Genomic DNA, 72,089 nt, shown 5'->3' with positions numbered 1-72,089 from the left:
CATAGTAATTAACCTAATTAACATTTTAAAATGACACGTCATAATAAGAGAATTCCACCATTTTCAGCACAAAAGAGAGCACATGCTCAATCACTTTGTTTCTGGAACAAGGATCCATAATTCATTAAGAAAATAAAAGGAGAAACAAAACACAGCCAACCATTGACTACAGAGTGTAGACCATGAAAAGAAAATAAAAGCAGGAAAAGAGAGAGACTGAAAATCACATAAACAAAACATAGCTAACAACGAAAGCTTCAAAACACGTTGAAATATTAGGAAGAAGGTGGTTCCATAAGAACACCACCACTTGGACTCACCGCAGAGCTATTGAAGTGTTAGGTACTACTTATTGAAGGTTTCTTTCTTCAAACATCACAAGAAGCAGTTAAGTTCTTAACACTTCCACAAAAATTTTCAAGGTATACTAAATAAGTTAACACACTAAACAGCATGACATAAAAATCTGCACATGAATAACTAACCAGGAGAAAACAAGTGATGAAAAAGAGTTACCTGCTCAAGCCCAAAAACCAGATTTGCCCACTCTATATCCCTGGTAATGAGCAAATTAGATCTAGCAAGAAGAGGTGCAACTCGAACCTAAAGTATAAAGAGATGAAGGAAACACTCGTGTTAGTGTAATTCAGTTCGAATATGGCAGAAGAAGCAAGCATTTTACCATAAAATTCACACGAAGATAAGAACAGATTTCCAAATAACAAGTTATAAAATCATAATGTTGAAACTCCTTACCTCCATTAGCGCCACCATAAGATAGTGAATGGCTGAAATATCAACAGCCTTACCATGTAAAAACATCAGACATTAATTTCCATCTTAAAAAGGCCAAGAGATTCCTTAACATTTGTTGTTCCATCCCAATGAACTTGATTTTGGAAATCTCAAGTAGAAGGACAAGAGTTCATTTTAGTAAGAATCTGATGGTACCCTAATGTAATCTGAGGTATTTTTTTATTCCAGGAATTAAATCAAATAGGAATTTCAAAGTAAAATTGCCTCCACACCCCAAATCCCCCAATGTTAATATAACATATTCCGATTAACCATACGAAGCGATGTGGTAGTTACCATCAAAGCCGGAAAAGCAAATTAAAGGTACCGTTTAAGACCTACAACCCATCAAAATACAATAATTACTACATATGTATGCGTCGGAACCGTGGGCGGAAGTCGAATCAGAGCGAAAGTCGTACCTGGGCGAAAGTCGAACGTGCGCCGAACTCGAACCTGGGCAGAAGTCGAACAGTGGCTGGACGTCGAAGTCTCACCTGATGTCGAATACTCGCCGGATGAAGAAGAAGACGGAGGGGGTTACGAATCATAGTGGGTTGCTGATTGTCAGAAGAGGGACGAGATGGTTGTCTCCGATGAGTCTGGTCGCCAGGTGATGGCGTCGGCTGGAGGAGATAGGGAGACGGTGAGCGCGAGGGATAACCGGTGGGTTGCTGATCGTCAGAAGAGGGAGACGGTGAGCGGAGGAGAGCGATGGAGAGGTAAGGAAAGACGACGACGAGAGGAGTCGACGGAAGAAATTATCAAAGAGAGGGGGGTGTGTCGTTCTCCAGAAGAAATGAAGAAGAAGAAGAAGAAAGGAAAAAAAAATATTATTCTCCATCCTTTTCTTTTTTTTTTAAACTTAATAATAATTATTATAAAATGACTAAAATGCCCTTCAATTCCCGTTGAATTCACTTTTCACCCTTCTTTCTTCTTTTCAACACTCAAAGTAAACAAGATAAGAAAATATATAATTAAAAAATTATTTTATTATTTATATTCAATGACAGTTAAAATTTGTCATAGATTTATGACAGTTAAAAACTGTCATAAATTCTTCAAATCCGAAAAATTCTGCCTTTTCCCGCCAAAAAAGCGCATTTTGACCTTTTATGACAGTTTTTTCTAATTTCCTTTTAATTTTGGATGGTATGAACTGTCATAGTAGACCCAATTTCTTGTAGTGTTCCATTATTAGTTTAACAGAGTAGTATCATAAATGTTACTAAAGACTAAAAAATATCCTTAAAATTTCAAAACTGGTTCAAAAGTACTTTTATACTTATTTTGGAAGAAACTAAGTTTTGTTTTAAAAATATTTGAACTTTCGAAAGTTTAAAAAATATTCTTAATAAAAAATTAAAAATATCTCCCCATTCAAATTTGAACCGAAACTGTTAATTCCTTGTGATAATTTTAAAAAAAAATTAAAATCTTTAAAGAAATATTAAAAAATGCTAATTATTTTTGTGATGAATTTGTTTGAAGTTTACCATTTTGAGAAGAACAAACTTTAAAACAAATTATATAGACATTCTTTTTCTTTTTTTTTTTTTCCATATAGACATACTTTCCTATTTCTCTTAATTTTTCAATACTAAGTAACACCAATTTTATCAACAACAAAAATAAAAACTAAAGTTAAAACATAAACTCCCACAAAATTTTCCAAAACTCCAAAATTAAAATCTCTAAATACTAGAAGGATAAATAGTCAAATAAAAGATTATTTGACTATTAGCAAACACCAATTAATAATGTATGGTTTTAATAAAATATTTATGTCTTAAAATCCTTTTTATGCTTTATTTATTATCTTTCTTCTTATTATAATTCATATATTTGATTAAAATATGTAATTTTATTTAGGAGTTTCTTTAGAAATATAAAAAACCGACAAAATATTTATACTATACAGAACACTTTCGAAAATGAAGGCCTACAATGGGATCGTGCATCATGAACTACACGATCGTGTAGTTCATGATAAACGATGGTTTTGAATGGCTCTATAGTAAACAATCACGTAGTTCATCTTTCTCCACGACACATTGAAAAAAATAATACAATATTGATGAATGATTGAAAACAAAGATAATAGTAGTAGAAGTATAATGGAAAAGAATAATAATAATTGTAGAACAATTATCATGATTTTAAAAGAAAAAATTGCAGAAGAAAAAGAGAAGGAGAATATTGTCAGTGACCGTCGTTGTGAAGAAGATGGAAAGGAAGAAATCAGAGTTGAGCAAAATTCAAAAGCGGAAGGGCAAACTTGCAATATTTACAAAAATGGTCAGTTTCATGCGCTTTTTATTTTGTTATATGAACCGTAAATATTTTGAGATTTTGTTACATTTATATAAATTATCCTTTTATTTATTTATTTTAATTAAAAAATGGGTCCAATGGTTAACAAAAAGGTAGCAAAAGAGTATTGAAGAAGGGAGGAGAGAAAAAAAGATAAAAAAAAAAATAGAGAGGTAAGACGTTATGACAGTTCATGTTCATTTGACAGTAGTGTTATTTTTAATTTTTAAGAATATTTTTTAAACTTTTAAAATTCCATAACTATTTTTCAAACAAAATTTTAACTGTTTTAATAAAAAAAAATGACAATTGTATTTTTATTAACTCATTGTGAAATTTTAAGAGTGTTTTTGAAACTTTAGAAGTATTTTTTACACACATTATAAAGTTCAATAGCAATTTTTATAATTTAGCCTTAGTATTTTGGAGTAATTTTTTTATTGTGAACTATGGAATTGTAATAACTGCTATGAGAATTACAAGATATACAGGAGAGTAAAAGGTAAAGATAAGTAATTCCAATTAGTTAAATAAATCAATTGTCACTGATATATCTTTTATCATTGATATACTTCGATCGCGTCGATATCTTTTAATGGATAACATCATAAGCGTCAAAATGTGTACCTTTTTCTGATATATCTTGTGTTAAATTTTTATATTTTTGCATTTTAGTTTGGTTATTTTTGCCTTATTTTGACATATATGCAACGATCATCAATTTATGGAAATCTCTTTTTATTTTTTCTTTTCTTTCTCCATCTATCTTTTTTATTCATACGTTCAACAACATTTCTAGAGATATTTAATTGTTTGAATTTCAACTTTTTCATTGTATTAATTCAATGTTATAATTACAATCTCTAAAATTTGATCCTTTAATTCTTTCTTTGAAAAAAAGTAAATTTTAATACTTAAGCTTTATAAACTTTAATCCTTGAGCTTGATGATTTTCTTGGGTGATTGATCTTTGGGCTTAGTGATCTTCCTGGATGATAGGAACATGGATTGGCCAGAAGATTTGGATTGACTTCTGGCTTGCTGATCAACATGAATCATTTCCTAGCTTGTTGATTAGCTTGGATCATCTTTGTTGAATCAACTTAGATCGACCTTTGGCTTATTATATTGATCTACTTGGATCACCCTCTAGATTGTTGATCAGTTATGATAAACTTGGATCGACCTTTGGTTTGTTGATCGACTTGGATTGATTTGTGGCTTGCGTTTATCAGCTTGGGTTGGCCTCTAGTTTGTTGATCTACTTAGATCAGCCTTTAGTGTTTTGATCAATTAGGATCGACCATTGGCATGTTCATTAACTTAGATCGGCCTTTGGCTTGTTGATTTGCTGACTCTCTGTGTTTGATGTGTACTCTTGAGTTGAAAAAGTAGAATGCGAGGATCCTCTTAAAGTTGGAGTCTTAGAAGAATGTTTGTACCTCTAAAGAACTTAAATCTTCAAGTGTGGTCAGTTTCCGGAGTTAAGAAATTAGTCTCCTGTTTGTTGAGATAATTATAATAGGCTCTTTGGTGTTTAAAATTTCCAATTCCTTTAAATGATCTTCTATTTATAGAGTTCTCTAGTAGAACCATATAAAACTGACTGATTGATTATATTATGACCTTAAGTAACTTAATTTTAATCCTGAGCTAACTATGAACTTTTGTTCACACGAAATTATTCTTAGATCTATATAGGTGAGCTCAGCTCAGCAGCGCTGATCCAATAAGCCTTCCATTTCAGGGGTAAAATAGGGTAGATGGCTAGGGACATAAGGTGCAAGATGAAATTCACTCCTATTGCCGCTTTAAGGTTAGTAAATAGGTTGTTCCCTAAAGTCTTGAATCTAAGTCTTGAACAAGGGGACTTCACCCTCTCATTGGCATGAGAGAGGTTTGATTTATAGGTCGGACTTTAAACAAATTGTTTAATAGTGGATCAGTGGGACTTAAAGAACAACATGTAGTCTTAGGGATAAAACGGTATTTTGATCCAATCGAGGTTATGAACAACTTATGAATGATTAATTTACTGATCATGGTTATATCAGATGTATAGAAATATATCTATAATGAGGGGAATGCAACTACTGCACTTTAGTGGAATGACACGTTGGATAACGAATATTGATTAGCTCGGTCTAAAAGGGTTTAACCAGTTTATTTCGGATCGTTGAAGCCAATGATCTATAGGTCCATTTAGGTTTCCCTGCTACCTCATATGAAATTAACTTAGAACAATATGATGGAATAATTCGAATTGTTTGAATTAGATAAAAAGAGAGAAACCGACGAATATATGTGATATAGACGTCGATTATCAGTTGAGCTAGAGATTTATGTTTTCATACGGTTTAAATATTAAAAATATGAATATGGATTCATATTCGAAAGCTTGGAATTGATGGAAATGGTTAAAGTTGTCAAAAGTAAAAAAGTTGACTTTTGATTTTGAAAAGTCAAACTTTGCTAACTTTATATTCAAATGTAATTTGAATTTTGAAAAAATGAATGAGGATTCATGCTTCAGAGGTCGAAACAGTCAAGATGGACAAAATGATAAAAAGTCAAATGTTGACTTTTAACTTTGATTTAAATTGTCAAATGACCATATTGCCCTTAGACTAAATTAGTTGGAAAATCCAACATTTTGTTGGATAATCCCACTAATACTTAGTGGATTAAGTGGCTACATGAGATGTAGACACCTAGCCCACCAAGTTCCACTAATTGTTAGTGGAATATTAGGTGTTGTGATTTTATGTACAAATTACATGCATTTCATGTAGTTTGCTTATAAATAAGTTCTTTTTTCAAATTGTGGAAAACTTTTGCTATTTTTATAATTTAGAATTAGAAATTTATCTCCCTAATCTTAATCCTAAATCTCCACCTCTAAATTCTATATCTCTCTCTCTCTCTCAATTTTCTCCACCTTACGGGTCCCACAACCTGGTTCTAAGTCTGTAGAATAGTATGTCAACACTAGTGGTGGTCCCGATTTCAAATTCGTAACAAGATTGCAAGGATAAGGAATCTTCAAAGGTGAGTTTTTATTTTAACCATAATTTCTTTTAATTAGTGTAATTATGCATGTTATTTAAATTGTTTAGTTGCAATTAGAGTAGAATTTGATCCATTTTTTCGCTGTGATTATTATGCTTTCCTTCAATATAGACAAAAAAACACCGAAAATCTTCTAATTTTGATATCGAATGTATAATACCTAACACAATAGACAAGTGAAAATTATGTGTAGTGACTTGAAAGGAAACCCAAATAAACATTTGAAAACTTTAAAGGAACTGATCCATGAGGCATAATTGAAAGAGTGAGGCACCAACATCATAAATGCACCAATAGCTTGAGTCACCAACAACATGAAGGGAACCCTAACCATTGGAGGTTTACGACCGCTTAAAGGAGAACACAAAGAGATTGGGATTGAAAAATGAAAATTGAAAAAAGTTTCATACAAGTAGTAGTGGACGAATTAACGATGAGATGGAGAAGAAAGGCTTCCATGGTGGTCAAGGCATTGAGGAGGAAGACATTGACGTTGGAGTGGTGGCTTGTTGCAGTTGTGCGTCGAAGCGGCTAGGAGACGGTAGTGCTAAGTTCAATTGTTTGGAGACGGTACTATTTGCTGCTAACGTTGGATGGACCGCAGGCGTTGGAGTGGCTGGGAGACGCAACGACGATGAAGAGAAGCAACACAAAACTTTCAACACGAACAAAGGGTGAGGATATGCACGAACAAAGGTAAAGTGTTGAGGGTTTTCACGGAAGATCAATTTTTTTTTTTTAAGTTTCCTTTTGTGCTTAAAAATAAAAATATATACTTTAGTTTTCTTGATGCGAAAAACTCGTCAAGTGTATATTAAATATACTTGACAGGAAAAAAAAGTCAAGTAATAACTAACGTACAATAGTTTAAAAAATTCCATGAATACTCTGCTTTTTTAACATGTTACTTGATGTTTTTTTCTTTAAAATGGTCAATATTTGATATTTTTTAAACAAAAATGTCAAGTATGTAAAATTTGCACGTGTCAATTAAAGCAGATTTTGTAGTAGTGCTCAAAATAGTTTCTGAGATTAAAAGTTTTCTTTGCTTGGTGGATTAATATTGGTGTTTCGTAGAAGGATTTTCCAAACTAGCCCTTCCTTTGACAGCACATACAAAGAAATCGATGAGGTATGAATGGTCACATGATTGTGAAATGAGCGTCCAAGAGTTAAAATACAGACTTACTACTGCACCCATCCTTACCTTACCTAGTACCGAAAAGCACTAGCAAGTGTTTTATGACGCGTCTCACCAAGGCATAAAATGTTTTATTATGCAAGAAAGGAAGGTAATAGCCTATGCATCCAGACAACTTAAATTACATGAGTGCAATTACCTAACACTTGACTTAGAATTGGCAGCCATTGTCCATGCGTTGAAGATTTGGCGACACTGCCTAATTGGAGAAAAATGTAGCATCTTCATTGACCAAAGAGCCTGAAATATATATTTGACCAAAAGGAACTAAACTTAAGATAAAGGCTTTGGATGGAACTTATTAAAGATTATGACTACACCATCGCATACCATCTTAGAAAGGTTAATGTTGTAGCTGATGCATTGAGTAGAAAGAACCCTAGCCAAGAGAGTGGAGGAAGAATAGCCTTACTGAGAGAATTGAGAGGCTTAAGCCAATTCTAAATGCAAGGTCAAGTTGGGAACTTCATGGCATGCTTTCAGGTTAAACCCATGCTTGAGGCAGATATTATTAAATTGCAACCTAAAGATCCTATATTGAGAAAGTTAGCGAAGGAAGTGAGATGCGGGAGACAGTCAGACTATGCGAATTGACAGCGTGTTGTTACAAGGTATGAGACTATGCATCCCACAAAATAAGGTGTTGAAAGATAGTATCATAGAAGAAGCTCATAGTTCGGCTTACTCGATACATCCTAGAAGTATTAAGATGTACAGAACCTTGAAAGCCTACTTACTATTGTGGCTAAGTATGTTCGGAGAAGTAGTTGAGTTTGTGGCCAAGTGTCTGAATTGCCAACAAGTCAAACCTCAACGTCAAAATACTGGCAGGTTGTTGAGTCCTTTGCCAATTCTTGAATAGAAATGGGAACACATAAGTATGGGCTTCTTGCTTGAGTTGCCCAAAATGTCGAGTGGTTGCAATGGAATCTGGGTAATCGTGGACAAACTCCTTAAGACTCCATGTTTCATCTCTATCAAGCAAACTTTCACTTTGGACAAATTGACGAAGTATATGTTGAAAGAATTATAAGTTAATTTGGAACCTTTGTGTCAACAGTTTCAGGTCGAGATTCGCATTTTACTTCCAAATTTTGGCCAAAGTGCAAGACGTGTTAGGAACTAAGTTGCACTTTAGCACAACACCCTTAGACGGATGGTCAATCTGAAAGAAAAATTCAAACATTGGAAGACATGTTGAGAACTTGCACTCTGCAATTTAAAGGTAATTGAGATGAACATTTATCCTTGATAGAATTTGCTTACAACAACAGTTACCATTCCAATATCGTTGCAGAACATCAGTTTAAGATTATAAAATTTGTTAAATGAATTTCTAATAGAAAACGCCTGATTAGTCATTCAATGCAATTCTTCCCTAGGTACATTAATCAATGCTCCTAGATTTCAATTCACAACTTACAAGCTAATATAACCTATTGCTACTTAAGAGTTAAACCTTAGCTATGACCATACATCCTCAAGCAGAGATAAAATTGTAAATGTTCATTATCAGAGAAAGAATCGAAAGATAATACAAGAAACTCTTATTAAAATGGCAGACAGATTCCATCACCTAAATCTGTGCCAAATAAATTATTGAATCACATACCAAGCACTAGTCTTATTGGTAAGTCTAGGTCAAACTCAATGAGCACACTGGTTCCTCAAAAATGTAATTACTAACCACAGTAATTGAGGGGGGGTTTGAAGTTGATTTCGATTGCACGAAAGTAAATTGCAAAGGAAGAGTAAATTAAAGAAATTCTCTGTCAAAAGGATCTATCTTGGGTTATATCGATATCTCTCTATCCAAATAATTTGTTTATCACGCTATGATCACGTATCTATATCCTTCACTTAACCAATTCAATTACACTAAATTGTCTCAAGGGTCTAATTGTTCTAATTCAATAAGATTAAGCATGTATAATTTAATTTTTCAATAACATTAAGTTCAAGAGATCCTTACGTGAAATGCCTAATTTTCATGCATCTAATTGACATTCATTAGGTTCAATTCTAAGTTAGTTGGAACAATGTTCATCAATATAGAATAATAAACCAATCTAACCTATTGCTTCTGACTAAATCTTATCCAAATTGGCACATTTAATTGAAAGATCAAGTTATACATTTCTCATGCGTCCCAATATATAACAAATAATCATTCAAATACAAAATTGAAACCAAAAGTTACATTAAACAAGTTCAAGCTCTCAAATATTTAAAGGAACAAAGGGAGATTTCTAAAAACCCAAGCTAAAACAAGTACCTTAGCCTCTCATCCACATGTCAGATGATGAAGAGATGTTTGAGAACCAAAAAAACTGAAAGAATTTGGAAAATTGGGAGAAAACAGGTGCAAGTTGACTAGAATTCCTAATAATTTAAACCTAGCGATGGGTACGCTTTTTATAAAATTATCGAGGTGTCGCGATGCTAATGGGTCTTCAAGCGCGTCTAGACATCATAGCATCAGAGCACTCTAGGGTGGCATCATGGTGTTGTGTGCCAAATTTCGATAGTGAGGCTACTGCCTTATAGCGTTACGCGCGACATTATAAGGTAGATACCAATTTTGGCATTTTCTTTGCTCCTTGCCCCTATATGATGCCTTATGACAACACATTTCCTCGAATTAGCTCCAAAACGATATTAACATCTCATTCTACCTTCAAATTGCTCAAAATTAGCCAATCAAGAACATAAAATCACAAGGAGCCCAAGTTAAGTAGAATAAGATAGTGTATCTCAAAACGCTATCATAAGACTATATATATAACGACCCAACTTTTACTAAGTTGAGGCCATAACCAAAAAGATAAACAACAATTTTGACACTTTCTTATAAAAGGGAAGACTAAATCTTTATTAAAATAATTTTCAAACAACTGTTCTTAAAACAAAATTTAGGGATATTCTTGAAAACCATGAAAACATGTTGCAGCTGTTTTACAAATTTTAAAGAAAAATAATAAATAAATAAATAGTTTAAATAAAATGTTTAAAATAAAAATACTGAAAAATTAGATAGATGATGAAAAGCGGGTGCAAAACTGAGTCCCAATATGGCATATCATGAGCCCTTTCTTCTGTCACCACCAACTTTCTATTCCCTTTACATTTGCTTGAAATATTAAATCTATAAAAAATGTAAGTATAAAAATATAACTAGTAAGGGACCCACCCAACTAGGTGATTGTTAACTTTCTGAAAGGAGGTACCATAAAATAATAATATCGTGTGTCAATCCCCACCTTGCACACCTCCCAAATCGTGCAATGCGGTACACGATGTGACTTAGAGCAATCCTGGCGACTCTAAAGTAAAACGCCAAAACGCTCGCTTAGGTCCTTATTCGAATTCTCACTATCGGCGATATAATGCAAGTTAACACAATAGAAGAAAACAAATATTTCTTTTATTAACTTTAACCATGCAGTCTACAACATAATTTATATTCATCGCCTTGCTAAAAAATTATAACAACTTAAACTAAGCGCCTTGAAAGCTTCCTCGCCTAACTAACCATATCGTCCCTTCTTATATGGTCTTATCGCCTTATCACCTAGGGAGCAAAAATTTAAAACATAAGTTAACGACTTAGTGAGTGAAGTTTAAGAAAACCCTTTAGAAAATACATTTTGTAACATAATAATTTAATCGAACAAGCTCATCGCATCATTTCACAAACACATCTAATCGCATAAATACTCATTAGTTTTGCATGTCCCTTTTGCCGAGAACATGAACCATTCTCCATGCCAAGACTCAACATCTTGAGTTTAGACTACTGTGATGTCATTTTCATCAACAACATCCTGGAGTTTCCTGATTCATTTCTCGTTGCTCAGGCTACCAAACGCAATACACTCTATTTAGGCATTGGTCAGCTTCATTCCACCATGCAGTCCTTTTCTACATGACTGCCTTTACCCCTTATGTGCACATAACAGTTAGCTCAATGATAGGGTTACGACTAATGGTTTGAACACAATTTCACATTCATGTGGAACACATAAAACTTACTCTAAATATAATACAAGCTTTTATTCGAAAACGCTTCATAAACATTATTACAAATCAGCAAGAAACATAGAAGAAAGCTTTAAATTATACACACGCTTTAGAAAGTCACTCACTACCTAAAATCTTTCTTTAAAATGCCTTGTAATGAACACTTCTCTTTTTCTCACCTAACAATAGCTTAGCACTTAACTTTTCTTTACAAATTCACAAAGTAACACTTCTTAACATTCTGTCCTCTTGCTCTATTTATATTAATCTTAAGTTGGATTAGTCATCGTTAAGCTCATAAATGATTGTCAGCTTCTGTTTGAGGAGTTACACGTATAAGCTTAATCTTTCACTTGATCATGCTTAGCTCTTAACCTTACACGTAACCCTTTTCTAATCAAGATTAAACATTTTTTTGGTCTGACTCCATTTCACGATAAACTCTAACGCCTAATAATTCTTTAAAATCCTAACATATCCTCACGTCACCTCGCTCTATTGCAAACTTCAAAATGCAAGCATCTTCTCAAAACACCTATTCAACACTTAGTAAAAAATTTAACCCTTCTATTATAGACATGGGTCTCACATCGTGTGTTCGATGGAGCACATCTGAACTAGTGATCCCGTAGGAACACTCATAATCTTATGATTCTGAAGAAACATGCAATAAATTGACTGTGAGTAATCCCATCGAACCACCTAGAGACTAACAGACTAGTGGTTTCGTCGAACGAACACAGTCATAATGTATATCGTGGTGATCCCGAGTGACACTGTATATCTGGGTGCACAGCCTAATAGCCAAAATTAATAGATACATAGTCCAAAACATGTAACAATCATCATAAAAGTCCAAAATCATGTAATCCATAAAACATGGATAATCGTTACATAACATTAGCTAACAACCACAACAACTCATTCTGCACTTTACCCACCAACAATGCATAATCTATAAATACATACAGACTCTTAAATTGAATTAGGTTCGAAGGTCCAATAGGTAGAATCTTTTACCTGAGAGATTAGCTAAAAATTATTCCCTAGGTGACATTCAACATTTCCCAATTAAAGAGTTCCTAAATAGTAGGAAAAGTTCAATAACTTTATTTAATAAAATTACAAATGGCTATCATCAAAAAATTCTTCAAAATAACTCACTAAGAAGTGAGGTTGAAACCAATTCAACATTAATGAAAAAATTCTACAAACTAAATCCTCCAAGATTAGTTAATCGAACATTCAAGAAAAAAAATTCCAATTAGAACCAAATTTAAAAAATTTTTCGAGCCCAAAAATTATATATATATAAAAAGGAATAACAAGGTATATAACAAGGTTTTTAGGGGTCATTTTTAAAAATGGAAAAATCGTTTTTTCTTTTGATTTTTAACAAATGGCAGTTATGGCACGTTCATGGTAATTTATAAAATACCAAAATATCCACATTCTCCAACTGTAATTATTTCGTCTATCCAGTATAATTAATCAGTGTTATGCATTTATAAGTCTTAATTATTTTCGACGTGTTAGAGATATAGCAACCTCTATTATAACCTCTTCATTTTCTAATATCTCAGAACTCAACCAATTGGTTGAAGATTTTAACAACTTTATTGTAACGTCCTAAATTAAGATAATTTAATTAATGCCCCAAATTAAGGTAATTTATTTTTAATTATCTTAAGTTTAATTTTGAAAATTTTGGGTGCAATTTTCTTTCAATTGTTGAAATATTTGATTTGTGGAGATTGGAATTTATTAGATATTTTGAAAAATATCTAATTGTTTAAAGTTTGATTTTGATTAAAGTTGTTTGTTTTAAGAGAATTATATTTGGGGGAATTTGATTAATTATATATGATTATGTAATTAATTAAATTTGAAGTTGAAATAATTATATTATGTAGATAATATAATTATGTAAGGATATATATTTTGGGAAAGATAAAAGTGAATTGATTGAAGAGAGAGGAAGATGTTGAAGCTTCTGCCGCGTCAGCCTTCTATCGCAGCCGTCTCTGTCTTGATCAACCACCTCCGTCAGCCTTCTGTCGTGTCGACAAACGTCTGTCAGTTGACCGCCGCACATGTTGAAGCTTCCTTTCACGCGAGGCTTCACCCGAGCTGCCTTCGTCGCCCATCCGTAGCCGTCAACATCTCCATTGCAAGATGTTTGTTGTCACGGTTCATCATACGGCGTCGTCAACAAGTGTGCTCCATCCGTTTGAAGATCCATCTTCACGCGCAGCCTGAGCTGTGAACGCCTCAACCCGCACCGTCGACTTCCGCTGCGAGCCATCTTCGCATGCCTTAGTTGAACCCTTGGCGTCGAGCCGCGCATGTGAGCCACTCCTAGCTGTGTCTTCATCCGAGCCATGCGTGTGTGTGTGTGCGAGCCGCGTCATCCAGCAGGCCAAGCCGAGTCGTCTAGCCATTTTTTAGCTGCCTAGGCATTTTTTAGCCGCAAGACTATTTTGGCCTTTTCACCTATATTTTTTTTTAAGTTTGATTTGGATTTTGGTTAGTGCCCAAGAAAGAATTAGTTGGACCTTAAATAATTTAGTTTTGGATTAAATTGAATTACTTTTCTTAAAGGATTGGAAGTCAGCGCTGGAACGTTGTCCTAAATTAAGGTTGAGTTGGATTCGACATCAACTTTGGGTAAGTTGAATTAACTAGATTTTTGGATCCTAATTTAACTCCAAATTTAGTTATCTTCGTATTTCGCCCTTAATGTTTAGGATTTTTCTTGGGAAATTTGACTTTGCTGTCAAGAGGGTATTTCTGTGAATTGAGTTAATCTCCATATAAGAGATTCTCCTACTAGACCTACGAATTGAAATAAGAGCTTGCATGTAACTTTCCCATTATGCACCGATGTAGTTAATATGCATAATGTGTTTATGTTCACGATGATTGATAGTTATAACTAGTCTAGGTTATGATGACTGATAGATCCGATTGAGTTATGATTTATGATGATGTTGATGCTTATGCATGAAGTATTAAACTCATGATTAAGGACGTTTCAATTAATACTTATGCCATGTTTATGATGATGTTATGTTATGCTACATGCTATGGATAGGGTGTACTGTTAGCTTTTTCTATTAGAGTCGTACCCACATGGGTGTCCCTTGGGATCACCACCTTTTTATGACTGTGTAGTCCGATGGGATCACCAGTCCAGTATGAGATGATATGCTTACGAGTGGCTCAACAGGGTCACTCACAGTTCGATTGTCTTAGTGTTTCTTTCGAGTTCACTAAAGACTAGTTTATTCTAGGTGTTCCTTGTGTTCACCGAAGACCAGTTTGTCCTAGGTGTTCCTTTGCGTTCATTGAATACCAGAGATGTTCCTTTGGGATTATAGATTGCACGTGTTTAGGAACCTGTCAGTTAAGGCTACCACTTTACAAGACTCTAATAAGAAGTTAACAGTCACCTAGCGGGACTAGTAGTAGGTCCCTTACTGAGTATATTTATATACTCACTCTTTTATGTTTAATTTTTCAGGCAGGGGTAGAGGTAAGAGTAGAGGAAAGTGACCATGACATGCCATAAGGGACCACTTTTGCTTCTGCCTTATGTTATTAGACTTGATTTCAGTATTTCAGTATTTTTATTTATTTTACTCTTTTAAAACTAAATAGGGCCCGAGCTAGGAACTTACCTTTAGATTTATTACTACTTACTTCAGTTATTTATGTTTTTAATGAATATTTGAGTTTTTAAATCACGAAAAGTTGATATTTTTATTTTAATTGAACTAAATTTATTTTCATTTGAGTAGTACTGACCGTAGCTTTGTATAAAGAGTTGGGTCGTTACATTTATTCCATTTTACTAATTTCAAAATAACCAAATTATTATCTTTTATTAGTTGAATCTCAACCCTTGATTTTATTTTAAAATAACCTTAATTAGTTAAATCTCAACCCTTGATTTTATTTCAAAATAATCTAAATTAGTTGAATCTCAACCCATTAAAAAATTAAAACTAGCTTTCATATTAGATCTTATTTTATTTTTGAAATTTGAAGTTTTTAAAAAATAGTCAATATAACTTCATCCTGTCGATTGAACTAATTTTCTGTCATGAACCCTAAACTTTTAAGAACATTGTTCAATGGTAGATGGGATAAAAACAACCGTTATCATAACTTCTATTTGGGTGAACTGCATATCCCATTGAGCATATCTTTCATCCAACTTTTTTATCTAATTCAATTTAATATTTTTTTCTCTTCTGAATACTTAATTTCCTGAATTACATTGTATCATGATGGTTACAACAATCCTTATGTCATTAGTATTGCTGAAGACAAAGATGTTTTGAGGTTGATTTCCCTTCTTTCTTGTTCCTCTTCTGATCATATTTCTGTTGTTTTCGACTATGTTCCATCTTGTTCATCAAAGTTTCTTATTTTGGGTTCCTCATCAAGAACTTCATTGGTAATCTAATATCATTTACTTAGTAGATTCAGATTCGTGTGTTGTTGACTTCAACATAAAAGAATGTTCAATTTTGAACGACAAAGATGCCTTAAAGAAACATTCGGATGATGTTAGCTACGATTAAGCTTAGAGAGTCTGTGTGCTTGCATTAAACGTAGTTCGTGGGTCTCCAGAGTCATCATATGCTTTGCTGCCTGCATTCTCTAATGCGTTGATTGAACATAATCCAGGTAGATTTTACATTATAATTACAGTGTCATTAAATCATAATTATACAGTCTATCATCTGTTTATTGACACATGGTTACTTTTTATTTAACTTTTGATAAGTGCATATACAACACAAGAAGTAACTGATGATGACATATTCAAATATTATTTTATGGCTCTTGCATGAAAGTGTTTTTCATTTGGAATATTTATGAATTTTATGTGGCAAGTACTTATGAAATTTGTTTTCTTATGAATTTTATTATGTTGATTATATATATACTTGAAATTTTATTTACTTATATATATATTTGCAATAATAGTTACATTGTAATGATCAAATCATAATGTTTATGTGTGTTTATTTTTGTGTAATTTTAAGTAATAATGGTTGTTTAAATGTAAATTATTTTATCAATCTTATTTTAAAATGGTGGAAAGGAATTAAAACAAAAAAAAATGGTTGCATTAATTGTGTTTAGACATGTCTGTTTGACCGAATAACTTTAATTAAATTATAATTTCTATCAATATTGGTTTGATGTCTATAATTGGATCTTAATCTAATTTTACAAAATAAAGTACCAACTAACATGATTTCGAGAGTGCCATACGTGCATGGTATTTTATACAATACCAAAATACTCACGTTCGCAAACTGTAATTATTTCAAATGTGTGTTCTTATCAAAAGTCTCTCCAGTATAATTAATTTATGATATGCACTTATGAGTTGTAATTAATTTCACATGTTAATAACGTATCCAATCCAACCCCTATCATAATCTCCTCATAATATCTCGAGATTTAATAATTTTTTTAAGATTTTAACAACTTTATTCATTTTTTATTTCAAGATAATCATATTATTAATTTTTATTGGCTAAATCTCAACCCTTGTTTTTATTTCAAAATAATCTTAATTAACTGGATCTCAACCCTTAATAATTTGGAAATTAAAATTAGTCTTCATACTAGATCTTAATTTATTTTTTAAATTTGAATTTTTAACTCATAGCCAATCTATTCATTGATTTGTTTTTCCTCATTCTCTTTTGTATCATCTTTAGTTTCTTGTTCCTCGTTACATTTGAAATAATTAATCTTGTTTAAGGGAAATACCACCTCTTCAATACTTAAAGTTAAGTTTGCTTCAATTTTTTTAGTCCCTTTTCCAGTCATCCATGTAGTCTCAATCGAGTATCACATCTTGTATTTGTCATGGTTTTCTTCTCTTTCATCACTTTTAATTATACGAAAAAAATGGTTTTAAAATAACTTACTATTTTGTTTTCTTTTTCAACAAAATAGGTCGAGATATTGTGTTCTTCTAGATAAAATCTCCCCAAAACACGTCTACATTTTATTAATTAAATAAATACTTTTGAAAAAATCGGTCAAAATTTCCCCTAAGAAATATAAAGAAGATGACACTTTTGTACCTTTGTTTTTTCGATGAAGATTTTTGTTTTTCAACCCTAAATGTTTATGATTGCAGGTTCTAGACTTTGAAGATCAAAGATGGAAGATGGAAAATGAAAATAGTGTTTGCATGCTCAAATATTTTTGTTTATATTCTTTTTCGTGAAAATGCATGATGAAGTTGAAGATGGAACTGAAACTTCAAATGGAACGGTAACTTGCAAAAGGGAGGGTGGAGATAAAGGTTTGTCCGCTTCAAGTGGAAAGATTAGGGTTTGCCCGCTTAAAGAAGATGAAATCGAAAAAGAAAAATGGAAAATGGAGACGAAGGAGCATAAGGAATCGAAAAATGGAAGATGGAGTATTGAAAAGCAAAAAAGGAAAACGAAAATCATTGCAACGGTCTAAAAAAATGAAGACAAAGAGTTCTAATTTTGATTGGACAAGTATGTAGGTGCAATTATGTTTCAACATTTATTAAAGTGTAATTATGTTTTATTTTAACCTTTGTACTCTATGTATATAGGAGTAATTTGGTTTTTTGCAAATTCTTATTTATTGTGTATTCTTTTTTCATTTTGCTATTTTTGAAAAAAAAAACAGTTTAGCAATTTAAAAAAAATGACAACTTTAACCCTAAGAAAACAATTTTGCTATTCTTCTTGTTAACCCTAAAAAAACACACCCAAAACTTACCAAAAGTGGTTCAAAGATAATTGGCCATGCTTGGGAGAAAGAAGACGCAACTCGGTTGGGCAAGGGAAAACGACTCGGAAGGAAAGGGGTGCACGGGTCACTACTTAGACAAAAGGGGTGTGGCTCACGGGTCGAACGGAAAGGTCGTGGCGTACGACTCAGACGGAAGGCGCAACTCACGACTCAAAAGGAAGGGGCGTGCCTCATGGCTTGGACTGAACGGGGTGCAGCGCATGGCTTGGATGGAAGGGGTGTACGGCTCTTTATTATTAATAATAAATTAAAAAATATAAAAATGAAATAAGGAAAATGGACCAAGATTTGCATCATTAGATATCCTATGTAAATAGGATATGTGATTAATTCTATTATGGTAATATTATAATCAAAATTACCCAATAATTATTTTTCTTTTTGTGATTTTGTTCAAAAAAATTTTACTCCGTCCATTCTTTCTTATTCCGTTCATCACCTTTAAAATTTTTCAGGTGGGTAAGGACATATGGTTATATATACAAAATTTGTTAGAGTATATGAAAAATATATAGTATATTAAATAGTTCGTGCTTTGGAAAATTTTTAGGGTATATGAAAATTGTATAGTACATTATATAGTTCATGCTTCCAAAACTTTTTAGGGTATATAAAAAATATATAGTATATTATGTAATTTTCGGTCAACAAATTAGAGTATATGAAAAAATATATAGTATATTATGAAAAATATATAGTATATTATGTAGGTATATGAAAATTATAAAACGTGGAGATGGACATGTAAAAAAATTAGTTGAAGGAGATTTATCTAATTGTTTTGGGATGAAATTGAATAAAGTCAATTTGTAGAAATTATTTAATATAATATTACTATATTAGATTCAACTTTATACTATATTAAAATTACTTGTCCAATAAATGATATCTTAATATTAAATGCAAATATAAATCTTGAGTATTTATTACACTAATTGTGGAAATTATAAAGTAGATAATAAATATGGTATAATATAATTATGGTTTTATATTTTTATATTTTTGAAAATCAATTTTATTTATAATTGGTATGAAGGTTAAAATAGTCCTAAAAAACATGAAATCTTAATTAAGAAAATAAATGAAATTTTGAGACATTCGTGTAAAATCATATTTAAAGTAGGTGATTTTTTTAAAATATTTCTTTTTTTTTTTTTACTTTTAAATACATCATATTTAAGGCCCATTTATAAATAATAATAATAATAATAATAAATATTATTAATATTACTTTTTCTTTTTCTTTAAATAAATCATATTTTTCTCTTTCCGCGTAAATTCCAATCACATTAACTCTTTTTCTTGTCCAAACTTATTATCATTTTCCCAAATAAATTTATCATCAACTTTTCATATTAATTATATATATAATTAATAATACTTCCACTAAATTTCGATCCTCACTTTAATTAAATATACCACCCAAAAGGGCAGTCGAGAAAAATAATGCTATTTATGAAATGTATTACTAAAACAAGGTTGGTTGAAAACTTATTATACGAGTTTAATGCGAATTTGAGGAGAGAGAGGAGGTTGAGTCTTGAAAGGAAAGCTTCAACAATGCATGAAAAAATTATAGAGAACTGATGGAGGCTTGGAGTATGCAATAGAGGATGATGGGGCATTAGGCTGCATTTTAGCGGGCATGTATGATGGCAGTGGACAGCTACATGCAAAGGGTCATTGACCCATGCATGGAGAGGGAGGAAGACCGATTCTTCTCCATTCTTCTCTTCGACCAATCTTCAATCCATTTTCTTATCTCAATTCTTCTCATCTCCATTCTTATCCTCGGCCAGATCATCTTCTTCTCCAATTCATTATCTCGGCGCTCTTTTCTGTCTCTCACAAAAAATTTCATCCATCAAATTATCTCTCATTCTCCACCATTTTCATCGTTATTTATATTTTTGGGATTTCATTCTTCTCCTCCCAACAAATCGAAGGTATAAAATTTATTTGTTAACTAAATTTATTTTTTTCTAATTTATTTATATAAATTTTGACTATATTATTGTATTATATTCTTAGATTGTGTGGTTGTTGGAAAAAAATAAGTAATATGTATATTTTCTTATAAATAAATTTATATATATATATAAGATATAATATATCATATTCTCATATTATTATGATGTTTTTGTGAAGTACCGTTGTCTTGGATTGGCAACAACAAAAAATCGATTGGAAGAAAATAGTAACCGTCTTTCAAATTTGTAAGTTTTTTTAATTAACTTAAGTAATTATATTATGTTTAGGTTTAATTTATATTATTAGCATTTTATTAGCATTAAGTATGATTGATATATTATGCTTGTTATTTGTCATATCATAGTCACCTTATAGAGATTTAAATATTATGTTCGACATTTTTCATTTTTTAATTTTTTTATATTTTGACTTTTGTTTTATTTAGGTCATTAAACATTTACAAAATGTTAAATTTTTGTTTACGGGATATACTTATTAATTAGTTTGGAGATGCAAACGGAAGCTACTTATTAAATAGTTAGTCCCTAACATAAGTTCATGGTAATGTGTGACAATATGCAACAACAACAATTCTATGCACTTAGAGCTTGCTTTGAAAAACATCCAAAAAGATGTCTTTTGATTTTTATTCTAAGAAGTTTGGTGGTTTGATGATTAGTGTTCTTCATATTGTTTGTAAAAGAGTAATGGAATTAATATTGCTTGTTGAAGTAATATTTAATTTTTAAACATTATAGTATTCTAGTTCGATAAGTATATATCACACTATTATAATGTTTTAATTGAATTCGTTTGGACTAAATATTAATCATTATATCCTTTTTTCCTTCCAATTTTTTTATTTTTATAATCATGCCTTTGTAAAAAAATTATTAAATAAATTTAATTAATAGAAAGGTGTTCAAATTAGAAGTTTCATTTTATCCCAAAAAAAAAGCTTTTGTACCTTTTTTTTATTCTAATATTCATATGTTTCAAAGTTATTTATTTATTTTTTTAAAAAAGACAATTTCATAATATTCTCCAATTTTTGAACAATTGGTCAAAATTGTTGGGGAAAAAAAACTAATTCAATAATCTATAATACAATATCGTGCTTATTTTTTTAGCTCAAATTAAGTGAAATGATTTGAACTCGAGATCTTTTGCCTCAAATACATACATATATGTCGGTTAGAATTAAATTGTTGGCCTTTTTTTTTTTTGCATGTTTAGTAAAACAATGCTCCTTAGTATTTTATCAAATTCACTTTTCCTTTTTCATAATATTGTTTAATGTAAAATTTCTCTAATATTTTTTTATTTTAATATTGCTACAAAGTTATAAATACCTTTTCTTTTCTTTTCTTTTCTTTTATTTTATTTTTATTTTTTTAATTTTACAATTATTTAGAAAATACAACTAAAAACATAAATTCTAGAAAAGAATTCCTAATTGCTTTTTATTTTCAGTTTTTTTATTGAATTACAAATTTATTCTCAATATTTAAAATTTGTTTCTTATTGGGTTGAAAATGTACAAGACAATATATATATATATATATATATATATATATATATAAATTTAATGGTATGAATTTAAATTATAGAACATTTTTTTTGTCTCCATATTAACAATTTAGTCTCTAGATTTGATTTGTAGCCATTTAGTCCCTGTATTTTAGTTTTGTAGTAATTTAGTCTTTGAACTTTATTAGCATTTTATTAACATTAAGTATGATTAATATATTATGATATGTATATTATGCTTGTATTATGATTCAGAGTTTTTGGAAACAATCCTTGTACTTTATTTCAATCTATTTTAATTTTAACTTTTGTAATTTATGTGATTTTAGATTTTTTTTATTGATTCATAGTTTATTCTAGTATTTTTTTATAATAATTAATTATGTTTATTGTTTGTTTTTTTTTCCTATATATTAAATGACAAACAAATATGTGTCGTTTCTGTTGTTTACAAATGGTCATATGATTGACGGTGTCGATGACGTTGATTATGATCAACCTCCATGTGGAAATTTTAGTATAAATTCGAATTTTTGAATAACTACTACAAATGGTGGGATTATCACTTGGTGTAGATATGAGTTCAAGCCAGATAGAGATAATATATAGACACCCTAATTTAACAGCATCCGGATAAGTAAGGCTTATGTCATTTCTTATTTCAAACGAACAAACAATGAACATCATGTTTTCAATTGCATTGCCGTTTCCAAACATGGTGCATCTGTATGCGACTGTGAGTAAGGTAGATTTGGCCATAAACTTAAATATAGAGTAGGAATATGTTGAAGAATATGTTGATGTTGACTTGGAGTCAGATGCACAACCAGTGTGCCATGAAGAAGAAATGGTAGCTAACAACGAATACAGAGAGTTTAGAACAGAAACTAATGGTGAATTCAAAGAGATGCACTTCGATGGCCGTGAATATGAAGTTCCATCCAATACATTCACTGAGTTGGACATGAATGCAGTAGATAACATTTAAGAACACGATCCAATTATAGTTTCGATGGTGACTGACAACACGAAATTGTACAAGGAAATGATTTGTGAAAACAAAGAAATGTTGCAACATATGGTTAAGTGTTTTGCTATTAAAAGTCACGCACCATATGAAGTAGTAGAGTCAACACTGACAAAGTGAGTCATCCGATGTATGAAGTCGAACGAAGGTTGCAGATGGAGACTTCGTGCAATAATGAAAAAATCTCATGGTTTATTTGAGATCACAAAGTTATTTGACCAACATACTTGCTTTTACTCCAAACTTAGTCAAAGTCATGTGCAATTGGATTCTTCAATGCTTGCACGAGATTTTTTTGAATCTGTCAGAGAAAAACCGTCAATAAGTATTGCATCACTACAATCCATGATCAAAGAAGAGTTTGGCTACCAAGTTTCTTATCGTAGGGCTTGGGATGGTAAAAGAAAAGCAATAGCCAAAGTGTTTGACGATTGGGATGAGTCGTACAAATTATTACCTTAGTGGCTGTATTTGGTGAAACATATCAATATTGGAACAATTGTTGAATGGAGGGTACAGGCCACACCTATCGAAGATTATATCATACTATCGGTATTTTGGACATTTGGTCCCTATATAGAAGCCTTTAGTAGATGTAGGCCACTTATTCAAATTGACGACACTCACCTGTATGGTAAGTATCGAGGAAAGTTATTAATTGCTACATCTGTTGATTTGAATGGTCATCTTCTACCATTAGCACTTGTCGTTGTGGAAAAGGAGTCTGTAGATTTATAGGGATGGTTTTTACGACATCTAAAACAAATTGTGACCTACGATGAGGTATGCTTGGTTTTCGATCGACATGCTGGCATTATATCAGTGATGAACAATTTGGAGAATAGATGACAGGATCGAATTATCATCCTAGATTCTGTTTACGCCATGTCGTCAGTAATTTCTACAAGAAGTATAAATTCACACCATTGAAGAATTACGCTTACCGTGTTGGGTGTCAATTCCAAATTCGAAAGCTTGATAAAGCCATTCAGGATCTAATGAGAATAACAGCAGTTGCATGAGTTTTTTTTTATGACATTCCTATAAAGAAGTGGACTCAAACACACGACGGAGGATTTCGGTACGAGTGGATGACGACGAATCTATTGGAGTGCATGAACGGAGTCCTTAAAGGAGCTCGAATGTTGCCGATAAATGCTCTAGCTCAAATTACATTCTTCAAATGTGTGAGTTACTTTGAAAGAAGGAGAGAGAAAATAAGAGTTGCGTTGGAATGTCAAGATAAATACACCGGGTATGGATTTTTCAACTTCACAGTTGTTAATAGATTTTATGGTGTGCATGTTATTCTAACTGCGTCAATTTTCAAGTACGCACTTGAAGAAATATTAAAATGGGCTGCAAGATCCAGTAAGCATGAAGTATAATCATATGATCGATCTGAAGACATATTTCATGTAAAAACTGGATGTCACGACTTAAATTTTAAAGGAGGAAATATTCAAATATTAAGGTTAAGTGCATTAGAGCAGTACTGTTCGTGTAACAAGTGGCAAGCCTTTGGTATTTCATGCTCACATTTTATGGCGGTTTGTTCATGGTTTAACATGAACTATGAAGATTTTATTGAGCACTATTATAAAATATCAACTTATTCTGCATGTTATGCTCCTTAGTTCGACCTATACCGCATGAAGATTATTAAATCACACCCACAAGTATGCCTGTCTTACATCCAGATCTATCGTTGTTGAGAAAACCAAGTAGACCAAAGAGTTCACGTTATCACAACGAGATGGATTGGACAGAACAAAGTGCTCAACAGCGATGCTCATTCTATGGTCAAGTTGGTCATAACCGACAGAGGTGTACTTTGTTAAGGAGACAGACATTTAATAGTTAGAGATTTTTGTGTACTCAATATTTTTTTGTTGCAAATGTTTAAATATTAGAATGTTTGTTACTGTGATTGTAAATAATTTATATTTAATTAAAATTTACTTCTACTTTTTCTTTCTTCTGTTCTTAATGCAACAAGTAAATTATTTTTGTATAGATAATGACATTAAACTTAGGACCAATTAATCTAGACGTTTTATATGATCAGAACATTCACCGATCAGAAACTATATGGGATGATCATAATACGCACGAAATAAATTGTAGACGACGTGAGGCAGTTGTCTATCATACTATCCCACTACACCACGACATACTTCCACTGCTACGTGCTTCAGGATTTTATGGGATTACCAGATTGGGGTTCATCCAGTTAGACTGACATCTTATCACTGCACTTATTAAGAGATGGAGACCAGAGACTCATACATTTCACATACCGGTTGGAGAGTACACAATTACGTTGCAGGATATGGAAGTTTTGGTGGGATTACCTGTTGATGGCAAGTCTGTTACCGGTCAAAGGCATGATGATTGGTTGCATGTTTGCCAATAGTTACTCGGTGCGACCCCACCTCCTGAACAAATTAGGGGTTCGAGATTGAGTTTAACATGGTTGAGGGCAGAGTTTCCTGGATTAGCTGACGATGCCGACGAGGAAACTATCACACGTTATGCACGGGCATATATTTTACAGGGATAGGTGAGAGTATGTTCGCAGATAAATCAACTCGTTATGTGCACCTAATGTTCCTACCATTCTTAGCTAATCTGCACCACACGGGACGATATTCTTGGGGTGGAGCCTGTTTGTCATGGCTATATAAACAGTTATGCAACGCATCCAAACAAGGTATTCGTGAAATTGCTGGACCACTAATATTGTTACAAATATGGGCTTGGGAACGATTCTGAATAGTGACTCCACAACTCTTACATGTCAATGCTCATCAATTACACGATCGAGCTTATGGTTCATGGTATGCTATTTCAATTTAATTTAAATTAACAGTAACTTTTTATACGTAGTTCATTTAAAATCTAAACTATTAATTGAACAATACAAATGGAAAGATCAATTTTGTGTGACCAGATTGGCTACACATGTAGTCTCTCAATATAGGTACATGTTTGATCTTCTTCAACCTAGTTAGGTACGTCGTGCTGAACTTGAATTTTAAGTTCCATATTTTTTTAATATTATTTGTTTCATACAATATTTATGTTTCAGATTATCTGGGAGCCGTACAAAGCTGTCATAGATTGCTTGCCACATTTCTGTACAAACGGTCACGAAATATGGCGGACAATTAGTCCTCTCATATGTTTCTACATTGGTGATTGACATCATTCTGATAGAGTACTTAGAAAGTTTGGTATTCAACAAGCTGTTCCACGTGGCTATAATACTGAAACACTATTGCATGATATTGACTTGAGGACTGCTGATTGGTCAGATAGAGTTGCTCATTTAGTTATGCAATGGCTAAATCGTAGAAGGTTTATTGCTACAAGACCTCCAGTTGAGCAATTTGATATAGATGTAACTCAAGAATACATCCATTAGTACAAAAACATTATTAGGCTCTATATCACCCAACCGGGAGCTGTTATGAGTCATCTGGTATACATTTAAATATTGTATAGTTGTTTTTAGTGCAAATTTGTTTTCAATGCTTTCTAATTCATTTTAATATTTTACAAAGATCGAACAATAGTAGACTTCAGAATGTTGCAGATGATCCACAACATGTCCTAAATATATGCAACGATAACGAGCAGTCCATAGAGAACATTCACTATATGTACGATGTCCCTATTGTACCTGCTCCAGTTCAGAGGAGACATGCTCTAGTGCAAGAGCTCGATCAATTGGAAGAAGTTGACCAACACGTGGAAGAAGTGCCTCCCGTGACACAGACACAAAGCAAGTATGGTTACGTTAGTCCAGTAATGATGATGCCAACATTTGGAATGACATATTATGATTCAGGAGTTAGTCAATCGTCAGACTTTGGAACAGAATATTATAATTCAGAGGCAGGTCCATCATCATCAAACTTTGGGCAATAGTACTATGATTAAGGGAGCGATCCATCGTCTTCATACATGTATGGTCACGGGTGTGTTCGTGAAGAACATAATGAATATTTGTACTACGAAATGCCTACAGCGGTACACGAGCAATCAGATGAGCAACAACAACAAGAGAATCAAAAGGAAATACAACAACAAAGAGTACAGAGTCGACGACGACAACCAGCTAGAAATCATCGACGTCCAGGTGGTGAAACACATTGATTTTTTTTTTATTTAAATGAAAATTGTTAAATTATTGTATTAGACATTTTGTTTCATATTTAATTAATTTTCAATCAAAAGCACTTGCTACAAATTTATAGCCTTCAATTAATAAAAAACTAATAGACTACAACGATAAATATCCATAAATTAGAAAACTAATAACATAAACATAAATTGAAAAATTAAAAAAAAAATTGAACGAAATTTCATCAATTTTAAAATACAAATAAGATACCTTTAATTAAAACTCCTTCCTCACATTTTAACTAAGTCACAATTTAAATAAATTAAAAATATTAAACTACAAAGAAGAAAATTAAATCATATTCTAATTAAATTAAAGAATTAAAGTAAATTTAAGAAAACTATATCACATTTTAATTTTAGTAAAATAAGTTAAACTAGAAAGATTATATTAAAAAAAATTAGTTGAAAGAAAATAATTTAATTAAGAAAGTAAAAAAGATAAAAAAAAAAAAAAAAAAAAAGAATAGTCAAGACTATTGTGAGATAAATCAATGCTATAAAATTTAATAAAGATAAATCAAAAGTTAAAAATTTCAAAAATAAAAGAAATATTTATAGATTTAAATTACAAAATTTAATTAAAAAATTAAACTACATAGAAAAAATTAAATCATATTCTAATGAAATTAAAAAATTAAACTGAATTTAAGAAAACTATATCACATTTTAATTTAATTAAAAAAATAAACTAAAAAGACTAAATTAAAATAAATCTAACACTATAGAATTTAATTAAGATAAATTAAAAGTTAAAAAATTTAAAAAATAAAAGAAATATTTATAGATTTAAATTACAAAATTTAATTAAAAAATTAAACTAAGAAAAGAAAATTAAATCTCATTCTAATTAAATTAAAAAATTAAAGTAAAAAAACTATATCACATTTTATTTTGGTTAAACTAAAAGGATTAAATTAAAATAAATCAACACTATAAAATTTGATTGAGATAAATCAAAAGTAAAAAAAGTAAAAGAAAATATTTCTTGATTTAAATTAAATAATTTAATTAAGAAAGTAAAGAAAAAAATATCTTTATTGATTAAAATTATATAACTTAATTAAAAAAGTAAAAACTTAATTAAGAAAGTACAAAAAAAAAAAGGAGTGAATGGTCGAGCCAAGGCTCGAACTATGTGGAGAGAAAAAAAAACGGAACATGTATGTGAGATAAAAAAAAAATATACAAAATCAATCTTATTTTAGTAAATACTTTGCAAATGAACCTATTTTCATAAGTAACTTTATAAACAACATTATTTATATAATTTTCTCCACCCAAAATATATTTAATTAATTTATAATTAAAAAAAGAACTAAAATAAAATCACATTTAAATAATTGAGCATAACACTCAATAAATTTAGCATAATTAAATAAAAATTAAGATGATTTTGGATTTGATTATCTTAAGTTTTTGACACTACAATTTATACCTCTCGAGTATTCAAAATGGGAAAAATTACTCTATGTCTAAGTTAGAACAAGTATCTTAGCCCATAATAGACATCGAGGAATCATTGTAATAAATCCAAAAATTAATAAACACATGAAAATAGAAAGAAACAAGACACAAGGTCGCCTTAACCGCGATGATTAATCTAGGCGGCTAATAAGCGAATAGACGAGATGTGACGTTGCCAGATGAATATGCGTGTGAAGGACTTTGGAGTGTTGCATGTGACGCTATGCATTTTTCAGAAAACACAAAGGGCAGTGTCACTATACTATCTTCGTGGCCAAAATTATAATTTTCACATTTTCCTTTCCTGGTTGATGCAATTAAGCTTCCTTCTGGCTGTTTTAGCTTTCTTTCATTATTGATTCTATCCTATAGGCACTCAAAGCCTACCTAATCATCAATTGAATATAATATAAAATCAAGGAATAACGTACGTTGTATTAAACTAATCAAGATAGTACATTTTCAGTGCTATTACTTCCACGTCTATACTAAAATCTGTAACACATATTGTAATTATATTCTATAACTAATAGTCTCACTGGACACAATTGGATGAATCCATAATAAAATATTCAACTACATCATGAAAACTTATTAGGATAAGACATAAAATTTCTATTAATCAAATATTTCAAACTAAGCCTAGCCATTTTGTTTACGAGTTCAAACAATATAGTACTATATTTACATATGCAATAATATATATGTGTGGTTCTACCTTAAAACTGGTGGCAGATCTCAAGTCAGTAGGTCTGCCATAACTTCAATTGCTACTTGGTGGATAAGAAATATTCAAAGAAAGAATAAAGTCAAATAACTAGTTGGGGTTGATAACGAATTATTAAATTAAAATTACAATTCTCATATCTGAATAGAAATTTAAAACATTGTAAAACAATGTGATCGAATCGTTAATAATAATTGCAAAGCTAGAGATCATTAAAACATATGCAATTTCTACAAAAGTGGGCTCTTGGAAAACATGACACAGAATTGGTACCTAAATCACTAATCATAATATTGACATATAATAATGTTATAACTTAAAATATTTACGACGTTATATTCTGATTTAGACTACATATCGAATAATCTTAGCTATATGGTAGAACAAAAACTCTAGCTATATACTATATGAGTGCAGAATAATCTCTAGCACATAGCACACAACAAATCTCTAGTCCATCTCTACCAATTACAATGACCAATTTATTTTTATTCTATTCCAAAGCTTCAGACCTTCTTCTCTCCAACAAAATATTTTTAATTTGAGTAGTCAATAAAAATAACCAAATACTAAAAAGATTTAAGAGTAATCTTTACATGTCATCAAATTCATGTCGTCAAATTTTGAAAGTAGAGCAAACTAATTGATACTTTATATTTGGTATTATTAGTTGACACAATTAATGAAATTAAGATGCAGCTTCAATATCAGATTAAAGTATTTTGTAAATTATAAAACTAATCCAAAAATCTTAATTAGACCATTCAACTACTTGAATGAAAATAAAGACATACCAAAATGAAAATTTTTAATTAGACCATTCAATTAAAAAAAAAACAATATATATATATATATAATACGTTTAGATTACATTGTTTTCCAGGATTTAATTAAAAAAGTGAAAGATAATTAGAGTTTTTGTTAATCACTTGGAACAGATTTTGAAGTTTCTTTTAAATAGTTTTTATAAAAAAATAATAATAATAAGTTTTTTTGGAGTAATTGTTTATCGAGTAAATCCAAACAAACCCATGTTATACCTTTCTTTTGTTTCACCATTTTAAAGTGAGATTTTAGTGAGTCTCATACTCATTTTGACTTCATGCACTCTCAAACGAGCATAATAGATTCGACGATGAGAGAAATGTATCTATATATAACATATAAATATTGCAATCATTTCCATATTTTCAACATGTGAGATCTCAACATATTTTGGTAAGACGGCATTCGTTTTTTTTGTAGACTACTCAATCCTTCTCTTATGGTAGGTTTTCTCGTGACGAACTATTGTCTTATGTTAGTTGGATTAGAGTGAAATCAGAGAAAAAGAATATATATATTCAAACATTAAGCTTAACCATTGTATCTTTTTATGTCGATGGTATTCAACTTCAGGTGGTAACATAGTTTAATCTAAATCCTAAGTTTTGGTGTGGTTAAACTATGTTTGGGGTCCACTACATGCCATAGATTATTTTAAATTATTTATTAAAAGAAAATCCCACTTCGCATCGACCACTAATGGGGTTGTTAGAAAGTGTCTCTCGGGAGAATTAAATACTAAAGAAAAATGATGAATAATTTTGACTTATTTTAACATATTTAGGTTAAAAATATATTATAAGTTTAAAGTTAAAAAGAAAAAGGAAAATAAATAAACAAGCATTACTTCGTAGAAAAGCGAAAGATTTTGCCATGTTTTTTACACAATCCCACAGACAAAAGATGCGAAAAAACAATAAACAAAATAAATAAATAAAAAGGTCCCTTTTATCAAATTTGTAATGATTGTTCTTCGACAATTAACATATAAAATGCTACCTGTAATCGTGCAAAAATATTAAGTTTTCAATATATATATATTTATTGTTTTAATTTACACATTTGTTAAGTAAAAAAAGGTTACTCTTTAGTTAAGTTAAAAAAACGATCACAAAATTTTATAAAACAATTTTTTATAGTTTCAAGACTTACAATAACTTAGTTTGAGTTTTGAAAGCTTGGGTGGCGGTGGGATGGATTTCATCGCCCAAATCCATACCAAATGATCAACCAATTCTATCACAAGAATTAGTCTTAGTGGTAAGATCGAGTCAAACATAGTAAGCATGTTAAATTTCTAGCTCTATAATAGATAATTCATACAGCTCGAGGTAATCGATGGGAGTTGTGATCATGATAGGTTGATTGTACGAGAAAGTAAGTTGCATAAAACAAAGAAAATTAAAATGTAATTCAATCACTAGCTAAAAGCCTTAGCTTGGGTTGTTTCCAAGTTTTTCCTATTCATTTCGAGACATTTCACTATCAAAATTGCATTACTTAAAATCATTGATCAATTGTTTACACCTAATCAATTTAATTAGAAAAATTAATTAAATTTTCCTAAATACCAAATTATTTAATCCGAAAAGATGTGAAAAGCATGTGAATCTGTATTAACCTAATTGTATTATGATCTAAGGAACGTTAGGTTGAGTAAACCACTTTCATGCATCTAGCTAATTATTATGATGACTCAATTCTAAGTTGATTAGATAAGTATACCTTGATAGTGTTGTGCACAATGTCGTGATGTAGATATCGCACGTTTTATGTCAATTCCACTATTATCTAGATCAATCCTTGATGTGCTCTAATCGTACGAAATAGACAAATGGAAATATAAAATCTAAAAGCAGTCTCTAATTGAGCCCATTTAGATAACAACATTTTCTCGATGCTATAAGGTGACCCAAAACTTTTAAGTGAAAGATGAAAGTAGTGTTATTTTTTATTAAAGTTGAATTTGAAACCTATCACTCTTGCTATTTAGAGATCACACAGTTTGTTAGTAGATCAACATGTTTTGTGGCAGAAAAAAAAAGGTAAAAACAAAAAATCATAAATAGTAAAAAATCAATGCTATAAAGAACAACCCAAAAATCCCAATAAATATATGAAGTTAATTTCCAATGCATAAACTAAAAGGAACCCAAAAACCTTTGGGAAGTGTGCAATGAAGTCTTTCCCTTTAAACCCATTGCTTTTTACCAGCTTCACCGTTGTATCTTTATCTTCAACACAGTGGTCAACAGCTTCATCTTACAAAAATAAAGATTTTCTTCGATGTCTCTCCATCCATTCTACAGACATTCCAATATACACTCCAATCAATTCTTCATATACTTCCACTTTGAGATCATATGCTCAAAATCCTAGATTCTCAACGCAATACAAAACCCTAAAACCCCTTGCCATCATCAAACCTTCTCATGTTTCCCACATTCAGTCCACCGTGATTTGTTCCAAAAGCCATGGCTTGCAAATCCGAATCCGTAGCGGTGGCCATGACACTGAAGGCCTTTCTTACATCTCCGACCTCCCGTTTATTGTCGTCGACCTAATAAATCTCAAGTCTATCGAAGTTGACACCACGAACAACACTGTATGGGTTCAGTCTGGTGCAACTATAGGCGAACTTTACTACAGAATCGCTGAAAAAAGTCGAACCCTAGCATTCCCAGCAGGTGTCTGCCCGACCGTGGGTGTTGGAGGGCAGTTCAGCGGCGGTGGATACGGGTGGTTGATGCGAAAATATGGTCTTGCTGCCGATAATGTAATTGATGCTTATTTGGTTGATGCTAATGGGATGGTTTTCGATAGTGAGGCAATGGGAGAGGGTTTGTTTTGGGCGATTCGAGGGGGCGGAGGAGGGAGCTTTGGGATCGTTGTAGGGTGGAAGGTGAAATTGGTTAGAGTTCCACCCATTGTGACAACTTGTAGGCTGGACAAAAGCTTGGACAAGAATACGAAGAAGATTGTATATCAATGGCAGTATGTAGCTAACAAAATGGAGGAAAATCTACTCATCGGCATCAATTTGACTGGTAATTGCATTCATAACATCAAGATTTACTTATATTTTAATACAATTAGTACGTTAAGTTAATACACTTATACCACCCATCATAATATATAACTTATTTCTTATTCATCATAATGGAGAGTGGTCCAACAAAGCCACTATTATGATAAACCTTTTTAATCATATTAAAATGAAAAATGTAGCATATTCCAACTTAAGGATATATTTAAAATATAATTAAGAAAATTTAGGTGTTTATCTCGATTATTTCTTTACCAGAAGTACTTTTCAATATATCTTTGATTGCATTTATGTTTTAGTGTAACTCACTCTAATTACACACCCTGATAAATTAAACATTCTTTTTTAAATAGAAAAAACACGTGCGGACCCTAATGATTGATACAACTTAGAGTACTTAACTAAGTATTCTTACGGTTCATTTCTTTTTTTTTAACTAAATATTTGAATCTTAGTAAAAATTCTCAAAACAAAATATATACTGTTTTTTTCTTTCTTTATAACTTTCAAAACATTGTTTGGCTTTGTAAACCCACACTGAAATTATGAAACAAGAGGTAGTGTTTGTATAAGCTTAATTTTAAAAACAAAAAAATTAAATCGGTTAAAATTTATTTTTAGTTTTCTAGTTTTAAAATTTAATGGACACGTAAAAAAAGAAAAGAAAAGAAAAACAAAAAAAAAAAAGAAGAAAAAAAAAACTTTAATTTGATTACTAGATCGTATTTTTTAAATGGAAGGTTTTTGAGGACAGTGTTTCTCTGTTTTTAAAACTTTGTCGGACCTTTTTAAATGCGTAAGTACAAAGTGATTAACAACGTATAGAAACTTATGGTTAAAATCCATAGACCATATCACTTAGTAAAAGCTATCAATAATATATAGATCATATCACTAATAAGAATTTGTCAGTGATAAAAGTCTATCAACGAAAGATTATATTTTTACATTTACTGTTAAAAAAAAAGTTCTTATACACTGGATAATTATCTCACAACAATTACCCTAAATTATTTAAAAATTTAGGTTTTTTTCCACTTGATTAAGCCAAAGAAACCCAATCTAATCTCTGATCGGTCTTTTAACTTTATCAAATTAGCTATTCAAATTCTAATTCCAAGTACTTGAATGATCATAGGTGGGAATCCAACTAAAGGAGTCAAGAGAAATCCAACAGCTTCATTCTTCTCTTTATATCTTGGAAAGACAGACAAACTTATTAAAATCATGAACACAACATTCCCTAACTTAGGATTAACAAAGGCTAATTGCAAAGAAACAAGTTGGATACAATCAACTCTCATTGCAGCTGGTTTTACAAATGGACAACCCTTGGAAATTTTGCTGACCAAACCTACTCTCAGCAACAATATAAGCTACAAAATCAAATCAGACTATGTGAAACAACCAATTTCTGAACACGCGTTCAAGGGAATATGGGACAGATTACAATCTCATGAAGTAGAAACATCACAACTTTTTTTGTTTCCTTATGGTGGGAAAATGAACAATATTTCTTCATCAAAGACTCCATTTTCACATAGAGCTGAATTTCTTTACAAAATCTCTTACACCGTTGGGTGGGCAGAACAAGGAACTGGTGCAAATGAGAGACATTTAAATTGGATACGAGAGTTGTATAGTTTTATGACTCCTTTTGTTTCAAATTCACCCCGGGCTGCTTATGTCAATTACAGAGATCTTGATATTGGAACAAATAATAAGTGTGGAAAGACGAGCTACGAGGAAGCAAGTATTTGGGGAATGAAATATTTTGGGAACAATTTCAAAAGGCTTGTGCAAGTTAAGACCATGGTTGATCCTTCAAATTTCTTTAGGCATCAGCAAAGCATACCACCTCTCACACTCTCATAGGGTTGATGATGTTAATTTCCATGTGTGTTTGTCCAATCCCCAACTTTTTGTTTGTATTGCAAAATAAGAGGTTGTGTGTCAGAGCTGACTTTCTTTGTGTGTGATTGTTAAATAAGATCCATTGTTCATGGAAGAAAAATATTTGTGATTTTCAAGTTTTCATTTGAGTTTGACGTTTGACTTTTGGAATGCGTGAATGTTACATTTATATGAAATTTACTTTTAAAAAACTATTTCATAGAAAATTAACTAAAAATTAGCATATAAAAGAATTTTCGTAAATCACAAAATTGTTAAAAATATTTATAAAATATATCAAAATTTTCAATTATATTAACGGTAAAGAAAGTTGATATTATTTAAAATTTTGTTGTATATTATAAATATTTTAATTAATTTTAATGGATTATTTGTTGGACATTGTTACGATGCAGTTATGTTTTAAAAAATTAAATGAAATATATAATATCACAGGTCTAATCCAAACAAATTTTTTGTTTACTTCAATATTTAAATGATGCTTCACATTGCAAATGATAATACCTTTTTTAACGTATTTTAATTGATTTTGTTATTTTGTGTAATTAAACAATGCAAATACATGAGAAATACTCAAACTCATAAGATTTGTTTTAATACACCATGGTGGCATTTACTAGAAGAAATATGACCTATGATGTGGGTTAGAAAAAATGAAAACGAATGTTTAATGTCGGTTTTAAACCGACATCAAAGAGGAAGGATTATCGTCGGTTTAAAACCGACATTAAAGCTATCTTAATTTTTTTATTTTATATTTTTTAAAATTAATTCTCTCCTCATTCTCCTCACTCTCCTCACTTTACTCATTCTTCTTCCCTCTCATCTCAACTGACCCTAAACTCCCCAAACACTTTCTTCTCAATCACTCACTCTTCACCGTCGAAGCATATATGCGCCATCATGTCGTCCTTTATGCCTATCACTGTCGAAGATCTGTCAAACTAAGTCACGCCACCATTGTCGCGCCGTCCTAGATCGTCTCGCCCAGATCGTCCCCAGACCCTTCATCCCCACCATCGCCAAAGATCGTCCTCCATCTTATGCTTTGTCGACATCTTTTGCAGTTGTCAGTTACTTTGGCATTTCTTTGGTGCTTTGTCGCATTTTTTTTCTTAGATCTAAGTTCGTCTTCTTCTCTACCGATGTCTCGAAGTTCGTAGGATCAATAGATCTTGTGTAGATTTACACGTTGATCGTGGTTTCTGGTGATAGATTTCAATTTTTTATTCTAATTCAAATCGACTCAATAATACATCTGATTTCTTATCTTCTTCGTTCCTGTTTTGACTAGGATTCTTGGTTGTTTTATGGTCGTAGATCTTGGGATTTTTCTGATGAGTTAGGATTTCAATGTGCATGCACAGATAAATAGTGACATATACATAGACAGATCTGAGCATTTTAAAGCTCTTTTGGTGTTTGACTGTTTGTTTTGGTTGCCTTATTCTCATTTTGGTTAGCTGCAGGAAAATATACACATTGATGGTCAAGGTTTTTTAAAATCTGAGATGTAGCAAAGAGGGTCTTACCAGTTTGGCTGCTGAGAAAAGGCTGAAGATTTTTTTGCAACAATAAGCTTGAGGATAAGAAGGTAATGTTTTCACTTACTAGTAGCATTGTGGTTAACTCAGTTAATTAGGTTTGAATTTTTCTTGTTGTATGGCTAACTCGGTTAATTTGTTGGTATCATCACCTTGCTTATCATTAACTCTACAATCAGTTTTATTGAGGAAAACAATGTAGGAACTGTTGCATCTACTCTCATAGCTCATCTTGCTCCCAAAGCCAAGGTATTAGAGATGAATTATTGGGTGCGTTGCGTTTTTGCTAGAAACTGTACCTTATTGGCTTAATTTCATATATCTTTGAGATGTTTAAAGCTTAGTGGAACCACAACTTTTAGGTGATATGTACTTAAGTTTTTGTATTTGACTTTTTATTTTATGTGGAAAGTTCTTAGAGATGGAAGGTGGAGCAAGCAAGATGCTTCCATTTTAGTTCCTGAGGACTTAATCAGTGTTAAACTTGGAAACATTATTCCAACCGATGCTCGTCTTCTTGATGGGGATCCACTAAAAATTGACCGGGTTGGTAAAAAACTATGATATCTGGGGATTTTAATTACCTGATTTCTCACATACCACCCATTACCCAATGCTCCTCATATTGTAACTGTCGTGTAAGAAGTAACATATGAAAGAAACTTTAGTGTAAGAAGTTAGCCAATCGTGTAAGAAGTAAGAGGGTAAACGATCATGTAAGAAGTAAGAGGGTATATAATTGTGTAAGAAGTAAAAGAATAAACGATTGTGTAAGAAGTAAGAGGGAAAACAATCGTAAGAGGGTAAACGGTCGTATAGAAAGCTAAACGATCGCGTAAGAGGGTAAACGATCGTGTAAGAGGTTGAACGATTGAATAGAAAACTAAACGATCGTATTTATTCCTAGTAGTGTTCTTCACATCCCTATTTCCTCAATCCAAACGGCCCCTTATAACTGTCTTATTTTTATCACTGTTGCTTCGTTTGTAGGTCTTGACAGCCATAGGTAATTTCTGCATATGTTCCATTACTTCGAGAATGGTAATAGAAATCATTGTAATGTACCCAATTCCACAACACTTTGATTGCATCAAAACTTGCTTTGAGTGTATCTTTCTTTCTTTCTTTCTTTTCTTCATTTGAGTATCTTTATTTTTAATTTATCCACTCCTACCTGTTGTTGGTTGTAGGTGTGGACAAATTCAGAAGATTGCTTAAGATTATTTATATATGGTGGATTTTAGACTAATTTAAACCTTCCAAAGTAGACAAGCAACTCACTCAATGTATTTATTTATTTATTTATATTTTTTTTGTAAAGGATGATCAATGCAATAGTTAAACTTCTCGCTTTCTTTGCTTTTGGAGTCAAGTTGTATATATACACATACACAACATTAAGATTTCAGTCTGTATATATACAAGTAAAAGAGAAATATTATAGTTTCTACAAAATTTGTTGACATAATCTGAGACAATTAATGTCGGTTTTTAAACTATTTCGCATCATAAAAAATGGACAACAATGCAACAATTAATAAAAATAAATTTGAAAACGGACACATAAGACATGTACAATGTCGGTTCTAAACTGACATCAAAGCCCAATTGACATTAAAGGGCTTTAATAACACGATCATAAATGTAGATTTAGAACTAACATCGTACCTCTTTAATGTCAATTTTAAACCAACATTGTTGATCTCTTTAATGTCGATTTTAAACCGATATCAAAGTCCAACTGACATTGAAGTGTTACACATCTGATCATCATGTGAAAAGAAAAATATGTCGTGATAGAAAACTTGTTGAGATACAAAATTTGTCATGGTTCAAATTTTCTTGACAATAAAATGTCATATGGTTTCCATATTCTTGATAGGTTGTAAAATTTGTATTTCAAAAGTAATTTTTCACAACTTAGGCAACATTATTGTAAATAAAGGAAGAAGGGAAAAAGAGCTTACATGCAAGGCCATGAATAATTGATAATAAGTGAATGAGACCGATTATCAACTCAAAATTATCTATCATTTCGAGATAGGTGATGAAGAGGGGTTACTATGCAAAACATAATTGACATTTGAGAATATAATCATTTAGTTCAAATCCTCATAAATGCGATGAATTAGAATGAAAGTCCTAGTATCCTGTACTAGAAATTGGTACCATAGCCCATTCTCAACATGCCTAGCAATGGGAAAAGAAAAGTAACATAAACAAATCAAGAGACCATGAAAAAGAGAGAGAAAATCGTCCAAAGTAGTTGGAATCCAAGATAGGTCACGTAGGTGGCAGAAGAAAAAATATATATAATTCGCAACGGCACCACGGAGCTAGGGACAATGTTGAGGTGTTGACAAACCAATGTACGCGGATCAACTCCATAACACCACGATACTATGTGCTTTTCACAGATAGTAAGACTACTTCCTTATAGCGCTGCATACTACAAGGTAGGGGTGTTAGGGTTGATGCCTTAAATCTCGTGGTCTTGTAGTTTGTAATTGTTTATATTATACAAACATTTTATTTATCTAATAAAATAAAGTGTTTTATTTTATTTGACATTTAGTTGGATTAACCCAAAAAACCAATAAACTAACATTCAAGGTTATTTTCCGGAACTTAAACATATATGTGGAGACACTACAAATATGACCTACTTTGTAGTTGTTACAATTGTTCTACAGTGCTACAAATGATTTGATCCTAATCATTCATGTCGAGACATTAGAGTGGGGGTATTCTATACAAAGATTTTGTATAAGACCGAACCATGAAATGAATAGTATCTCTTATTAACACTGTTACTAGTTGAGACTACATTTCACCAGGATGACCATAAGTGACTTGACCTGAATCCTAAGTGAGTTGTGAACTCCTGCTTATGAAGGCAGTCCTTTGATTTGCATGGGTGAGAGTGGCCTATGTCGCCGAATCAATATATCTACCATTTTAGGGATTCGTCTGATTGGAGAGCTGGGAACACAGCTACACAAGGAGGAATTCACTCCTCCTCTATAGATAGAGTAAGTAGAGAAATTACTCTCTTAAGGGCTGATTCGAGGACTTGAATAATGTGGTGCCACACACTCTCTTGGCCCGAGAGGAGTTCAGTTATAGTAGGACTACAATTATTGTTCATTAGAGGAATCAGTGGTACTTAAGGAGTTAGATGTAACTACAGGGGCAAAACAGTAATTTTTGTCCTAGCTGTACTTACGAGCAATTTGTGAAGGGTCATTGTACTGTGGATTGGTTATGTCTAATGGACAAAAAAATATATCTACAGTAAGAAAAGTGCAGCTATTAATCTTTAGTGGAATGACTGATAGTTAATGAACGAAGATTAGTTAAATTAAAAAGTTTAATTAATTACTCTCATGTCATTAGAGCTTCAATTTGTAGGTCCATAAGATCCCCTTATTAGCTCAATAAGGATAAATGAGAATCAAATTTATTTTAGTTTAATTTGAATTGTTCAAATTGATTAAAGGAAATAAGTTGTATATGATACAATTAATATAATGTATTTGATACATTATAATATAAAGTTTTCATGAGAGAAGTTAATATTTGAATATGATTCAAAGAATAATAATAATATGAATAAGATTTAAATAATAATAATAATATGAATAAGATTCATAAATAAACTATAGGGTAAATTAATATGATTCGATTCATAGTAGCACTATAGACCATATGAGAGTCTAAACCATTGCTTATATTATATATGATATAATATAAAATTTATATTATATGAGATATAATATAGATTAAATTTATATTTATTTTATTTTAATTTAATTAATATATTTTTAGTTAGTAAAATAACTCCCACGTGCACAAATGAAAGAAGTTATCTAATAACTTCCCTCCATCTCTCTTAATGGTTGAGATATTCAGAAGATTCAGTGTGGTATCTATCTGCTCTCTCCGCTCTCTAAATTTTAGACGATCTCTCTGTTCCAAAAAGGAAAAAGATTCTCCTTCAAAACTTCTCCCTCACCAAATTACAGAAGCCCATAACTCTCTGTTGGTTCTAACCTTGAGAATAACGAGGAAGACTTCGTGGTGTTTGGAGAAATCAAGAAGTTCTTGGAGGTTCCACAAAGGTTAGTTTTTCCCCCTTTTCCTCCATAGAAGTATGCTTATTTTTTGTTTTCTCGGAGTTTTTTTTGTTCTACAAATTGAATTCGATGTGCACGGTGCTCATACGATTCCGCTCTGGAAATTCCATTTCGTCACGGGGTCGCCTAGATAGGTGGTCGTCTAGATAGAACGACTAACCGAAAAACCAAAACTTCAATGTCATGGAACACATGCTCTCTTTAAGACGTTTCACAGATCTACTCAAAGTACAAATAGTCTTAATATTGTCATGTCGCCTCTATAATAAAACAGCCATATACTCGATCAAAGTTGCACTGAAACCCATTGCCAGGAATAGAGGAATTTTTGACGTCGTAGTATGTTGGTCAAAATAAAAAAGGAATCTTCGATTGTCAGAAATTCCATCGAGAAGAACATCGGAAGTACTACGTCGGGGAAGCTTTCTCCGACGCATTAGCATAGACTCATCCTCGATGTAGTCCATGCCAACGTATGGCTGACGTCATGCATCGGAGATAAGGCTATCCCGACACGACGTTGGAAAAAGTTTTCCTTGACATAAAGGAAAAGACGTCGGGGAATCACATTATTATGATGTAGGATATGCATTGGGATAAGTTTTTTTATTATTTTTTATTATTTTTATTAAGTTTTATTAGATATCCTTCATCAGATATCCTTCTGCAATAGACCCCTCAGGACTTTCTTTGTTACGAACAAACTATTTTAATGTGCTAGACTTCTTCCAATGGGATAAATCCAACTGTAAGAAATCGGACCAGCAACCTTGATTTCATATGGTAGGTGAATGGCAAGGTGTACCATTGCGCTGAAGAAGGCAGGTGGAAATATTCTTTCCAATTTGCAAAGTATGATTATAATATATGCTTGCAATCTATCCAAATCACTTACTCTTATCATTCTTGCATCCAAGTCATAGAAAAAACTATATAGTTTAGTAACAGCGGTGTACCCATTTTTTAGTAAGCATGCTTAAACACCAATAGGTAGAAGTTGATGTAGCAAAACATCACAATCATGCATTTTGAGACCGGACATTTTCTTTGTTCTTTCATTCACACATTGTGAAATATTAGAAACGAGTCCATCAAGAAACTTAACTGATTTCAGGTACTTGCAAAATGCAACTCGCTCACTCCTAGTCAACATGTAACTCGCATGTGGCTTCACCAATATGTTAACAACTTCTATCAAGTGTAAATCCTTTCTTATTTTCAAATCTTGTAGGTCCAACCGAGCATTCATGGTATCCTTAGTTTTTCCTTCAATATTCAACAACGTACCAACCAAGTTGTCACAAACATTCTTCTCAATATATATTATATCAAGTTTGTGATGTAACGGTAGTCTCGACCAGTAAGGAAGTTAAAAAAAATACTTCTCTTCTTCCAATTAAGAGCTCTCTTTCTTTTCTTATCTTTTAACGACGAATGTTTACTCATAACTGAAAACTCCAACTAATCTAGTTGTTATAATATTTTATGTCTATTCATTACCACTAGAGGAGTCTTATGCTTTACCTTTCCATCATGTAGCATACTTCTACGCCAAACGTGGTTCTCTAGAAGATAGCATCGATGTCTTATGAAAAATATTTTCCCTTGTATCCCAAACTATGATCTATCTCCCATGCATATGAGACATGTTTGATACCCCTTTGTACTTCACTTGGATAGGTCACCATATGTTGAAAAGTCATTAATTGTCCACAACAAGGTTGCATACAACTGAAAGAATTGACCCATAAGAGAATCATACGTACGCACACTAAAAGTCCATAACTCTTTCAGTTTCTCAATCAGTGGTTGAAGGCAAACATCAATTTTCCTACAAGGAGATCTTAGACTGGATATAAGTAATGACATGAAGAAGTTTGACTCTTTCATGCATTTCTAAGGTGGCAAATTGTAAGAAATTAACACCACATGCCACATACTGTACGAGATACTCATATGACCAAACGAATTAAACCCATCTGAAGCTAACCCTAAATGAATGTTCCGTAAATCTGAAGCAAAATCAAGAAATTCACAACCAAAATGCTTTCATCCCTGTGAATAAGCCGGATGTCTCAACACATCTTCTATTTTAACTCATTTATTCTTATGTCATCTCATGTCAGATGAGCTTTCTTGCGATACAAACACGCATTGTAATCTTGTTATCAATGGAAAGTCGTGCAATACCTTCTGCAGAATGTTTTTCCCTCTGTTATGGTGAACCTTGTTTCGAGACTCGCCACAAGTTGGACAATGTTGCAAATCGCCAAACTCCTTCCAGTACAATACACAGTTGTACTTACAAGCATAAATAGTCTCGTATCCCAAGCCCAAGTCACGCAATTTTCGTTTGGCTTCATAAAATGAACTAGGGATCGTAGTACTACACATTGGAAACACACATTTTAATATCTCTAACAACATGTCGAATGACCTGTTATTCCAACCGTTGAGAACCTTTACATGCATCATCTTTACCAAAAAATTCAGGGAGGAAAATTCAGAACAAACGGGTTATAGCTCATGACGTGCTTCATTCAATAAGTAATGTAATATGATTGTTGTCTCTTATTCTATATCTACTCGACTATTAAATGGCATGTCATTCTCTAAACCTTCCTTTGTTTCTTCTACGTGTTCAATTGGAGCTTGCAAATCATAAAACATACCCAACATTTCATTTTCTTCAGGAAAAAGGTTACTGCTGATTTTTTCATCAAAATGGTTACTACGGCTAGTTCCTTCCCAAACTTTGTATACCTCTATGCAAGTTCACGAGTCCTCCATGATACACCCAGTCTGTATAAGAGGAGGATATTCCAATGGTTAAAAGATGTCACTCCACATCCTCTAATGATTCCTAATTTGAGTCCATACATCTCTCACATGGACACCTTATTCATCCATATGCATCGACATGATACCTTGGAAGCTCTAAAAATTGGGACACTCTCTCTCTGTACTCAACCGATAACTTATTCCTAAGTTTCATCCAATCCTTATCCATCGTTAAAAACCTAAAACATAAATATGTTTTAGTTATATATTCCTCCTCTCAAATGCTCAAACTTACTCTATGAATAAGCTACACCTCACAAGTACCCAATATCCCAACTTTTACTACATCTAAGTTTAAACTAAAAAGGTTACCATAGCTGCAGGATAGCCAGAAAAACCTAACCACATATTACTTTAATCTTTCAAAGCTACCCAAACATTTCTAACAAACCTTATAAGCTACCTAACACTTTTAACAAATTATAAACTACTAAATGCTACCATAACTACAAGATAGCCAGAACGAATCAATAAAAATGCATGCTTCAATCTTTACAATATAACTAACATTTAATTCCAAAAAACAAAGTATAGTAAAAGGTTAAAAACTAGAGGCTACCATAACTGCAGGATAGTCACAACAATTCAACAATTCAACCATAAAACTTTAACAATCTCAACCCCAACATAAATTTCAACAATTAATTTAAAACATAAACTTACAATAATTTCAATATACACTTTATAATTCCTAAACTTCAAATAGTTTAAATTCAATATAACCCCCCTTCCTCCTAAATTCTATATAACCCCTTTTCAACATTTTAAATATTCAAGTCCAAATTCAATCTCAACTTTAATCTCAAATTCAATCTCAAATCCTAAAAACACTTCAAATTCAAGTTTAATACTAAAACCTAAAACTAATTCAAAATCTAAATCCTAAAATTATTTCAAAGTCTAATTCCTAAAACTAATTTGAAATCTAAATCCTAAAACTAATTAACTAAAACAAAACAATAACTAACTAAACAACTTATCGGAATGAAGAGCGGTAACGGTGAGACGGCGATAACCGACGGGACAGGAACGACGGCGAGTGGCAGCGTGGAGTTCTCTTCATCTCAGTCCCTTTCTCAACTCTCTCGACCTTCTCTTTTTTCGTTTCTGTGAATTACAGAAATGAAATGGTCTTTCTATAGGGGAAATTTGTACACACATTAAAGATGCTCGCCGGTGTGGCCAACGTCGACGTCGAGAATAGGTAGTCGGATATAGTTATCACTTCCCCCGACATTGCTTACATGGCATCTAGGAATCAGAAATAATTATTTAATAGTTTCCTATTCCCTAACGTGGCCAATGTCGATGTCAGGAATAGGAAGAATTAAATATTAATTAAAATTTCCCCGACGTCTTAAATCATGATGTTGGAAATGATTTAAGACGTCGAGGAAATAATTATCTAGGCCGACGCATACTTTACAGAGTCGGGGGAGCCTCTTTTTTATGACGTTCATTTTGTCGACGCCTTTTTCTGCGTTGGGAGATCTTCGAATTCGTATAGTGACCGATCGGAATACCAAACACTCATGAATGGAAAAAGTTTAAAGAGAATTTTTTTAAGAGATAACGAGACGACAAGGAAATCTCACCTTTGAGATAAGTATTCTGATGATACAAAAATAAGACGACGATGAGATGAACTTTAGATAGTAGTAGGTTTCGTAACACCTCAAAGGTGATCTCAATGATCGCTGCGTTCAATAATCTCAAAGCATTCCAAAATCTCAACGCATCACCTATTAATGGAAAAAAAAAATATTATTATCCCACACCTCACTCGTTCGATTAGACGGATAGTAGCAACATGCATATGAAGATGTATCAACAAATTCACATTTGTCTATTCTTTCACCTCTCTAAAACATGGGTAATCCTTGGGACCTAAACTCACAACGTAAAGTACGGGTATCTACCAGAGCTTCCACTCTACTTTTTTACCAACGTGAAAATCTCGATTTGGAATAAAATATTAATATATTTTTCAAACAAAATTTTCGACCAACGATGCATTGACTCTTTGAGTTAATTACTGGCCTTTTAATAGTAAGTGGTTCTCTGACAAGAGATTTAGGATTATTGGTTTATGCTTGGGAATGGGACAGCACTGTTTGTGGACTTACGATCATATGATATCTTAAAGTGATGTTGTTAGGTACATTTGATAATTGTTTGTAAGTGTGTCATTACATTGATGGTCGTCTGTGTGACGTGGATGTTCATGACATGAGCACTGTGCATGCTATAAAAGTTTGTTTGTAAAGGTTTGTTTTTTACGAAATACTTGTTAATCGATAGACATACAAATAATTTATCAATGAAAAATACGAAAATGTAAGATGAAAATAGTCTAGCAGACACATGATAAGATAGATGAATGTCTAATATAGTTATCAACTATAGATATAAATAGTGGATAGAAAGCTATCAAAATAATCACACTCATTCATATATTTTTCAAATTTTTTCTGAAAAAATCAAAATCTTTAACTATTTAAATCGAATTTATATTTTTAAATTTGTGGATCACGAGGTCAAGTCAACTCATTAATGAGACTTGATGGGAGACCATGCATAGATCTATTTGAATGTTACAATTATGACATTTAATCTCAATAAGTCTATCTCTTCAATTTTGCATTATTTATATTTGAATAATATTAAATGATGCATGTGATTCACATGTATATTATGATAAGTTTTGAATATATATAAAAAATTGATTCTTCAGATCAATCCCTTTGTTCAAGAAGGTCAAACTATACAACCATCATCCACTCTTCTTTCTATAAATATTTCATCTTTTCAATGTACACATAGAAACAATAGCAATGAAGTGTTTTCCAATATTAGCTGCCCCTTTTGGTTTAATAGCCTTCATTATTGTTGTTGTTCTATCCACAGCCACAACTTCATTTTGCACTCAAGAATGTGACTCTTTTGTTCAATGTCTTTTTGATTATGGATCTCCAAATTCAAACCCTATTGCCAATGTGATTTACACTCCATCCAACTCCTCCTATTCATCCATTCTCAATTTCTCTATACAAAATCTAAGATTTTTAAACAAAAATATCTCAAAGCCACTCGCTATAATCACTCCTTCACATGTTTCACACATTCAAGCAGCCGTCATTTGCTCCAAATCCCATGGCTTTCAAATCCGAACTCGTAGCGGCGGTCATGACTTCGAGGGCCTTTCTTACATCTCCGGCGTTCCATTCGTCATGGTCGACCTAATAAATCTCAATTCCATCTCAATTGACGTTGAAAACCAAAATGCATGGGTTGAATCTGGGGCAACTCTAGGTGAGCTCTATTACAGAATTGCTGAGAAAAGCCAAACACTCGCATTCCCGGCCGGCTCTTGCCCGACGGTGGGCGTTGGCGGGCATTTGAGTGGCGGTGGATATGGGTGGTTGATAAGAAAATATGGACTTGCGGCTGATCATGTGATAGACGCTTACTTGGTGGATGCTAACGGAAAAGTTCATAATAAAGAGTCAATGGGAGAGGATCTGTTTTGGGCCATCAGAGGCGGTGGTGGAGGTTGCTTCGGGATCGTTGTGGCGTGGAAGGTGAAGCTGGTTGAGGTTCCGGCCAGGGTCACTATTTGTGAAGCTAACAGAACATTGGAGGAAGATAGAATATTGAAGCTAATCCATGAATGGCAATATGTTGCTCCCAAATTGGATGCCAATCTTTTACTTGGCATTAGTTTGACTGGTAAGTCTCATCAAACACTCTCCTTTCAAATACTACTTGATCCATTTCTTTTACTTTCTTTAACATTAACACCACATCCTATCATATCATATATTGCTACATGATAGATTCTTCTTATTTTCAATTTTAATTATATCTGCAAATATATATTTATATATAATACATTGTTTGATTTTTACACTCTTACTCGTTTTTTAATCACTTAAAGCCAATCAATATGATGACATATACATACTCTGAGCTCAATTTTTTATGACATAAAAGGTGGGAAGGTAACTGAAGATGAAGAAGGCAAAATAAACCCAATAGCTTCATTTTCATTAATGTTTCTTGGAAAGGCAGAAGAAGTTTTGACAATATTGAAACCAACATTTCCCCAATTGAGTTTAACAAAAGAAGATTGCTTAGAAATGAGTTGGATTCAATCAGTTCTATTGATGGGTTGGTTTCAAAAGGGAGATCCTTTGGAAGTTTTGCTCAATAGAACCCGTCTCTATAGTGAAATCTCCAAAATCAAATCCGACTATGTTAAGGAACATATTCCATTGGTTGCATTAAAGGGTATGTGGGAGAGGCTAAAATCTAAAGATGTTGAATTATCACAAATTATGTTTGTACCTTATGGAGGGAAAATGAGTGAAGTTGACGATTCGGAAACTCCTTTTTCACATCGATCTGATTATAGTTATTTGGTTGGGTATATTGCGAAGTGGAAAAATGGGAGTGTGGAGGCGGAGGAAAGACATTTGAATTGGATAAGAGAAATTTATGATTACATGACCCCTTTTGTGTCCAAGTCACCGAGGGCGGCTTATGTTAATTACAGAGATCTTGATATTGGAACAAATAACAAGTATGGCAGAACGAGTTACAAGCGTGCTAGGGTCTGGGGGTTGAAGTATTTTGGGAAGAATTTTGATAAATTGGTGTATGTTAAGACAAAGGTTGATCCTTCTGATTTTTTTAGACACCAGCAAAGTATACCTACTCTTAGTGGTATTAGTGAAGAATCATTTAGTGCATCTTTATAATTTTATCTCCACTCTGTTTAGAAGTAATTCTTAATCAAATGTTTGAATCAAGTATTGAAATTGTATGCAATGTGATTCATATAATATAAATGTGATCAAGCTGACATATTGAACACTTGATATCATCTTAATCTTGTATTACGTACACTCTCGGAGAGAAAAAATGATGTGGATCATTAATATTCAACTTGATGATTATAGATAGTTTGTTACTATTTAAGTGTCAGAGTTCACACTGTAATAAATCAATATGAAAAGTGGGCTTCATTAGATTTTATTTGATTTTGTTTATCTGCGCCAGAAGATTTAACATAAGTCTAAGAGCCCTCTTTTAATTTTATGCTATTTATATTACTTATGTAGAAAAATTGCAATAATTTCAATCCAGAAGTTAGCATAGTTATAAAACAGTCTTCCTGCCCCCTCGACACCCAGCTTCAGTCCTCATGTCTTACTGTTCTCTGTCTATAAAATTACAGCATATTTATATATAATAACATATCAAATAATAATTTAGTGTATATTCATAATTAAATGGATTATTAGTTCCTTAATTGGTCGAAAAATCCTAACAGAACTTTTATATTTCTTGATATCTTGTCCCTTTTTAATTTAAAATATTTGTATTTATTTGAATGAAAGTATATTTTTTTTATTTATATACCGGTTGGTAACACGTGCTATACAAGTTTTTTTTATTTATTTAATTAAATAAAAAGAGAGTAATTAATTATACAAATAGCATGAATCTATATTTATTTACTCATTATTTTTGGAAATACATTTTTTAGCTTCGTTCTTGAGACCTCCTACTCAAGACTTGTTATACGAGTGTGTAGAAATTGAATGAGCTAAAAGATATAAAGAATTTGATAGTATGACTATGAAACAATCCATTCAATCAAACTTTATATCAATGAGTAGGTTTTTTTTTTATATGTATCAGTTGTATATCGAATGTTTAAATGGATTGGAATTTTATACATCGACATTTACTTGATTATTATTAAGACATTTATGCTAATTTTATATATTTTATGTATTTCTACCATATTCTAGAAGTATAGTTATTTAACAAATTTTCCAAGAATTATAATTAGTTCTTGTTTTGAAATGAATAATTAAATAATTTAAATGAAAATATATTATTGAAATAATACAAATAGAGATGACACCTTGTTTCCTTGGATCCCTCAATTATAAGATCCATAATATACTATAGTGGTAAGCACATCTTACACTTTTACATCAAAAACATATTTAATTACAAAGTAATAATTAAAAATTGAAAAACCTAGTTCTTTGACATCCTCGTACTCACTTTGTTATTTTTTGGAAATGACACTTCTAATCGTCCTTTCTTTAGTCTCCCACTTTTACTTTCTTCATCTTTTAATCTTTATCAATTTCTCTGCATCACTTTTTTTCTTTTTTTGTTCATTGCTTGCTCTTAGGCATCACAAAAATTTTATGAAGGTTCGTGGACTTTTGTAGCCTTGCCTCACAAATCTTCATTACTAATTAAAAAATGATCGATTCAATTGTATAGAATGTATCGAATATGGTGCATGGACTAGAAAATGAACCTAGTTGAATGTGGATGAAAACTTATGAAACATAATATTTTATTGATAAAATATAAATTTTGAATGATATAGTTTTGATTGAGTCTTACCTAAAATTTTAAAGCTGTGGAGGAAAAAGAAAACTAAAAGATTGAATACATTTGAGACTAAATTAAAATTATAATCCAAAAAAAAACTTTTTAAATTATGAAATTATAAATGTAAAATCATAATTTTTTTAAACCATTTTGTATGCAGAAAATTAAAAGAAGACTTTCATATTTATAGTTTTACGCATTTTATTACATTTATGTATATTTAATAAGTTTCAACCATATTTACGGAGTTTTAACAAAATAAAAGTATAAATCATTGGACCATTTTATTAATAAAATAATTTTAATAAAGAATAATTAAATGAAGAAAAAACGCAAAAATTCATACTTTTACCATGTCTTATGGTTACATAAAAAAGTTCTTATACTTTTACCATGTCCAAAATTCTTATGGTTACATAAAAAAATTCTCATGAATGAATATACCTAAACATATTTTTATATAAAAAATAGGGAACAAAATAAAAATAAGAAAAACAATTAGAAGAAAATAAAAAGCATAATTTGATTATTTCTTCACACTTTAACTTTTTTTGTTGTGACTTGTGAACATGAATAGAAAATAAAAATAATTGGATATTTATACCCAAAGATTTAAAAAATTAAAAGAATACGAAAAGTTGAAAGAAATACAAAATAGTTAATACGAGAGAAGAAAATGAGAGTAGGTAGAAGATAGTGGGGATGTTAATGATTTTAGAGAACTTTGAATGACATAATTAATTGAAAAATAAAAAGTTAAAATTATTATTATATATCCACGTATTTAGTAATAATTAATTTTAAATAAAAAAAACCAAACTATGAAACAAGTAAATAAACCAAGAAGAAAAGGAAAAATTGGAAACAAAAAGTCTCCCATCTCTACCCTTATATTGTTCTATCAAATTAATAAACAATAATGTATATTTATTTAATTTTGAAATATATTGAAGTCTTTATACATTTTTAATATATATCTGCACGTATATATTTTTTATTACTATTAAACTAAACAATATTTGAAACAAAATCATTTTCATGTGGTGTGAGATTGAGGTCCAACAAACGTATCTCCAAATAGATAATTGTGATTAAAAAATAATAATGAAAAGTTATTTAATTTCAACTCCATTATGAATAATAAAATAATTTAAGTACGTTTTAATTATTAAGCCCTTAATTTAGAGATATTTTTATTCCTACTAATTACTGATTAACAAAATAATTTAAATTCTTATTAATTAATTAATTAATGGAAAAGTATTGTAAATAACAAAATATTAAAAATATTTACAAAAGATATCAAAATTTTAGATTGTATCAATCATTACAAAAAACATTTTCTTATCCTTAAATTCGTTGGAAAATGTCCGAAATTGTATTGGGACATGAACTCTCGACAACCAATATGTCGTCAATGAAATGATAGTAATAAAAATTTTTATCAACGTCTATCGGTATCATTGATTGATATTCATATAAGTCTATTAATTAGTGTTTATCAGTGATATATTTGAAATTTTACTATATTTTGTAAATACTTTGGTATTTTTATATATATGTAAAACTGCTCAATTCTTTGATGTTTTCTTCAAAATAATAAATTTTAATTTTTAAGCTTGTTGATATTCTTGGATAATTGACCTTTGAGCTTGAAGATCTTCTTGAAGTTTGATCTTTAGCGTGTTGATATTCTTGGGTACTTGGTTTGAATTGTTCTTCAACTTATTGGTCAACTTAGATGGACTCTCTAGCTTGGATTAGCCTCTAACTTGTTCGTCGACTTTTACGTATTTTTTTGAATTGAGGAGATTGAATCTTGAGCTTTGTAGGTTGTGAAGTGACAGTACAAAAAATGTGCTATCTAATCTTTAATTTGGGATTGTTCTATGATTTTATATTGCTATTTGACTATTGTATTGATAAGAAAGCAGACATGCGCAGCGGAAAATAGAATCGAAAAATAACCTTAATTGCACCTAATTAACATGCAACCCTAAACTAAAAAGAATTAAGCTTTAGGGGAAATTTTACCTTCGTAGTTCCAAAACAATCGTCTACTTCTTGATCACAAACTTGGACCACCACTAGTAGTCACCTAATATCCTCCGAACGAAGAATCAGGTTGTGGGACCCGAAGGAAGAAGGATTTGAGTGGGAGAGCGATGGAAAATTTTAGAAAGGTAAATTGGGGAAATAGACTTGGTAATTTTGTTTTTTTAAGTGAAAATCAAAATGGCAAAAGTTTTTCAAAAATTGAAAAAACTGTCCTTTTGTATACAAATTACATACAAAATTTGCATGTAATTGAATCATCAAAGTCTAACACCTCACAATCCACTAACCATTAGTGGATTTATTCACCATTTCATTTTCTCTTAGTGGGCTTGGTGTCATCATCATTAGCCTCCACTTAGCCCACTAAGAGTTAGTGGGATTATCCAACAAAATGTTTAATTTTTCCACTAACTATGGTTAAGGGGCAAAATGGTTATTTGACATTTCTTGTCAAAGTCAAAAGTCAATATTTTGACTTTTTACTATTTTGACCTCCTCGACTAATTCCGACCTCCCGAGCATGAATCCTCATTCATTTTCTCAAGATTCAAATCACATTTATATATATTGTCGTCAAAATTCAACATTTTGACTTTTTACAACTTTGACTATTTCCATCATTTTTTAGCTTCCGAGTATCAATCCACATTCATATCTTTAATATTTAAAACTCATTTAAATATAAAGCTCTACCTGTAATTTGAAATCCGACCGATATATCACATATATTTGTCGGTTTCTCTCTCATCTCCTAATTCAAACAATTTGAATCAATTCATCATACTGTTTTAAGTTTATTCCTTATGAGCTAGCAGGAGAACCTAATGAATCTATAGATCATGGCCTCCAACGATTTGAAATTAACTAACTAAACTCTTTTAGACCAAGTTGATCAACATTCGTTAACTAACGGGTTATTCTACTAAAGTCCCATAGTTGCACTCTCCTCACTATAGATTATTTGTGTCCATCTGATGATCAGTAAGTTAATCCTTCACATGTTGTTGGTAAGCTCGGCTAGGTAAAAAAATCGTTTTACCCCCGAGACATCTTATTTCTTAAGTCTCACTGATCCACTATTGAATAATTGGTTTAAGGTTCAACCGATAAACCGAATCCCATTTAGACCAATGAGAGGGTGGGGTTCATTGTTCACGACTTGGATTCAGTTCTTAAGGGAACTGTTGGGGTTGATGTCCTAAATCTCGTGGTCTTGTAGTCTCTAGATTTGAATTCAATTACGATAATTTTAACAAGCATGAGTTTCAACTTCAAGGATTAGTTTAATTTGTTATTTATGACAATTTAATTAGCTTCTCTTACACTACAACAAAATTGGACTTTAATGTCGGTTTAGAACGAACATTATAGAGGTACTATGTCGGTTGTCAACCAACATCTATAAATCTTTTAATTGTTTGTTTATCTTGTTGATGTCAGTTGTAAACTGACATAAATCTTCTTCGATATCAATTTTGAAGGGACGAGAGTCCTTGCACAGCGGAAGAATTACAGAGGCCTTAACTCAATTTAAATGGGATTATAAAAATACCAATACATTGGCAAAATTACAAAAAAAAAAAACTAAATTCTATTATGAGGTTAAGCATGCTTCTAAAAATTAAACTACAGAGAGGAGGAAGAAACTTAATCACGTTTGAGAACTCTGAATCTACTAAAACTCCAAGTTGAACACCACCACTTGGAAACCTTCCTATTCTCTAGGTTGAGATTTGGTTCGTGGAAACCAATTGGAATGAAATATCTTTTAGAGAGAATTTCTTTTAGAGATAATTACCCTAGGCAAAATTTTATTTTTCACGGAACTCTTCTACAATGTTACACAGATCTCTCCCTCTTCCTCAGACGGAAGAAGTAGGAAGTTAAGAGAAAAAATGGAAACGTGGAAAAACCACCCACGTTCCCTATTAATTTAATAATAACTTATTATTAAAATAATATTAATATTAATTAATTAATTAATTAAATCATATTTAATTAATATTTCATTTAAATAAATATCTCTCACATAATCTATAGTTTAATTTAATTAATTTAATTAAATCAAATTTGATTTAATTAATCAATTAAAATAAACTATTAATTAATTCTTCAATCAAATATCTTATATTTATTTAATCCAAATTTGAATCATATTCAAATATAAATTTCTCTCGTAACCTATAATTTTAATGTGTATCATATACGCATTAAATTTTAACCTATAATTTTAATATGAATCTCATTCACATTAAATTAATATTTGAACTCATTTAAATGTTCTTTCATAAATTAATTTTGAATCATATCCAAAATCAAATTTATATAATAAAGTTTAATTAAAATATAAATTTTATATTATAATATATCATAAGACATTATATTAATTCCCAAAATAGATTTGAACATTTCAAACAAACTATAACCAATATAAATAAATCTCATTACCCTTTACGAGCTAGGAAGGGGCTTAATGGACCTACAGATTAGAAGCTACAATGATATGAGATTAATTGGCTACTAACCACATTAATCAATATTCGTTAACTGTGTGTACATTATTCCACTAAAAACTCATAGCAGAACTGTTATTTGGTTCAAGATCGTGTACCAAAGATAAAATATCTATTTTTTAAAACAAAATTTAAATTTTTATTTGGTCGTTTAAGATCGTGTACCAAATATAAAAGATCTTGACAAAAATATTTAGGATATATGATAGCCAAATCTAAACGATAGTGCACCAAAAAATCTTGAAAGAAAATCGTTGAGATTTGGCTACTCAAATTTAAATGATCGTGTACTAAATCTAAATGATCGTGTATCAAAAAATATTTAAAAAAATCATTGAGATTTGGCTACCTAAATTTAAACGATCAAATCTAAACGACCATGTACCAAATGCAAATGATCATGTACCAAAAAATTTTGAAAAAATCGTTCAGATTTAGCTACCCAAATTTAAACGATCAAATCTAAACGTGTACCCAAATTTAAACGATCGTGTACAAAAATTTTTTGAAAAAAATCATTTAGATTTGGCTACAAAAATTTAAACGATTAAATCTAAACAATCGTGTACCAAAGAATCTTGTCAAGATTTGGGTAGCCAAATTCAAATGATCAAATTTAAACGACCGTAGGAAAAATAGTCAAATTTAAATAATCGTTTACCAAATATATTATGTGCGCTTGGTGCTAATTAATCATTGTGCATATTTGATATTTTCCATCGTGGGAATGTGAATTTTTTCCGTTTTCGAAATTGTTCTATACATTGTAAATATGTTTGCCACTTTATTATATTTTAGAATTTCTCAAATTATTTCTCTGTTAATATAAAACTTGACATTTTAAAATACATCATGAGTTTTCATATTTTGAATGTTAAAAGTAATTTTGTTTAGTTAAAACATTAAATATATATATATATATATATTAACATATACAAACATATACAGAAGTAAGGCACTCAATTATTTCAAACCCCTTCATTTTCCTGTTTTTTTTTTTTTTGTTTTTTTTTGTTAGTCTACCTTAAAATTTTTCCCTCTTTCTTAAAACCCTTCATCTCTGTCACACCTCTCTTCCCACTACAAGAATTTTCGTCTTTGCCGGTGCAGAAAAACGTGGGCAGTTCTTAAGAAAAACGTAGGCAAAGCTTCTGTCGACATTTTTTCTGCGTGGGCATGGTGTGTGGTCGAAACACTGTCGTCTTTTCCTTTGTCCACGAAAAACACATCGACAGAAAGGTATATTTGCCCACGATCATCATCATGTCTGCAAAAATAGTCACTACAAGAAAATGGAGCATTCCCGACGTCGAAAAGGACGTCGGCATAAAGAACGTTGAGAATAAGGGCTATCCCGACGCCATCAACACCGCGTCGGGAGACGCATCGAGAAAACACTCTTTCCCGACGCATCACGAAGGCGTCGGCAAGTATTCGTCGGGAAAAGGGTAAATTAATTTTAAAAAATGAACTATTCCCGACGCCGTGCACAGTGCGTCGGGAGCGGCGTCGGGAATAGGGGTTTTTCCCGATGCAGCCCTAAGCGTCGGGAAAACCGTTTAATGAGCGTCGGAAAATTCCCTTTTTAATCATTTCATTTTTTTATTTTACAGAACCGAAACCAAGAGGGGAAAAGAGAGGAGAAGTCGAGAGGGAAAAAGAGAGATCCGTCGCCATTTCCGTCGCCCTTCCGCCGCTGTTCCGCTGCCATCCGTCGCCGTCCGTCGCCGTCGTTCGTCGCCGCTGTTCCTCGCCGCCGTGTGCCACTTTAGGTAAGTGAAAAATTAAAATTTATTTAGTTTAAATTTATGTTTTAGGGTTTTGTTTAGGAAAATTATTTTAGGATTTTCTTTTGGAATAGATTTTTGTTTGTTAAATGTATTTTTGTACAGAATGTGTGTAATTTGTAGTTGAATTGAAATTTGAATGGTTTAGGGTTTAGGGTTATTTAGAAAATTGAATTGAGGGGGGAATTTATAGTTAAATGAAAATTGAATGGGGGTTGAATTGGGGGAGGGGGTTTATTGTTAAATTGAAAATTGAATTGGGAGGGGGGGTTTATATTTGAATTGAAAATTGAAATTAGAGGGGATGGGGGTTAATAGTTAAATTGAATTGGGGGGGGGGGGGGGGGGGATTTATAGTTTATGTTTTGAATGTAATATGTGTCTTAAGATAATAGTTAAATTGAATTGGGGGCATGAAATATTAGAACAACTAGATCAGTTGGAGTTTCCAGTTATGAGTAAACATCCTTCAATACAGGATAAGAAAAGAAAGAGAGCTCTTAATTGGACGAAGAAAATTATTTTTTTCGATCTTCCTTACTGGTCGAGACTATTGTTACGTCACAAGCTTGATGTAATGCACATTGAGAAGAATGTTTGTGACAATTTGGTTGGTACGTTATTGAACATCGAAGGAAAAACGAAGGATACCACGAATGCTCGGTTGGACCTACAAGATTGGAGATAAGAAAGGATTTACATCTTGTAGAAGTGGGTAACCGATTGGTGAAGCCACATGCGAGCTACACGTTGACTACCAGTGAACGAGTAGAGTTTTGTAAGTTTCTGAAATCAGTTAAGTTTCCCGATGGATTTGTTTCCAATATATCGAGATTTGTGCATGAAAGAGAGGGGAAAATATCAGGACTAAAAACGCATGATTGTCATGTTTTATTACATCAACTGCTACCAATTGGTATTCAATCATTCTTACCGAAGAACGTATACACTGCTATAACCGAATTATGTAATTTTTTTTTGTGACTTGTGCGCCAGAACGATAATAGTAAGTGATCTAGACAGATTGCAAGCAGATATCATAATCATACTTTGTAAGTTGGAAAGAATATTTCCACCTGCCTTTTTTAGCGTTATGGTACACCTTGTCGTTCACTTACCATATGAAACGAAGATTACCGGTTCGATTTCTTATAGTTGGATGTATCCGATTAAAAGAAGTCTACGCACGTTAAAGCAGTATGTTAGAAACAAAGCACGTCTTGAGGGGTCAATTGCAGAAGCCTATGTCATGAATGAATCTAGCACCTTTTGTTCACGTTACCTACGTGGTATAGAGACTCGATTCACAAGAGATGAGCGAAATGATGATACCATTATAGAGAACGAGGTAATTTGTGACTTTGAAATTTTCAAGCAGAAAGTACGACCCTTAGGTGCATCAAGTGTTTGTGCTATATCAGAGGAAGAGAAACGACTCTTCCATTGGTACATACTGAATAATGCTGACGAAATATCGGAGTATCACAAGTAAGCATATTCCTCATCTTTGTAATTTTTAAATATTTGTTATATATTGTTCTTACAGAAATTAAACTCATCCCTATTAGGAAACATTTGAGGCTCTAACGTCGACATGCTCAAAATTCTATGGATTTGTATAAAATACATGAACGGACATTCCCTGAATGGTTTTCGAGCACAGGTGTTAGAACTGCATCAGTCTGCAAACCTATCTGATGATTTCTTCTCACTAGCGCTAGGACCATCCTTTGACGTTCGTTGTTACAATGGATGCACCGTAGGTGGTGTAAGATTTCACACTATTGAACTTGATTTCCGACGTACTACTCAAAATAGTGGAATAATGGTCATTGGTGAAAGCGATGCAAGTGGAACTAGCGACAATAATTTTTATGGAGACAGACGATATGTTCCTCCAGTTTGAAGACGATTTAGATAATATCGCGGGAGGGTCGTCATCTGTGGGCGACAATACGGGTGAGTCTAAGAATTTTCTTCATTTTAACTTACAAATATTTCATGTTCTTTCTTCTAACTTTATATGTTATTATCGATTTATTGAGCAGAGTCTTTTTCTCAACAAACGACTTTGACTCCTAAGAGACGTGCGCAGTCTCGACTCTTGGAGTTAGAGCGCCACGTTGCAATAAATGGGTGCATTCTGATGACGATCGTCCCTGGAGCGGAGAAGCCTATTTCTCCACACGTCGTTCGCTTCAGCCAGGCGATAGGCGTGTGCGTGCGAAAGATATTTCCTGTTCGCTGTCTTAAGTGGGCAGACGTTGAGAGAGAATACATTGAGGTCGTCAAGGGCGACCTCCAGGTAATTAAATGCACTAAACATTTATATATGATTTCATTTGAAACATATCTAACTTTAACCAATCTAATGTGTTATGTTTGTAATGTGTAGCGATTGTTTGTGCTTGATTTCAATGATCAAGCAATGAACAGGTTTGTTGAGCATCAGATGCTCACGACCTTTAAAGAATTCCGGCCGACTGTCATAGACATTTCAAAAAGTACAGCGACCCAGAGGAGGCTCGTGCTAACCCACCAAACTCATTGGTTGGACATGATGAGGATTGGCACTTCCTCTGCGACCATTATATCAGCCGTGCATTTCAGGTATTTTACATGATTAATTATGATAACAAGTTTTCATATGTATAAGAAATAAACAATATAATTGTTTTAATGCAGGAGCAATCACGGACGAACAAGGCTGCTAGACAGAAGCAGCCTTACAATCATATTAGCGGGTCCAAGTCGTTTCTACAACGACAATATGAGCTCGCTGAAAGAAAAATGGAAGCCGATCGATCGTGTGGAATTGTTCCGGGAAACATACGTTCGAGCTGGGACATTCGTGTCGCAGGCCGCCGAGGATGCGCATTTATGCCCTTATTAATTATCCACTTTCATTATATATTTTTGCGCGTTACCTAACATAGTTTTTAAATTTGTTGCAGAATCAAATGCTGGAACTCCAATCCCAGCCTACCCTAGAGGGTAGTCAGCCACTCTCTGAGGATGAGATATGCGATCAGGTGTTGGGTAGACGACCAAGCTACTCAAAAGACCTTGGTTGGGGACTCAAGTCGATGGCCCGCAGAACGGCGAGTGCAAGCAGTTCGTCGACATCTTGTTCGCAGTCCACAGAAAAAGAGATTGAATTACAAGCTAAACTTCATGAAGCTTTGGAACGGATTGAAGTACAAGATAGAAATCACCAAGCATTAGCTTCACAAGTGGAAAGTATGAAAAAGATGATAGAAGAACTAACTCGTGCACAACAGGGACCACCACATGATCCCTAGCTCTGCGGTACGTATATGTCTCTATTATTCTTAAGTTTTTACAATATATGATTATGTACTAAACTTAGTTATTTTTATACCACTTTTAGGACCGAAGGTGTAGAATAACGCGCATACGCACCTCGTTGGGAGACTTTTTCTTAATGTTTATGTTTTTTCTATTTTGAGAACTATATTTTGTTGTAGTGAACTTATTCATATTATTAATTTTAATTCTATTTTTTTAATTTGTGTTTGTGTATTTCTTAATTTATTTTAATTTATATTTAATTTGTTTTAATTTAATCCAAAACGTCGGGAAAAGATTTTAGCAATCCAAACATTATTGTGAATGTTTGAGCAAAATATTATAAGGAAACAAGTATAAATAAAATATTTATATAAAAAGGAATTTCTGACGTAAAGAAACGTCGGGAAAAAACCTCGAAAAAGAGGTTTTTCCGACGCCGAAATACGCGTCGGCATAGGCTACGTCAGGAATGAGGTATTCCTGACGCCTTTCTCCCGACGTTCTTCCTGATGCCGTTTGGTACGTCGGGATATCCTTTCTCGACGTGCTTTTCATTTTCACCGACGTTTTTTGGCGTCGGGAGTACCCCCGTCTCTTGTAGTGAGTGTTTCTGGCCACGGTAAAAACGTCGCTAGAAAGCTATTTTTACCCACAATCATCATGACGTTGGCAAAGATAGATTTTATGTCCACGAAGAAAACGTCGGTAGAAAGATATTTTTACTCACAATCATCATGTCGTCGACAAAAATAAACCTTCTAGCCACATTTGTTTTGTGGGCAAAAACTGTTTCTGCCAACGAAAAGATTTTTGTCGTCGAAAAGAAATTTTCTCCTCACGCTAAATTTGTTGACAGATGTGTGTCATATCAATTAATATTGTATGTATTATTGATATTATATGCTTCTAAATTTAATTTTTCATATTTATCATTAATATTTTATACTTCTAAATTAATTTTCAAATATATAATGAATTTCCTAATTATAACAAAATATATCAAACATTTCAACAAAAAATTTCAAATATGAAAATATTTCTAAACATCAATACTTTGTGAAAATATGACAAACCATAATTCTTTAGTTGCAATAACGAAATATATAAACCTAAGCTATATTAAATTTCATTTTGGCATACCAAAATAAACAAAAATATATATTAAATATATAAAAAATGGTTAACGTAACTCAATCAAGTCTTCAGAAAAAATAGTATCTTCTTTACTTCTTCAGATTACATACACCTGAAAAAGATATATTAAAATGAATAAAAAACAAGTAACTACTTGTTTCAAATGAATCAAGTATGAAATAAGTAAAAACAAATGACATGTATTTAAGATATAAAAAATTCTCCTTATATGCCCAAGTGCCCAAGTCTTAAAACAACACTTATATGCCGAAGTCCAACTTTGAAACTAAAGTCTAACTAAAAAGTGTGTTAAATAGATGTATTATCTCCATTTTCATTTCTCCTCTCCTTCCACATTTCGACTTTCGATTTCAATCTCTTATGACTTCTCCCTAATTTTCTTTCATCCTCTCTGAAAAAACAATAAAAAGTCAACACTTGTGGTTCGAGTAGTTACCTCAGTTAAGAAATGAAGAAACAACAAAAGGTACAATAAATAAATATAGCATGCAACAATAACACAACATATTGTTTAACCCAGTTTGATGACACAACATCTATTCTAGGGGGTCCTTGACTCTAGATCAGAAATTTTGTGTTGCCTTGAGATATGAATCATAATTACAAACTTATAATTAGGGGTGTTCACGATTTGGTTCAGTTCGGTTTGAAGCTAAAACTGCATCGAACTGAAAAATGAAAAGAAAAATCTCATCAGAAACCAAATCGAACCGCTCATCTGTTTCATACCGAATTGAAACAGAATCGTTATACATAAATAAAACCAAACCATTTATGCATAAATAAAATAAAACTGAAACCAAACCGCTTATGCATAAATATTAGAATCGAAATCCTTTATGAACATTATACATAAATAAAAGTCCTTCAAATAAATATAGATTAAATCATTTTGTACAATAATCAAGTACAAGACATGAAAGTTTCAAACATTGAAGTTTGAAAGTCCATCAAAATAATTCTTACAAAGTTTATACTCTACCCTAAGTTATATAGTTAATTAATTAAATAAGTAATTAATTTTTTTTAATAAAGCAGTTCGGTTCGGTTTTGGAATTGGTTTAATGTCATAAATCGAATCGAACTACATAAGAATAGGTTTCAGTTTAACACAAACCAAATCCAAACCGCATGCATTCAATTTTCGTTGGATTCCTGTTTAGCTTATCAATTAGTTTGGTTTTCAACTATTTTTTAAACAACCCTACTTATGATCATCAGTACAGAATCTACAACATATATTCAACATTCTGTACTTTAGTGAGTCTATCCTTACTGACTTGTAAAACAGTAAATTAATGATCATTAAAAACTGTCGGAGAAACTTAAATAAAAATCTCCCCTAATCATTAATCTCTTCAAACTATTGATTAAGGTGCACTCTATTGAGTGATTCTTAATCTTGATTCTGTGTCAGAAAAGCATTCTTCATAATTTTGACTCACCCGAAGGATTCACCAAAATACTAAATTGTTTCTTGCTTCTGCTTTTCTTGAAAAATCGTTCTTTTTGCTTGATTCTTTGCACACCCGCAAACACGCCAACCAAGAAAATAAATAATGATCCCAAGATACGGACAGACCCAAAGAAAATAGAAAATCCAATCTTAACAAAAAGATATTATGTCAGTCAAAATATTTTCTACCATAATAAATAATAAATAACATAACACTCTCGCTCCCTCTTCTTCGCAATTCAACTGTGTGGGAGGTTGACGCTATCTCAATGGCTAGCAATGAGGTGAGCTTTTCACCCTCCCTCTCTTTTCCAACCTATTTCTCTCTCTCCTCCAACCTCTCTTTTTCCCAACTCTGAGAACTACCATCTCAACAGTCATTAGGTCGTTCGTCTGTCGTTGCTCGATCACCACCTCTGTACTACACTCTTGGTCGCCAATCATTTAATTTTTGTCAGATCGATTTTGTAAGTTCTTTGACTTTTCTTTTTTTCTTTTTTATAACCCATTAAGCACTATTGATGCAAGATTACACTTTCATTAGGAAACATTGCAAAACACAAAGTTGCGTTGAATTATAGCAAAATACGTGAATAGCACGTGAGTCCCTTAATTGATAAACCTAAAATACCTTCATCAACTTCTTTGAATACAGTTTAAATAATCTAACAGCTCAGTTAATTGTATTGTAATTAATTCATCAACTTATTCAAATTTTTCAAGGTGACTTAATAATATCTTTCTAGGATGACATTTTCGCATAAATCTCTGTTTTGATATAAAAAACTTTCCAAATTTATATCTAAGAATTTTTAATCTTCGAATTTTGATTTGAATTTTCAAACTCATATTCTATTATTTTTCTTAAATCTAACAATTTATCTGCATCTTCCCTTTTTCTACGTTAGTTTGTAATTTAAAATCATTATATTTTATTCAATAAATTGTTATTGAGGACTTACTAGTGAAAATAAACACTATGATCTTCAATTCAATAAACTAAGATTTCAAGATTATCTTGTGTAAACTCAAACATAAACATGGATCAAGTTCGAGTATATAGCTTAAACTGTCTATAGTATATGGATACCGTTAGACACCTTATCCTGGGACACAATGGATGCGACACTTTGTAGTTAGTATAAATGATGTTATCCTAAACCGTTCATGCCTATGAAACTAGGGAATCCTATGTAAAGAGTGTACATAAGACTAGAACCATGAAATAGTCACTATTTCATTATAAAACTATTTAGTGTTTAAAAACCGACTATTTTTTTATTGATGAACTAGGTAACTTATTATTATCCTTAAATCTGCATAGATAAGAGTAGCTCAATAGTGCCTGACCCAATAAACCTTCTATTTTAAGGGTAAGACCAGGTAATGAATATTTAGAGAGACATAGGGTGCAAGACAAAATTCACTCATGCCTGTTTTAAAGTCAATAAATAGGTTTTTCTTGATCACTAAATCCAGGTTTCGAACAAGGGGTCCACACTCTCATTGGCCTAAAAGGGGGGTTCAGTTTATAGTTGGACCTTAAACCATTTGTCTATTAAAGGATCAATGGGACTTAAGGAACAATATGTAGTCTCGGAGGTAAAACAATATTTTGATCCAGTCAAGATTACAAACAACCTGTGAAGGATTAACTTATAACTAATCATGGTTATATTAGATGGAAACAAATATATCTATAGTGAAGGGTAAGGGTGATTATCGATCGATCAGAGTTAGTTTTTTTACAAAATCGATCCAAAACTGACCATAATCGATTTAGTAAAGTGTCAAATTGACCTCGTTATCAATAAGTATGGGTCGGTCAATCGGGTCGATTCGGGTCGGTTTCACACTTAAAAATAATTTTTTAAAATTATCGATTTGAAACTTTCTGAAATCGACCTCGATCGACTCATCTCATTTTTCGACCTGTTACCACGTGCCCGAGACGACGTAAAGTGACTGACGTCCTCAAAATGGTTAGTTTTAAAACAAAATAGAAGTCATCACCAATCCTTTTTATGGTGTGATACCGAAATAAAGTAAGCAAATTGAAAATAAAATCATAAAAAAATCGTCTGTGAAAACTAGAGTTGAGTTCGGGAGTCATTTGTGTATGAGGAAGTTGTTAACAACTCATAACACCCGTTTAGAAAACGGTGGTCAAATTTCAAATCTTAAATTGAAAATATTCTTTCTTTTAAAACTAATGTCTTATTTTACCCCTCATTACTCCAATATTTGAAGTAATGATCTCATAAATTAAGTGGAGAGCATTCCATCAACTAGACTATTGAAGAACATCTTCTCACCTCAAGAAAGTGAGAAATTAGAATAGTCTTCTAATAAAGAGGTTATTTTAAAAACATTAATTCAAATCATTTTTTCTTGGGATCAAATCTTGGACTCCCAAAGTTGCGATCCCTCACCTTAAGAATTCTATGAAATCGGACTCCCAAATTTTCTAGATTTCATCGTAGGATTTTGTTTAGGGAAAATACTATAAGTTATTAGAAAAGATTGATTAGGAGACTATGAAATCATAGATTACATTTTGAACGTTTGAGAAAACAGGAAAAGTTATAACATTAAAAGGAATTTTTTATAAATGATTTTAAAAAGAAGTTTTGTAAAAGATTTTAAAACTTTGAGAATTTTAAATTAGAAGGATTTTAAAACATTGAAAACTTTCATTAGAAAAAGTTGAAAATTTTAAATAGAAAATAAAATGAGGCTTAATATGAAAATTAGATAAGTAAAAATAAGAAGAAAGAGGCATTGTAAAAAATTAAGCAAACATAAAATAACATATTGAGATTTTAATAAAAACATATTGGAGATTGATCTTAGACTTCCAAAGAATCGATTTCCTCACCTCGAGAATTCTAGAAAATAGGACTCCAAAATTTTCTAGATTCTGTTGTCGGGTGTTCTTTTTAAAAGATAAAAAAATAAAATGTTAACAAATTTAAACAATTATTAGCAATAATATATTAAATCGACCACAAAGGAAAAAAAATATTAAATAACATATAAAAAGGCAATATCATATTATTAAATAAGCAATAATCAAGATGAGAAAATATTAAAGAAGCAATAATTAACGCTATAAAAAATGAATAAAATTAATAAAAATGGTAATTATAAAAAAGGTAAAGACACAAAATATAGAGAATAAAGCTTAAGAATAAATTAATAAAATAAATACATAATAAATAAATAAATAAATAAATAAAGATAAACAACAACGTATGAAGAAATATGTAATAAATAAAAATATATATATATAAGAGAAACTCACAAGATAACAAATAAATAATTATAAGACAAAGAAAAGTAGAGAAATAAAAACAAGAACAATAAGCAAATATTTAATCATTTAGTTTTTCTTTCTTTTTCTTTTCTTTTTTATTATTATATATATATATATATATATATTAAGCTTGAAGAAAGATAAATAAAATAATGATAATAGTAAGAATAAGAAAAAAATAAAGAACTTTGAAGGAAAGTAAACAAAATAATAAGAAGAAGAAAAGGAAAAAAGAAAAGAAATAAATGTTGAAATCCCAACACACTAAACTTACTTGTTGTTTGAGGTGTAGATCATTGAGACCAAAGCTCTAACATACACCTCCAACTAAGTTAGAGTTTTTTGTGTGTTAGATTCTTGAAATTGTAGGAAGAAAGATTAAAAGAAGTAGGGGCTACGGAGGTTAGAGATTTAGATGAAGAAGAGAGAATATGAAGGTTGTAAAAATTTCTAGGGTTTTTTGTGTCTTTTTGTTGTGTTCTGTGTCCCATGGATGAAGAAGTAGAGATTATTTATAGCCAAAAATGCTTCTTCAAATGACTAAAAATTCAAAATGGCTAAATCTTTTTTAATTTGAAAACAATACCAACTTTAGCATTCATATCAAAATGGCATAGAGTCTTTAATAACCAAATTCAAATTAAAAAAAGTTACCATATTTGGTATTTCACCACCTACCTTAGTTAGACTAACTAATTGATTTAGTTATTCTAACCAAACTACCTACAAAACTTAAAAAGTAGTTATATAACACTTTTTTACAAAAGTTGGTTAATCACAAAATAAAAAATAACCAAATTAAGGCAAAAATTAATCTAGTAATTGGATTAATTTTAAATAAGATCGAACAAAATTAGGTGCCTACACGATCGACCGACTCGATTTGGTCGATCGGCTCGGTTTTTCGATCTATCATTCTGGAATACAACTTTGACCATTCCATTATTGCTGAGCTTTTGAATATAAATACACATTCATTTTCTTGATATTCAAATCACATTTAAACATAAAACTTTATCTCTTAAATGATAATTGATAATTATATGAGATATACTTGTCAATTTTCTCTCCCTTTCTAATTTGAACTATTCGAGCTAATCCAACGTACTGTTCTAAGTTTATTCCATAACGCATAACATTCCATATTCCATAATGGATAGAATCATAGACAACAAATTCACAGATACAGTGTAATTACCCCCAAATACAATGTATTTGATATCAAATAGTAACCACATACCTCATATTCTACGTTTGCAGAATTCATAAATACTAAATACTGTATCACACATACCTCAGCTTTTTCTTGTATTATTGGTGCTTTCCCTTTCTGTCTTTTGTCCTCTTTGGCCTTTTCTTCCTTGTTAGTACTCTTGACCTATGTTATAAAAAGAAAATTGATAGCAAAATTCGATATAACTTTTACATTTATTTATTAGATGTTATAGACTGTTACATTTTTCCCTTTGTCGTATCCTTTTTTCTTTTTCTATTCTCTATTGATTCTTCATTTGTTTTAGTTGTTTCTTTCCTCTCTGAACTACTTTCTTCATTCACGTCTGTCTCACATTGTCCTTCATCTTGTTTATCTTGTTCACTTTTAGTATTATCATGTTCAGCAAGATTTGTTGGGTAAATGTTATATTATGAATTTACTAAATATAGTACATTTTATGAATTGAACTAAAACAACGTAGACAACATACTTTCTCTTCATTCTCTGCTTCTTTCTCTTCTTCTTCACATTTCCTTCTCATAAAGTACCTTTTTGAAATCAACATAGACCCCAACATAAAAACGTTTAATGTAAAAAAAATGCAAATAGCATGAATATATATTAACGTCAACAAAAAGTATAACATCTTAAAATAATTAACGTAATATGTATACAAATTTAAATATATAGTTTTTATTTATTTATTAAAAAAATCTATACAACTGGCACAAGAATATAATTTTTAAAAATAAAGAACAACCAAAATATGTGGATAATCGTAATCGGTATTATTTAAGGAGAAGATCTAAAATTTAAATTCAAATAGTTATTAAAAATATATATTATGTATTATTTAATAAATTATTGATAAATTGTTTGAAATATGAAGAATTCAAAAATCTTGTAATTATCTTTGGAATTATTTTTAGGAGAGGATCTACAATTTAAATTCAAATTATTATTAAAATATATATTATGAATTATCCAAATAAATTGTTTTAATTACAAAGATTTTGAAAATCAATAATATTCTCAAACAACAAAACAGCCAATTTAGTTAAGATTTACCAAATTTGAATATTGTTTACAAAATACACTGTCCGTCATACCCCGTTCTAGGTTGTCCTCTCTAACCTAGATCGTGGCATGAAAATACTTTTTCAAACAACTTTTTTTTTTTTTTTGCCAACTTAACTTCTAAGGAACCTATTATGAAATTCTACATAAATTTTGGCAACATCTCCCCTAAAATATTGGTTAGCCAAACCTAAAAAGAGGAAAAATATGTACTTCTATATATAAAAAATATTCATACTCAAACTAATATCGAGTGTGTCTCACCACACACTCATTCAACTAATCCAGAGTTCCAATCAGAGTTTATATTCAACTACGCATTAGTTACAAAAGAAATACAATCTAATAAGATACCTCTCAAAACTCAAATTCTCGTCGTGATTCTCGCTTCTTCTAATCACCCTATAATGAAATACAACACTTAAGTATATACATACAAAAAGAATGAGAATCTAAAATTAATGACGGGGAAGCTCAACCAATGTTTGGTCCTTGACCGCTACCTGTACCCAATCCAACCATGGCAAGGTATCTAAATATACAACCACAGATAGCTCGCACGTGACAAGGAATCATGCGGTCAAAACTAGCTCACCCATATTTAGTACTCACCACGATAGCAACCTCCATCCAATCCAACCATGATAGCATACTAAATACACGGTCCAGAATAGCTCACACGTGATCCATATCCACAAGGAAACACGTGGCTAAACGGAGCTTACGCATACTTAGCACCTACCACAGTAACAACCTCCATCCAATCCAACCATGATAGCACACTAAATACACGGTCCGGAATAGCTCACACGTGATCTATATCTACAAGAAAATACGTGGCCAAACGAAACTCACGCATATTTAGCACCTACTACAATAACAACATTCATATCCGCTCCTATATGCACATAGAGCCACCCGCCATGGGTTAAGTTAGGCCTAAAGCCACATCACAATCCTCCATCCATGTCCTCACCTAGGCTCAGGTTTTTGGATCTCCGGTCACGGCCTCTTTCAGCCCTTGAATCCCTGACAACCATGGGTGGCGCTATGGAAACACATTCACATAGCCTTAAGGGTAATCACCAACATTCATAAAATTCACATATTTCAAGTTTAAAAACCAAACATGATTAGAAACACGTTTTCAAATCATTTTCGATCCTTAGTCATCAATACATACTTTCAGAACTCCTTCAAATCTAGTTATAAATCAATGAATGTTTAGAAACAAGTTGTCATCTAACAAGTGAAGGTATTACCCACACTTGTCATGAACGATCTTAAGTGCGGTGAACAATGCTTCATAGTTCTCTAAAGTCTCCAATTTTCCATTCAAACATTATGGGTAATATCAAGTTCATGCTAAAACTAAATGGGTATTCGAGGACTATGAAAGAACTCATTAAATTTACCTAAAACCTTATTGATACCTTGTCGAAATCGTCTTAACCACACATTAACGGCTTTCTAAATTCAAATTTAGTACCTAAAACCATTTTATATTTCAAAGCTCATAGAAGTAATACCCAATCGAACTCTAAAGTTAATGGAACCATTTTCAACCCTTAACATTCAACTCTAAGACTCGGGTATCATGGATAATTCAATTTTGACACTTAAACTTAATGGGCATTCAAGAACTCTAGGAAAACTCAACGCAATTACTCCAAACTTTCCAAGAACTTAACAAAGTAATCTAAACTTAAATGTTCAGTACCATAACTACCATCAAACTTCGAAATTTATCATCCAACACCATGGGTTATTCAATATTATCACTAAAATTATATGGGTACTGAAGACCCACTCCAGCTTAGAATCTTACTCAAGTTGTGACAAAACGCCTAATTTCGACCTTTCGAATGGCTAGATAGCAGCTCAAACTCTTCTAAAATTTGAATCTAGCAACGAAAAGTAATGGGTAATGATAAACTCAAGTCTAAACTTAATGGGTATTCAAAATTACCCAAAAGGACAACCCCAAACCATAAAGATCTTACTCTAAGTGGTTGATTTGAATGAAGAATGGATACGGACAAAGGTTAAAATCTCCTAATACTCCACATCTAACGACAAAATGTGTATTGCAAAAATTAACTTGAAACTCAATGGGTAGTCAAGACTCTTCGAGAAATCAAACAAATATAAGCAAATCCTTATCCAAACTCCATTTAACATTCTAAATAATTCTCACCTTTAATAATTACCAAAATCTTAATGGACAACAACTAAACAGCAGCGCTACTCTTCAATCTAACACCAAAATGTTATAGGAATTAGTCCATTGAAGCCAAATGCTACGAGGTATATAGATATTCAAGAACACCCATAAAACTCACCGGACAGTCTAAGACTGACTTCAACTTCCAGATTTGGCGAGGCTAGCGGTGGCATAGGGCGAAGCAGACGGGACACGGAGCAGCAGCCGGCCTAGTGCTTGATGGCTAGGTTGCGGTTGGTCGATGCATGGCTCAACAAATTTGGTGGCTGGAGCTCAACAGCCGCAAATGGGCTAGCACACGACAAACAATCGATGATGGCTAGGCTTGACGATCGATGCGGGAAGAACCGTGGTGGCTTGACGACCGCGGTAAAACAAGGCGTCGACATTAGCGTGAATGAGAGGAGAGAGGTTTCGGGCATTTGAAATTTCGAGAGAGAGGGCTACGTGCGTGAACTTCTTTCTCTTGTTCTCGAAGATAATAATAATAATAATAATAATAATAATAATAATAATAATAATAATAATAAATGACCATAGTGCGCTTCATTTAAAACTAAATCTCAGTTACCATTTCCATAATTTTTCCAAGACCTGTAAAAATTGCTTTGCCATTACCCAAACAAAATTGATTCTAAAAAATTTCATCATCTCAAAGACGTAACTTTTTGAGAATTTGAAATTGGATTCAAACTTGTTTTTCACAATTTTGGAAATATTAGTATACGTAAAAGGAGAATGGAATGAGAGCTTACACTGTCTTTGTGAATTCGAGATATTCTACCTCATTTTTTGAGCTATTCAAATACATTGTATATGAAATAATAGATTATCCTATATCAAGGGCTATAATTGGATTAAAAATAAATAATAGAAGGAGGCAGACGGCAGTTTTGCTATAATTCTTATTATTTTCGTTTTTTTTTTTTTTTTGTCATTTTTATATTTAATATATGAGAATTTGCTATTTCCATAATTATCTCAAAAGAAAAAGGGGATTGGATGGAATTGCAAAATCTCGGGAGGCAGTTGAAATTATAGCAAAAAATTGAATTAATGAGTTTTCTAAGCAAATTCCCTAACAACAGCCTTTTTTATTCTCGCTTTATCCCTAGTTATGTTGGTATGTTATGATTTTCACATACACTATATTTTAAATACATCAGACATTTATAAGGCAATTTATTTTTCAAACTTGGATATTTTGTTAGATCTTAATCGAATCTGAGATTTATATGAACCTTCATATTCAATAAATATTTATATATTTATTTTTATAATTTTTTTTAAAAACATATATTTAATGAATCCATAGTATCCATTTTTTCTAATATTTTGAAAAAATATACATTTAATGAAGTTTTCAAAATAAATCTCAAAATTTGAATTTTATTAAACACTTCTCGGGCCAAACTTGTCACGAGAGTCCCCAAGTTGAAAACAAAAGCATTTAGGTTAAAGGTTCCCAAGCCATCATTGCCCCGAGATGCACTGAGCTAAAAAAACAGAAGCAATTATGTCAATGATTCCAGGCTAAAGTTGTTCCGAGAAAACTTGCTTCTGTTTTTCAGCTCGGGATCACGAAAGCCCGAGAACAACTTTTATTCTCAAATCGAGGACTCTCATGGAAACTTTGGCGTGACAAATGTTTAATAAACTTTAAATATTTAATAAAAACGCACCATCTCAGTGACGCACTCGTTTGAGAGAGATCGAGAAGTTTCCTTCAAAGAGCTTTATAAAATCTGGGAAGAATCTCGAGGCCAATCTCAGTCGATCTTATAGTATATTTCCACTATGAAAATTGTTGTCTTCAATTATGAATATTTCACGTACATTGTATTTCTTCATATATAGTGGTACCTTCGAAATGGCTTACAGTTTACATATATTAAAATATATTGTATTTCTTTATATATAGGGATGTTTATTGATTTCTATAATCAAAATTTGATGACTTATATTATCATATTTAGTGACAAGATTCCTTTTCTATATATGATACACAACCATAGTTATATTACAGTATATTTTCTATGTGGGAAATCTCGTGTTCAAGTTCTATGGTACTTTTTGCATACAGTGTATTTCTTTATTTACAAGGATACCA

The 72,089-nt window shown here is 31.8% G+C and overlaps 2 protein-coding genes across 2 annotated transcripts; both read left to right on the top strand.

Annotated features, from left to right (window-relative positions):
• Positions 1-32,137: 32,137 nt before the first annotated feature.
• LOC103488681 (tetrahydroberberine oxidase-like) lies at positions 32,138-35,021 on the top strand. The gene is made up of 2 exons (XM_008447527.3): positions 32,138-33,008; positions 34,146-35,021. The coding sequence occupies exons 1-2, from the start codon at positions 32,138-32,140 to the stop codon at positions 34,880-34,882; spliced, it is 1,608 nt and encodes a 535-aa protein (XP_008445749.1). The 3' UTR covers positions 34,883-35,021.
• An 11,234-nt stretch (positions 35,022-46,255) lies between these two features.
• Positions 46,256-48,327, top strand: LOC103488685 (tetrahydroberberine oxidase-like). The gene is made up of 2 exons (XM_008447535.3): positions 46,256-47,171; positions 47,436-48,327. The coding sequence occupies exons 1-2, from the start codon at positions 46,277-46,279 to the stop codon at positions 48,200-48,202; spliced, it is 1,662 nt and encodes a 553-aa protein (XP_008445757.1). The 5' UTR covers positions 46,256-46,276; the 3' UTR covers positions 48,203-48,327.
• Positions 48,328-72,089: the final 23,762 nt, after the last annotated feature.

The sequence above is a fragment of the Cucumis melo genome, chromosome 12, assembly GCF_025177605.1.
Source record: "Cucumis melo cultivar AY chromosome 12, USDA_Cmelo_AY_1.0, whole genome shotgun sequence".
In the NCBI taxonomy this organism is placed as follows: Eukaryota; Viridiplantae; Streptophyta; class Magnoliopsida; order Cucurbitales; family Cucurbitaceae; genus Cucumis; species Cucumis melo.
The sequence above is the reverse complement of the archived record's forward strand: the minus strand, read 5'-3'. Positions and strand labels throughout refer to the sequence as shown.

Excerpts from the sequence above, each read along its gene's own strand:
- LOC103488685 (XM_008447535.3), top strand. The coding sequence starts at position 46,277 with ATGAAGTGTTTTCCAATATTAGCTGCCCCTTTTGGTTTAATAGCCTTC. Across the intron at positions 47,172-47,435 it reads ACTTGGCATTAGTTTGACTG|GTGGGAAGGTAACTGAAGAT; the intron begins GTAAGTCTCATC and ends ATGACATAAAAG.
- LOC103488681 (XM_008447527.3), top strand. The coding sequence starts at position 32,138 with ATGAAGTCTTTCCCTTTAAACCCATTGCTTTTTACCAGCTTCACCGTT. Across the intron at positions 33,009-34,145 it reads CATCGGCATCAATTTGACTG|GTGGGAATCCAACTAAAGGA; the intron begins GTAATTGCATTC and ends GAATGATCATAG.